Source organism: Ammodytes marinus (genome assembly GCF_949987685.1).
Source record: "Ammodytes marinus genome assembly, chromosome: 8".
NCBI lineage: Eukaryota > Metazoa > Chordata > Actinopteri > Uranoscopiformes > Ammodytidae > Ammodytes > Ammodytes marinus.
In genome coordinates this window covers 19,249,169-19,321,257 of record NC_137212.1, presented here as the reverse complement: position 1 = coordinate 19,321,257, position 72,089 = coordinate 19,249,169, and the positions used below count along the sequence as shown (strand labels likewise).

At 41.3% G+C, this 72,089-nt stretch overlaps 3 protein-coding genes across 4 annotated transcripts; 2 read left to right on the top strand and 1 right to left on the bottom strand.

The window, feature by feature from the left end:
- Nucleotides 1-120: 120 nt before the first annotated feature.
- Nucleotides 121-3,595, bottom strand: s1pr3a (sphingosine-1-phosphate receptor 3a). Its single transcript, XM_080033289.1, has 2 exons — nucleotides 3,357-3,595; nucleotides 121-2,634 (listed from the first exon to the last, which is right to left on the bottom strand). The coding sequence occupies exon 2, from the start codon at nucleotides 2,531-2,533 to the stop codon at nucleotides 1,325-1,327; it is 1,209 nt and encodes a 402-aa protein (XP_079889415.1). The 5' UTR covers nucleotides 2,534-2,634; nucleotides 3,357-3,595; the 3' UTR covers nucleotides 121-1,324.
- A 24,147-nt stretch (nucleotides 3,596-27,742) lies between these two features.
- mier2 (mesoderm induction early response 1, family member 2) lies at nucleotides 27,743-42,244 on the top strand. The gene is made up of 12 exons (XM_080032368.1): nucleotides 27,743-27,772; nucleotides 29,063-29,231; nucleotides 30,834-30,947; nucleotides 31,070-31,181; nucleotides 31,886-31,965; nucleotides 33,750-33,819; nucleotides 33,980-34,128; nucleotides 36,086-36,167; nucleotides 37,554-37,648; nucleotides 37,789-37,919; nucleotides 38,282-38,433; nucleotides 39,930-42,244. The coding sequence occupies exons 2-12, from the start codon at nucleotides 29,205-29,207 to the stop codon at nucleotides 40,433-40,435; spliced, it is 1,518 nt and encodes a 505-aa protein (XP_079888494.1). The 5' UTR covers nucleotides 27,743-27,772; nucleotides 29,063-29,204; the 3' UTR covers nucleotides 40,436-42,244.
- Nucleotides 42,245-51,077: 8,833 nt separating this feature from the next.
- On the top strand, nucleotides 51,078-70,754 carry plpp2b (phospholipid phosphatase 2b). 2 transcript variants are annotated; one of them, XR_013844994.1, is made up of 7 exons: nucleotides 51,078-51,598; nucleotides 63,761-63,912; nucleotides 64,137-64,399; nucleotides 64,499-64,556; nucleotides 65,708-65,884; nucleotides 66,932-68,139; nucleotides 68,694-70,754. XR_013844994.1 is itself a non-coding variant. In XM_080033128.1 (6 exons), exons 1-6 carry the CDS (start codon nucleotides 51,538-51,540, stop codon nucleotides 67,088-67,090), a joined length of 870 nt encoding a protein of 289 aa, XP_079889254.1. In that variant the 5' UTR covers nucleotides 51,078-51,537; the 3' UTR covers nucleotides 67,091-70,754. The 2 variants fall into 2 exon arrangements, 1 of the variants encoding a protein (XP_079889254.1); XM_080033128.1 differs by having other exon boundaries at nucleotides 66,932-70,754.
- The last annotated feature ends 1,335 nt before the right edge of the window (nucleotides 70,755-72,089 follow it).

The window sequence follows — 72,089 nt, the reverse complement described above, 5'->3', positions numbered from 1 at the left end:
CACACCCCGAGGATCAACACAAAGAGAGCGAGCACGGATGCGAGGTGCAGGCTTGCAAGCATGCAGGCAATTCATTGATCTCATGAAGAAGAAAAAAACATGACACTTGGGAAAATCTCATAAAAGGGAATAGGATTTATTTTATTTGCTATATAATGGTACCAGGCACTACACCACCTAAGGTAAATGTGATTTACACTCTACCACCATTAAATAATTCACATCCAACACTCCTATTCACAAGTGGTTAGTTGACGCGTGAGTGGTTTCTAGGTTTGCTGATGGCAAGAAAAAGTGTCCATGAGTGAAGGGAATAGCCACGCTATTTCCGCTCACAACGTAGAGTGTGGACAAATGAAAGATGAGACAGTTCTGGTGATGTGGCCTTAAAATGTCCAAAAGAAATGGCCACTGCTCACTGAAGATGAACACTACTGATTTCAGTATAGGCGTATCTCATCCTGCAGCGCCACCGTCAGGACAATCATTGCGTTCTTGCCCACTAGTGGTGGCTCGAAAATCTAATAATAGCATAGTTGTCTCTCCCCGTGTCTCATTCATCTAATCATATCCTTTGCTGGTGTGTAGTGAGCAGCACAGCCTCATGAGGCCGCTAGTCGGACAAGTAAACTTTCAGCCTTTGTTTCTCTCACAGTGCAATCGCAAATCATAACAAAAGTCAACAATGAAGTCCTAGTACCGTGGTGTGTTTTTTTATGCACACAAAAACTGTACAGATAGTATTAATATGGCAAATGTTTTCACAGAAAATAAATTCTTTACCAAGTCAAGTTGTGATGGAACATGCCGGTGTTTTAACAGTTCATGCAGAAAGCACATGCAAAAAAAAAAAAAAGAAAGGGTGCCCCGATTGGATCTTATCTGTGACCAAATAAAATAAACACATTGACGGACACAACACTAATAAAGTTAATTATACTCCAAGCATTACCAAGACCAGTTTCACAGACATGAATTAAGCCAATGTATTTAATGTGGGGCTCGGTTAAGTCCATGTCATTGAAGCTGTCCTACTGTGTTTCAGTCAACGTTAATCATTGTGACAAGACAAACAAAACCTATCAGTTGTTCTGGTGTTGTGAGTAGCTTGGTTGAGTTGCTGTAAATAGTGGCTTTAAATGATTTCGATTGTACTCTTGTCTGCATTCCGCATTTATTCGGCTCCGACTGAAAATATTCCTTCATCCTATCCTACTACACTGGCCGTAGTGCACAAACACAAAGTGGCTGATAGCAGGACTATGTCAGTTCTTTGTCTATAGTTCTACGTGACAGTAAGGCCTCATAAATAAGGTGCTTCCACTTAGAACTTGCTAAGAGGTGGCAGCGCCCCTGCCTTCACCAGCACAGCAGAGATAAGGTCTGCAGGCCCTGAGGGATGAGGCACAGCTGTGGCTGAGGGATCTCCGTGCTTGTTATCGGAGTTCATGGGTGTGGCAACTTTCCCTTTACTCAGAGTGGACTTGCCAGCCACGGTGCTGCCCCCTCCTCCGCCACCGAAACTGGTCTTGCTGTTCTCTGCTGTGGGGATGACTGTGCCCAGGTGGGGGTGGTTGCCCGCCGCTGGAGTCCCTGTGTTATCCATGCTGGTCTGACAGCAACACAGCAGGCGGAAGAAGGCCGCCCTCATCTCCCTGCTGGACAGGGTGTATATCAGAGGGTTGAGGGCGGAGTTGAGCACGGCCAGCGCGATGAACCAGTCCACCTGGTAGAGCACGGGGCACTTGAGGGGACTGCAGCCCACGTCCAGCAGCAGCAGGAGGAAGAGGGGTGTCCAGCACATGACAAAGACTCCCAGCACAATGACCACGGTGCGCAGCAGGGCCAGGGAGCGCTCCGACGGCCGGCTGCTCACCCTGCGCCCGCTGGAGGTGACCAGGCGGTAGATCCTGATGTAGAGGATGATGATGGCCACCAGCAGGGCACTGAAGACGCTGATGCAGAAGGCCACGTAGCTCTTGGCGTAGAGCGGCAGCACAGTGGAGCAGGAGGCCAGGTCGTCCAGGCAGTTCCAGCCCAGGCTGGGCAGGGCGCTGAGCAGCACAGACACCAGCCAGCAGGCCGCCAGCAGGCCCAGGAGTCTCCCCCGGCCCGCCGTCTCACACGGACGCAGACGCACCATGGTCATGTGCCTCTCGATGCCGATGGCCAAGAGGCTGAAGGTGGACGCGCTGAGGGCCACGAACATGCTCCCTTCTCTGGCCAGCCACTGCACCGGGGTTAGGAAGAAGGTGTTGCGTCCAGAGGTGAAGATGTTGACCACATAGGCCACGCCGGCCAGCAGGTCTGACAGAGCCAGGTTGCCGATGAGGAAGTACATGCGGCTGTGGAAGCGCTTGTTCCTCCAGAGGGCCAGCAGCACCGTCACATTCTCCAGGACAATCAGCACGCAGATCAACAGCAGCACGGCCGTCTTGCAGGCGCCGCCGCTGCGAGGCCGGTCCCACTTGCCCGAGTAGTTGTAGTGGCTGACGATGACAGTGTTCATCCCTTCCTCCAGGATGTTCCCCATACTGCCCTGTGCCAATTTCCTGGCCCAACAAGCCCTTTCCTAGGTCAAACAGCAGAGGGCGCAACAGCACCGGACATCATCTCGGAGCCTCTTTCAATGACCTGCCAATCATATCACAGTTAGGGGACCAGATTTACTTTTGAAATGAAATGCACAAAAGTGACATTCAATACAAGGTTTTGTTCATTCAAGTCAGAGGAGGGAGGACGCTAAGGACTGAAAGCAGCTGTTATGTAGGAACATACATATAAAAAAGGTATATATTACTTGCCATAACTAGGCCTACTTAATATTGCTTAATATGAGTTTAATCAGAAAAATTTGCATTACTGACATTAACAATCTACCTAACACATGCCCTGGCAAGATAAAAGCAGCACTTCTAATATGTAAATGACATACAACACAATATTAAAACAATTGTATCTGTTTTTGCCTCCCTTTAACAGGGGCCATAGAAGGTATGATTTACTGGCTAAAAACATTCCAGCAAAAACACCATGACTCAATAAACGTCGTTGTAAAAAAAAAAGTTAAAAAATGAAGTTGAACTTTCACTTCATGGTGCGTGTTATCCTGAGGTTGGATGAACAGGTTCAAAGTTAAACGCGTGTGTGTATGACAAATTAATACACACTGTAAAAACGAACAATCAAACAAACTAAACAAAGTGGAAGTCAATATGTAAATATCCTGTTCTCTGAAAAAGTTGCTCAAAGTGAAATGGAGGGATCATTTAGAAACTGGTACCTGCTGTAGGCCCTAATCGAAATAAATAAAGCGCCTGGCAGTTGGCATATCACTCACAGCGACTGTGTCGTACCTTTTAGAGTCACTTGTCTCATCTAAACATCACGGTGAAGGGGCGAGATTTGCAGAATTTGGATGGTGTTTTTTTTCTCTCTCTCTTTCTCTCCTGCGTAACGACCCACTGGTACAAAATATGTGATCGCCAAAAACGGTTTATCCTCGACGTGAAGTGAAAAAGCCCATATCTTAAACGTCCGTATAGATGTTTTCCAATCACCTTAAAACATCCACTTTATGTTATGTCCCGCACTTTTCGGCGTCCTCTCCACACTGCGACTCACTCCAGCTCTGACTGTCCCGCTCCCACCCCTCCCAGCCAGTGGGACGGGTGGGCCTTCCCTTCCCTCACCCTCCATTTAGTTTTTTTTCCCTGTTACTTTCCCATAAATTACGAGTCAAACAGAGAGGTCAAAGCCACGCGCGTCATTACGCAGGCGCTAAACAGTTGTACAGATGTGTCATTGATGTGTATAACCCTGCTTTGCATTTACAGACAAGCAGCTCAGGTGAGTTTTGATTGATTTGTTCAATTTTTTTTCTTTTCTTTTGCTCTACAGAAACATTGCAGCTGGCTGTTTTCAGACACCGACACCTAATTAGTCTGTGTCATAAGATTGCTGCACTTAAACTGTCACCACACATGTAACAGTGTTTTGCCCGAAGGCCTTAGCCTTTGTGTTTTGGTTTAATAGACTATCTTGTACATGTACTGTTCTACTCTTTTTCCTTACTGAGTTCATATTTCTAGTTATATGTCTTATTGTTAATATACAACCGGTGCAAACCAACCCAGTCCCTGCCCCTGCAGTTCCGTCAGAGCACGGAAAGCAAAATCCAGAGTCTGTCATCCTATCTAAAAGTTCAGGCAGGCTGAGACAGTATGTGTTTATTTACTTATATTCTGTGGAATGCATCCCCTCCTCTGGCAGGCCAAGAGGTTGCAACCCATTTAGTTTTTTTTTATTTGATGAATCATTTTTCTTTTCATGTTCGGATAAATGACGATTAGGTCCCTTTGCTCCGTCAGAGTGTGAGATAGGTTAGGGCTCTCTCATCGGAGCCAACTGGGATGGATGGGAAGGAAAGAGTCACACTTTCCGTCTCCTTTTATGTACTTTTATAGTGTTATTCCCCAAAAGTATGTCACAGATAAGAGGAGGACAAGTTCCCTGGGAAGCTACATAAAGTACAGTATATGAATAAGCGTTGTTCACAAGATAACGCAACCCAGGGCAAAACATGATGAGCTTTCTCATACGGTGGCCCAATGTGCATACAAATGTGATGCAGTGCACTCCATTGCCCCATATGGAGAAGAGGCTATGCATTCTCATAAAGGCTGCCTACATATGCTAGAAAGTATGTTAGCCTACAAGAATGCTATGTGTGTTTTTTAATACAGATTCTTAGAGGTTATATTTTAAACCTCGGTCTCATAATAAAACAATTTTAATCTTAACCATGTTTAAGAACCTTTCTACCATAATTTATGCACACGGGTGCCCTTTTAATGTTTGCTGGTCCTGGCCCTCAGACATCCTGAGTCCGCCACTTTTTTGCAGAAACAGTGGTGGACAAAGGACATGGAAAACCTTCATTTAGCAGAACGTTTAAGAACAAAAGCTGGGCTAAAAGTCACACCTTCATGGAATTCCATGCAATATCCCTGTGGATGCCAATACCAGGCTTTTTCCTTCCTGGTGTTTTGTGACTTGAGGGAGGTGAGAACACAGAGGAGAGAGCACAGCTGGCTGTAGATGGTGTGGCACATGCTGAGGACTGTGTCTGACTCGCTAACACCTCCTCTTCAATCCTGCCAGTCCACCCTGCTGCCTCTCTCCGAGCTGGCTCTGCACTGTGTTTAAAAAACAGAACCCATCCTCCCATTAAATTCCAAGAAAGCTGTTATTCCATCCTCTGGATTCAGCTATTGGTGGAAACAGAGGGGTTAGGGGCTGTTATTTCTCATTGATTGTTTATGCTTTGCATTTTATTACAGTTTTCCCACATTATGCTCAAAGTAAAATGGTTTCACATTCGGCCTGAGAAAGAGGGAGAAACAGATGTGGAAGAGAGGAGAGGCAGCGTCAAAAAGGCTAAGAAACTAAGCAGGGGCATAGGACAGACATTTGGTCTGAATTCAGACAGTTCTACAGGTTCATTTGTTGTGAGTATTCCATACATATTTGTTTGAGGCTCCGGGATGAAAAGAAACAAAAACCCCACACTTAAAATAAAAAAGAGAGGGCATTTGTCCTTGGATATTTATTGGTTGTTTGTATTGATTGAACCCTGTGACGCTAAATACAAATGGTGGTGCCAAGGTAACTTGACCAGCCATATCAGATAGCATGGCTATTTTATTTTTTATTTTTTTTTGAGGATTTTGTGTTCTTTGTTTTCTTTGGACCTAACAGGATAAAATAGCATAGAACTGTCCAGGAATTGAGACTGTGATGGACGACAGTGCTGGCGTAACAAATGTTGATAAAAAGAAGGGGAGATGGAAAGAGACAAGAATAAGCAAGGAGACTAAAAAGCAGCACAGCTGACAGTTTTTCCTTATTCTCTCTCTCTCTCTCTCTCTCTCTCTCTCTCTTTCAGTCCCCCTGGTATCACTGATTGTGAGAGGTTACAGGCAGCCTGGCCCTTTAGCACATGTCAGCCCAGGCATTGCAGATTAATGAATGACCCCCAGAGTTGTTGACTTTACCCTGAGCAGCAAGAGATGTACAGACACTCTGACAGACCATTTATAACCATATGACAACACCCCAAAGGCCATGGCTCTGTGTTGTTGCAAGCTGGATGCAGACTTCCGGGATGTTTGGTGCTGTGGTTGGAAAGAGGAAACGTAGCTACAGGTCACCAGATCATGAAGAAATGGCCTCGTTGCCAAGAACCATAAAAGTTATTGGAAATGGTAACACTGTTGTGCACGTGTTTCTGCAAATCTTTGTGTGTGTGTGTGTGTGTGTGTGTGTGTGTGTGTGTGTGTGTGTGTGTGTGTGTGTGTGTGTGTGTGTGTGTGTGTGGCCGCTGTTTGAGTGCAACAGCATTGTGAGTCAGGGCACACTGACGCAGGCTCAGGTGATGAGTTAGATGTTTGGGAATGTAAAGTGTAGTGGGAACGGAGGAGGAGCCTTAGCGCTGGAAAAGAAGGGCCTCGACTCTTACCCCATTGTCCTCCACTACTATAGTTTACAATTTACCCTGCTCCAACAGCATTATACTTTAATAGTACATGGGCATAGATATACCACCTCTTGGCAAGTTGATTTTGATAAACTGCTTCTCAACATTATTTATTTAAGGAGGGGTATACGAGGATATACGTATATAGATAATCGAACAACAACTGGTACACACCTATCAGTGTCCAAGAATCAATGGTGGTGGGGCTGGAGGAGAGAATCAATAAACGTATTGATTCTCCCTGGATGGAACATGTCAATTGTATGTACCTGTATTTAGAGTGTCAGAGAAATTCAGTTGTTTTTAGAGCATCCAAAATTGCTTATAGTGTGACTGGCTATATTTCTACATAATCCACGGTATCAGTTATTCGCTGTTATTTTTTTTTCTCTTTAATATTTTTTGTAATATTCCTACTTATTGCATTTGTCTTTGTCATTGTTTTCCATCGGTTTGAAATGCACATTGTATTGCATTGTTTAATTAAATTAAAATAAATATAATTTGATCATAATCTAAGCAGTGCATTACAACAAAAGCAACAGCTAAACAATTGGACCAGTATCTGTATCTCGGGGGGGCCATCACATACTTTCTCTCGAGGAATATGGGGTCTGATGTCTCTGCTGGAGCTCTGAGGGGCTGATAGTGTATCTGGAGCAATGGTGCTGCTGCTGCTGGCTTATCAGGGGAGCTCTGAGGGCTATAAGGGCACAGGGTGACTGCCTGTCTGAGAATCAGTCTTGCTGGTTCTTCTAGATAACCTTTTTTTTATCTGCTTCCAGCTCAAAATAGCAACATCAAAGCACACACGGGCAGAAGGATGTATGTAGATGGAGGGCAGATGGACGTAGAAGGTATTTTCATGTTACGTAAACTGGGTATTTTGTTAACTGGACTGTGCACAACATGTTATTATTCTTTCTCTCAACCTGTCTGTTTTACAGACACTCGTGAAAATATATATGCAACTATGGAAGGCAAAGACACAGGATTTCATCCTGGTTGTAAGCTGTTGTCAGAATGGATTACCAGTCAGGAAAGGGAAGACGTTGACATCTTGATTCTTTATCTTTTAACCAAGGATTTAGCAGATACAGTCTAGTTTGTAAACCTCAACACACAACCTTCTGCCAATGACATTTTGGAAATGATTAGAAAGCATTATATAGAAACCAGTGACAGCGGGGCTGGATCACGCATTTCAATATTTATGTTGAGGAGCTGCATGGCTGGTCAATTTCAAATACCACCCTTTTTAGTACCTTTAAAGACTTGTGGTTATAGTAAACACAACGAAAAAGCTTTGGATAAAACATCTAGCCATTTCTGAGCTCATCGCCATGGTTCATCTTTTTTAAATGTCACAACATCTGTTCTCACACAATCACTGTGGAACTTCCTAAGTAAAGATCTTTATGGAGTTATTTGTTTTCTTTACAATACAAGGGCCATGAACGCTAAAGCCTTCGCTTTTCCAAAATATGTTAAAAATAACTGTGACCTCACTTGTGTAAACAATTATGCCCGATTTTCTCAGAACAGCTTCTCTGATGTCTGGGAAAGCTTGTGTAAGATTCCAGCGTGTGTGTGTCTGTGTGTGTGTGTGTGTGTGTGTGTGTGTGTGTGTGTGTGTGTGTGTGTGTGTGTGTGTGTGTGTGTGTGTGTGTGTGTGTGTGTGTGTGTGTGTCAAGACAAATTGTTTAGTGCAGAAATGAGTTGACCGTTGGCATAATCTGTGTCCATGCCCTTTCACTTAGTGTATGTTTGTGTTATCGTCTCTTATTCACACTACACCCATGACTCTTAATTGGCAGGTCAAGGGGCTGGACACCCCAAAGAGCAGAAAACATGCATACTTTTCATGCAAGAATTATGCATCCTATTTTGGGCCGTTTGTATATCTTGGCCGGCTGTACTTTGTCCGTCTGTTGTTTTTTAAGTAAGGGTCAAAGGTACATTCCCTTGAGACGAGGACTCATGGTCACGAGGTGCAGTGTTTGGTGCTGCACACATGTTCGTCTGACCCCCAGTCATATACCATCTCCCACCCCCAACACTCACTTCACCAGCAGTTTCTTTAAGACCCCTCCTTGCCCCTGCCCCAACCCCACAGCTCTCCAGAGAGAAAATGCAGCCGGAGCCTGAGAAAGAAGTAACCCACTAACAGAAACAGATCATACCCCGTCTCCAAATGGCATCAGTACAGAATTAGAATTATGCTAACCTTTCAAGGACAAGCTCAAGGATTGTTGTTCATTCTGAAGTATTGAATTGAATTGAATTGAAAAAGGTTTTATTTCGAACAAGTAAACAATAAAAAACAAAAAAGCAATAATAAACAATAAAATAAATTAAACAAGTGGACAGTTACATTAAAGTAATATTTACACACAGTGAAAACCACAAATGAAAATAAACTGTCTTGCACTTGCTTTACCTGTTCGAAAAGGGGTGAGAAGAAGAAAACTTATTTAATCTCACCCCTTCTCCCTGATTTATATATCTATAATGACTATTGGCTTCCTTATTAATGATATAATAATAATCGAAAAAAAAATAGTACATATTAATATATATTAATTTTCAATATGATACAATTTGTTACCAATTGCATATTTATCTAATAATATTGTTGGATTTATCTAATAATATTGTCAAGTAATCTTATAATAATATCTAATTAAACATTCAATATTATATAAATACCGTCAAATATATACAAATATACATACATGTAAACATATACACTATGTTAATCTTCATCCCTGTACCTTGTGAAAATAAATTCTTTGTATTTTATTTTAAACTGGTTAATGTTTGGACATTCCTTGATCTCCCCACTCAAACTGTTCCATAGTCTCACACCACATATTGAAATGCAAAACGTTTTCCTGGTCGTACGGACACTGTTCACTTTGAAATTAAATGTTCCCCTTAAATTATATCCCCCCTCACGATCATTGAATAATTTTTGTATGTTTAAGGGTAATATGTTGATTCTAGCCTTAAACATTATCTGTGCAGTTTTAAATTCCACCAGATGTGTGAATTTTAATAATTTTGACCGTATGAATAATGGGTTAGTGTGATCCAGATATCTCACATTGTGAATAATGCGGATTGCTTTTTTTTGAAGAATAGTGAGTGAACGTAATGATGTTTTGTACGTGTTGCCCCAGACTTCTGTACAGTAACTGAGGTATGGTAAGACTAGTGAACAGTAGAGAATACGGAGTGATTTTTGATCTAGAACCTGTTTTACTTTGTTTAATACATAAATGCTTCTTGATAGTTTTGATTGTACGTGTGTAATATGTGATTTCCAACTTAATCTCTCATCTATTATAACCCCAAGAAATTTATTTTCGGAAACTCTTTCAATTTCAACTCCATTTATATTGATATTTATTTCCGTGTTCATTCTACAGTTACCAAATAACATTATTTTTGTTTTGCTTAAGTTTAATGATAGTTTGTTTTTATCAAACCATGTTTTTACTTTGCTCATTTCCTTATTGATGATTTCTTCTAGTTGTTTTAAATTCTCCCCAGAACAGAAAATATTAGTGTCATCAGCAAATAGAACCATCCTCAATACATTTGAAACATTACATATATCATTAATATACATGATAAACAGTTTCGGACCCAGCACTGACCCCTGGGGTACGCCACATGGAATGTCCAAACATGATGACGAACAGTCGCCCAACTTCACAAACGGCTTCCTTTTGCTTAAATAGCTTTTAAAGTATCTTATTAATAATACTATCTAAGTCAATGTTATCTAAGTGTCTACAGAGTTACACCAAAATACATACAGATGGTAACCTGGACCATTAGCCTCCATTTAACAGGAAACATCCATTATTTTGTTAGGAGAATAGTGCAACATGTTGGGGGGTGAGAGGGGGGGGGGGGGGGGCGAATGAGCCAATCAACACAACTCTCCTGTTTGTTAAGCTCCTGCACCCAGATACTACCGCTTCATGACTGTGGTTTTTGTGAGGATTAAACAGACAAGATATACTGTACTGTATATATGTATATATTTTTGGGGGGTTTTGTTTGTACCTTTGGACAGAGCCGATAGAGCAAGGCTAGCTGACTACCCCCCATCTCTTGTCTTAGTGCCAAGCACACATGAGCAAAAGATCAAATTAACATAGTTCCCAAAACATCAACCTATTCCTTCAATAACAGTATAACTTTCTCTCTCTTTCAGGGCTTACACAGACTCAAACTAAGATTGACCTGCAATTGAATCATTTTTTTCACCATGTCACTTTGTTATGATGTTCTATGGTCATGGAAATATGTATTTGAGCTTTAATTCTAAATCGCATCAACACATCATGAAGTTGTACTACCAAAAAAAGGAAATGCATGAGTAACATTGCGAGGAGAGTGACATCAGTTTTCATCAATTGTTTTCAGATGATCACGGTGAAACCTTTGTCATCCATGACCTAAAGGTAGGCTATGCGAGCATATGTGTGAGCGTATTTGAAGTCCAGAGGAATTTCTACAGCATGTGACCCTGCCATAGTGGCTGTCTGAAATGAATGGTGTGTTGGTTTGTGAATGAATTTCTGTGTGAATGGCAAATCAGTCACCGGCTGGGCTAGCAGCCTCTCACTGACAGTGGGCTCTGTGGCCTGTGTGACGTGACGATGCTCCACATAAAGAAAAGGCTCGATAGAGATCTGCAGAGGTAGTAAAGGCTACCATGGTGACCGCTCAACCAGCAACAACAATAAGACAGGCCAGCCCTCGGACACAGCCATCCTAAAGCTCCCTGGCTCCAGAGACACGCTGGACAAAATAAAGCCTAAAAACACACACTTCACATTGCATTAGACAGGGCCACTTTGACAGCTGACTGAGGGCGCAAAAAAACAGTTCATCACCATCAAATAAACCCAAAGAAATGTGTGTTTTCTGACATGGCAAACCTTCTTCCGGTGAATCAATATGTCAGGACCAATCCATCCAATACATTTCCTCAAGTTCTAGACTTAATTTATTCTTGAGGCACTGTCATACTTAAATTAAAAATGTTCATTAAAAATGTATTGCTTGTAATACACAAGATGATTTCAAGGGATAATATTGTAATTTGTCATTCATTGTATTTGTATCTGCTCTGGGTCATCTCAGGATTGATATGAATGATTTTTGATATTGACACACACACGACAAGGATTTAAAGTGGTCTATGAACATCAACAAGTTTTCCTCGCAGTGCACAGCAGTAGCGTATCCTGTTTCCAACCCCTGTACCCAGTATTTAGGACAGGTTCTGGCCCATCTGTTGGGCACATGTTGTTACAGTGTATCTGTGTAGTCTCACACACACTTCCTCACTCACACGTGGAGGCACACACACAGACACACACACACACACACACACACACACACACACACACACACACACACACACACACACTCACTCACTCACTCACTCACCACTCACTCACTCACTCACTCACACACACACACACACACACACACACACACACACACACACACACACACACACACACACACACACACACACACACACACACACACACACACTGGTTTCCCTGGCTTGCAGTGCTGCGGTCCACCTGCGTTTATAAGTCTGACACATGATGGTCAAGCACATTGCTGAGATCACTGCGGCCATTCTATATACATCTGTCCTCCAATCCCCCTCAGTGTACTGTGGGAGCTTCGTTGGTGCAGAACAGGCCAGAGGGGATCCGCCACCAGTAGCATGGTAGCGTGACTGTGTTGGACGTGATTTGTTTATTGGTGCAAGAGGTAGACAGGGGGTAACATGGAGGGAATGTGGTGTGAAAATAAACCAAGAGGGCTGCTGCAAACAGTGGTGCCAACAATGGTGTGTCAGATCCAGGGTCTGCCTAAGGTTTATGTGCCCTCTCTATAAACACATGAGAATTGTCTGCTTTTGAGATCATCCTTTTCCAACGGTTTTGGCAATTGGGTTGGACCACCACAAACCCAATATCTCCACAAGATCTTCCCGACAGAGCTAGAGTAAATTGCATGCACAGACTCTCTCTCTTTCCTTCTCTCTCTCTCTCTCTCTCTCTCTCTCTCTCTCTCTCTCTCTCTCTCTCTCTCACTAACACACACACACACACACACACACACACACACACACACACACACACACACACACACACACACACACACACACACACAACCTTATACAACCTTGCCCTTGCCTTGCACCATGGAACTATATTCCCTGGGGTCTAAACTAAAACAATAAAACACCAACACAGGAAAAATGAACATGTGTCTCCAACACATCCATCACCTCTCCAAGCCACTATAAATGCCTAAAAACTATTTTGAAACACATTTTTTAAATCATATAGTCCAAGTTCTAGATATGATCATACTGTAAAACGCATTTTGAATCACAGGACTTGACAAATAAGATCTTATCTTGTGCATTTGGGTATGACTTGGACTCAGGCATGTATGTTTTAACTTCCCTCCTACCACACTGTGACAATCCAGCACTGTTGGATTTTACATCACCAGGCTAAGGTTACTCTTTTGGATAACGTTTACAGTAATCAAGATGGAGTGAAGGAAAACATGTTGAAACTTGTATTTCCAAAGATTATTGGGCTTGTTGCTGGACTTGATGTTTTCTCTTCAGCCCTCACCCTGATGGATTGTTTTCCATGGATGCGGACCAAAAGATAAAGATGTGACTGGGTGGACTCTCCGTGGACTGCCAGCTCTACCAGACTGTCAATGCAAAGGCACTCGCTCACTTGGCATTCTTGCTGCCTTGAACATTTTCATTTCTAATATAGCCCTTAAGGGTTGAAAGAGAAATACTGTATATCTTTGTGGAACTACTATTGTTGAAAATCAGCATAGAAATGATCACCAAATTATTAAGTTTTTTTAATTTCTTTTTTAAAATAATTTGGTTTGTTATTTACTGTAACTTTTACAATCCACTTATGGAATGCATAGGAAATCAAGCAGTGGTCAAACAATATCTCCAAGGTTGCATGTGGTAAAATCATATGATTTATAATGATTCAGTCAGAGCGTTTAAAAACCAGTGACCGTTGAGTAGTGATGTAATATTTCAAACTGCCCATATTCACTCTCAGCCTATATGATTGTGTGTAGGTAAAAGGGGGCTGGTCATAATCGCAAGTCAACTGTGGATTCAAACAGTAGACTGGTTGTGCGCTGTATCTATGGTATATGTGTGTACACACAGCAGTGAGTCCTGGGTGTGAAAGGCCTATGTGTCTGGGCGTCAGTGCCTTAATGACACCACTTACTGGCCCAATTCACACTCAGGTTCTTGTGCATATATGAAAAAAGCAACTCGAAGGGAAATCCTACCAACAGAGAATCAGTTGTGTCAGTCCAATTGGAGGTGAGCACTTTTAGGGTTTGGGTCTGATCCTTCCTCTGGGTGAAAATAGAATTCTGTTTATCCTTTTATCCGACAGACACCATTTGGCATGTTTTCACATCGGCAACATGAAAAGTGATACCTTTCCGGAAAAGGAATATTTTTCAACCCAACTTTGCTCCTGAGCCCACTTATGAAATGACTTCAGGGCCAAAAATGGTAAGGAAAGGAGTGGTTGGGCCAGAGAATTATAAGCAAGAGAGAGAGAGAGGGATACAGGGTTGGTGGGTAGAGAGAGACCAAAACAGGACAGGGCAGAGCTCCACACATCTTTCCCCTCCCGTGTTTTTATTTGAGCTCATTGCGTCTCACAGGAAATGCCCTCCACTGTTTCCATGAAAACCTCATCTTCTATGGTAAAATGTAGGCAGGCTATTAATAAAACAAGAGAACAGAACACACTGTTAGGAGATGACTGTGTCTGTGGCAATTTTCCTACTACTGCTTTTACTCCAGACTATTGAATAATTAATCAGATCATTTTATTCTCTCTGCAATAGCTGAATAAAAAACAATGAAATGCAAATTTTGTCCCACCTTTACTACTGTATGTAACTCTCCTCCCCTGTGACTCTGGCAGAATTGTGCTTGGATCACTCACGCTCCTGCGACATTGTTTTGCCATGAAACAACTTGTACTCATGATTCAGATCCGGTGCGCGACAACACACTGCTCAGCCAGGCATCTGATATTAACTGTGGTGAGTTCACACGCATGGCAGCACAATACACGGAAACCCAAGTCTCCTGAGTCCAATGATATCACCTTTGAAAGTAACCATCATTGTAGCCTGAGTTATGAGGCACCATAAAGCACTGCACTTTTCAGGCCTTGTTCCTCTTGTGTGACAGTTCTTGTCAGTGCATAAGCAGCACACAAACCCATCAGTCATTGTCTCCTTTAGATAATTTAGAGACCTCTCTGACCATTGCCTTCGTGTTGTCTAGTTCATCACTCCAAAGCTTTTCTCTAAAAGACAATATTAACCTGTGTATGCGTATAACTAGTGAGGCTAAGGAGGTATTTGAAACAATACATGGATGGGTGGGGGGGTATTCACTGTCAGGTCAACAGCGACCCAGGGCAGGCCTGCTGTCGGCTGCATGACCTCCTGTGTTTTGCTTTCTCTCACGGTGTGTTGGTTTAGTTAGGGGGAATATGAATGGAAAACCTAAATCCCAGTTAATCTGTCACAGCGCTGGGAGAGCTGGGCACTCCATGGCCACACTATCTGATCATCAGCTTTGTACTGGTCTGCTGCCGGCAGCCCCACTGAGACACAAACATCCTGTTTAGAGAGGGAGTGAGAGAAGGAGAGAACCAGCAAAAACGGTGCAAATCATCAGTAAATTAACTAGAAACGGTAGAGATTGGAATGTCTGTGAAAATATGCAACGGAACTCACAGGTGCCCTGTGCTGCATTACCCCACAGGAGTGTGGTTGACACTGTTTGTTTACTCTTTGCTACTCAACAACATCCTCTTTCAGTGCTGAAAATAAAAAGCCTAGACGAAGAGATGCAGTTAGTGAGTCATATTAGAATGCATGCAGAAACCTGAGAGCAGCAAACGCAGACAGCAGAATGAAAATTAGCCCAATTATGACTCCACTGCACTGCCAGTAATCTCCCATCTCAGCTGACCAGACACAAAACACATGCTCCAAATATAGAACTAACAGGAATGATCTCAGGTTTAACTTCCATACCGTTAGTAACCACTCTGACTCTTGGTTAGGACATGGCAAAGTTGTTGAATTAGGCGTGGGGGAAATAGTTTGAAGAATTCCTGAATCAAACCATGAGCAGGACAGTGTTGCCCCCTTGTGGTTGGGTGGGAACCGTATAGGTTAGAACATTTAAAGCATATACTGAAATAGGGCATAAAACAGATGTAGACTGAGGGCAGGCAATGATGTAATCAGAAAAAGAGAAACCTCACAGTGAGAATTAATCATGGACTTTTGTACTTTGTGTCCTAAAATGGACTATGTAGTGGATGTAGGTTACAGAGTTAGAAAATTAGGGATACAAACAATACCAACATGATTCTGTCAAATGGTGCTCCCAGCAAGAAAGAGGTTTTCTTTACACATGTACAAAATAAAAAAATAATACATTTGGTTTGATTGACAGTGCTGGTGTAATAGACATTTTATTGTTTTGCAACACATTATGTTGTTAATCATTTCTTGTAAACAATAATTACTTATATGTTTGTGAACAATTTGCTATTCACTATAGACCAAATCTAGATGGAAAATAGAGAAAGATATGTTACCAAGAATGAAATCCCCCCAATGCATTATTGCTTCTTAAAACAACAAAGGAAACTCTGGAAACAAACAACACACAATGCAGAGGATGAATGATTTTTCTTACAACAGATATACTCTGTTTTTCCAACAGAATTTTAAAGAATATGTTCATTTGATACAATGAAATGATAACCGGAAAGGAAATGCTTCCACAACTCCAAGACACCAAACAAATGTTGAAGTGTTTGTGGACCATTCATCCACCATCTCAAAGTTAACTAATTGATACACTCTGTAATGATCATGTAGTCGTCAGCTATACCCCATACCATGAAGACTGAGATTATCATGGCTAGTGGTGGCTCTTCCTGTTCTCTTTTCCTTTCTTTTCTCTCTATCCATTTTTGTTTTTGTTTTGTTTGATCAGGTTTTGAATATTAACTGGAAAATTGAAAATGAAACTTAATAAAAGAAAAGAAAAAGAAGTTGACATTACAATTTGGATGTGGAGGATTTTTTTTTTCAGCTGCAGATCCAGAAACTGTAAATCATGTAGAAGAGCCACAGTATGAGTTCAAATACTATGATTTGTGTGATGATAGTCGGCTTGCAAAAAACAAGTGCCACAGTGGTGTACCTATGCACTAACCGACTTTCTCTAAATGGACCAAAAGTACTCTGGAGTACATTTTGGTCTCCTTACTTCATTCAAAGTATCAGTGCACAAATAGTTACAGTAGTTCTTAAAATATGTGGATGTTCTCATATGGTTCTGTCTCCATGGGTGTGCTGCTGTGGTTAGTCCAAGTCCGCTGATGACCATGTGCTCTGTGTTTTATGGTTGACCACCAAAGCACCAGAAATACACTGTCATTCAGGATGTTACTCATTTTACATTGAACTAAATTAGAATTGATTTCAAATTTGATCAAACAAACATTATGAAATGGCTCAGTTTTGGTTGTGCAGATTTATACAGATCTGAATGCATGTATTTCATCACTTAATTTACTCCTTCTCAAGTTTGTCTAGAAATGTTTCGATATTGTTACAGTACAGTTAGTAATTAAACCAACCTTTAATAACTAAATAACGTTTCGTTTACAGTTTTTCCACAATTGTTTAAACACATTTTTTGGAACATCAGACACAATGTGCACAATCTGAAACTAATTTACCAACTGCTTAACCAATTCTGCTGAACTCCAAACACATTTCCTGCCTTAGACTCATATTTTCATTCCAAAACACACATTTTTCACAACACAACACACAATTCTCTATATCTTGCACACTCTTCCTGAATTCTCTCTCATGGTATTCACACAGAACACACTGCCAATCACATTTCTAAACTCAAAAGGCTTTTGTGCAGTTAGCTATAGAAGGGTCAGAGATGAGCTCCTGTTTGCAGCACATTTTGGTACAAATACAGTTTTTGCGGAATACTGTAAACACTAATAGTGACTGCTATGACCACAGCATCACAACCTCTAACTTTTGTAACCATGCACTAAACCAAAGCACCAACCCTACAAACATGATATGCTTTTCACTGTGTTTGAAATTCTCCAACACACTTCTTGAAAAGAAATTACTGTAAACTAATTGAATACCAATCAGTCTAAACCTTAGCACTACAAATAGACCCCAGGTGAGCTCAGCTCCTTTGTGAGACAGTCACAACCACACAAGCACAGAAATATGATCATTACAGTTTTTCACAATTGCTTAAACACATTTCCTGATCGACTACCTCACTTTTTCAAAACCCTAAACACAAATTTCAAAACTCAAACACAAAATGCAAAATCCTTCACATCTCTTGCAAAAGCACACTTTACCCTCAAAACAGTGTTAACTCTTCACTAAATGGTGTTTTCTTTTCAAATGACAAACACACACATCATATGACTAGACATTTCTAGCACTCATTGAACACTGGTGTGCAGAATGTAAAACACTGTAGTATAAATGCAAACCACTATATGAATGCTTTATCAGTAAAATGATGCCTTTGTATGTTCATACACTTTCACCTACAGTAACAACAAATACTTTACGGTTTTTTTGCCAAATGCTAACACACATGTTGCAGAATAGTTTATTTTGCCAATTCAAACAAACACAATGAATAGGTAGGACTGCAGTTCAAGCAATGTCATCATAAACTAAGAAACAATTACAGTAGAATAAAAAAAAACAGCGTTGTAAGGAATTGGGTGGTTGGATTATGAATCCTTTTATGCCTACCGCCTCCTGTTTGCATCTGGCCACATCGCATCATCAACATCACACTCAATGTCATCCTTTGAGAAGCAACAGGGTAATGATCACCTGATATCCAGTCTAAATCTCCTAATTATGGAGCGACTCAGGTTGGGCTGCAGTCTCTGCCCAGGCTCCCTCATTGATAGGCCATGATCTATAACATAGTCAACTATAGTGTCCCTGGTGCATGTGTCTCCGTCTGTTGCCTTATTTGTCCTCGTCCTCCTGTCGCTCTCTCTCCTCCTCTTCCCCTGACTCTTACTGTCTCAGAAAGGAGCTGAGCTCAATTGGGGTCTATTTGTAGTGCTAAGGTTTAGACTGATTGGTTTTCAATTAGTTTAATTTTTTTTCAAGAAGTATGTTGGAGAATTTCAAACACAGTGCACAGCATATATCGTGTTTGTAGGGTTGGTGCTTTGGTTTAGGGCATGGTTACAAAAGTTAGAGGTTGTGATGCTGTGGTCATAGCAGTCACTTTTAGTGTTTACAGTATTCGGCAAAAACTGTATTTGTACCAAAATGTGCAGTCTACTGTAAATCACAGCAAACAGGAGCTCATCTCTGACCCTTCTATAGCTAACTGCACAAAAGCCTTTTGAGTTTAGAAATTTGATTGGCAGTGTGTCCTGTGTGAATACCATGAGAGAGAATTCAGGAAGAGTGTGCAAGATATAGAAAATTGTGTGTAATGTTGTGAAAAATGTGTGTTCTGGAATGAGAATATGAGTCTAAGGCAGGAAATGTGCTTGGAGTTCAGCAGAATTGGTTAAGCAGTTGGTAAATTAGTTTCAGATTGAGCACATTGTGCCTGATGTTCCAAAAAATGTGTTTAAACAATTGTGAAAAACTGTAAACCACACGAAGGTCCATTACTGTAAATATGTCTTGTGGTTGAAAAGACTCAACATCATCTATGAACAGCAATATGACATGGTGGCATGGACAGTGCCCCTTGGGATCACACTTCTTTCTGTGACATACTGTATGGATGACATTTCAGTTTGTGGCAGACTCTTGTGACAGCTCAGGGGTTGCCATGGTGACACACATTATTTGCAGGACTCTGGGAATCAGTGATGAATGGGTGGTGGAGTGATTTCGAGTACACCAGTTTTAGGGAACTAAAACACTTGGTCTCAGTTTGTATGTGTCCTCTGTGTATCTACAATTTTCAGATATTCTGCTCTCTCTCTCTCTCTCTCTCTCTCTCTCTCTCTCTCTCTCTCTCTCTCTCTCTCTCTCTCATATAAAGTCTGTGAGGCACTAGAATAACATTGGGGCGCGGCACCGCTGCGACCCTGCAGTTACACTATCTCCTGTTGGAGAGGTGTGTACTGAAAAGGCAAATTTCATTGTGCTGTAACGGTGCATATGACAATAAAGCTATCTATCTATCTATCTAGAATGCAACTATCAAGGCTATAAGAAGTCATGAACAAGGGGGCGCCCTTAGCTTAGTTGGTAGGGCGTCCCCCCCATGGGCCTCGGCCAGCAGGGGACCCGGGTTCGATTCCATCCCGCGGTCGTTCTCTGCATGTCACTCCCCTCTCTGCCCCATTTCAACTCTGTCTCTACACTATCAATAAAGCATAAAAATGCCCAAAAAATATATTTGAAAAAAAAAATAAGTCATGAACAACAGACAACCATTTGGGAATGTTGTAATCTATACTGTATATATCTTCAATACCACACAGCAGAATAACAGACCATATCACAGAACATAAAGTTCACTCACACAGAATGTGAGAGACAGAGAAAAAATGTGATTAGGCATTTTATAACTAAATGTGGAAAGAAAAACAGGCATAAAAACAAAATAATCATTATAGACATCTGCTTCACGTTTACCTTTCATCTAATGATAACACGGGTAGTGCCCCCTACACAGTGTCCACAAGTATCCCATGATGCACCGAAAATGATTTTCTATTATCACATCATTGAGAACATGTCAATACTGCACCCTGTGGATTACATTTTTTTCTGCACCCATTCTCCATTGCACCAAAGCGATCCACACTCCCATTGCAAAAATAAACACAGTTACGTAGAATTAAGAATTGTGCTGCCAAAAGATTGCTATACAGTACGTATCATGACGATGCATAGCAAAATGTTTATCTCAAAACTGTAGAATAGCATTCAAAGTGTGCCCTTATATGAACTTGAATGAACTCACAATGTTTGTGTCTTACAGTTTTTTACAATTGCTTAAACACATTTCCTGATAGACTACCTCACTTTTTCAAAACCCTAAACACAAATTTCAAAACTCAAACACAAAATGCAAAATCCTTCACTTCTCTTGCAAAAGCACACTTTACCCTCAAAACAATGTTAACTCTTCACTAAATGGTGTTTTCTTTTCAAATGACAAACACACACATCATATGACTAGACATTTCTAGCACTCATTGAACACTGGTGTGCAGAATGGAAAACACTATTGTATAAATGCAAACCACTATATGAATGCTTTATCAGTAGAATTATGCCTTTGCATGTTCATACACTTTCACCTACAGTAACAACAAATACTTTCAGTTTTTGCCAAATGCTAACACACATGTTGCAGAATAGTTTATTTTGCCATTTCAAACAAACACAATGAATAGGTAGGACTGCAGTTCAAGCAATTCAGTGTGTCAGGATGAACTAAGAAACAATTACAGTAAAATTAGGGAACAATGTTAAAAAAAACAGTGTTGTAAGGAATTGGGATTATGAATCCTTTTATGGATACCGCCTCCTGTTTGCTTCTGGCCACATCGCCTCATCAACATCACACTCAATGTCATCCTTTGAGAAGCAACAGGGAAATTATCACCTGATATCCAGTCTAAATCTCCTAATTATGGAGCGACTCAGGTTGGGCTGATTTCTGTCCAGGCTCCCTCATTGATAGGCCATGATCTATAACATAGTCCACTATAGTGTTCCTGTTGTATGTGTCTCCGTCTGTTGCCTTATTTGTCCTCGTACTCCTGTCACTCTCTCTCCTCCTCCTCCCCTGACTCTTACTGTTTCAGAAAGGAGCTGAGCTCACCTGGGGTCTATTCGTAGTGCTAAGGTTTAGACTGATTGATATTCAATTAGTTTAATTTTTTTTCAAGAAGTGTGTTGGAGAATTTCAAACACAGTGCAAAGCATATATCGTGTTTGTAGGGTTGGTGCTTTGGTTTAGGGCATAGTTACAAAAGTTAGAGGTTGTGGTCATAGCAGTCACTTTTAGTGTTTACAGTATTCAGCAAAAACTGTATTTGTACCAAAATCTACTGTAAATCACAGCAAACAGGAGCTCATCTCGGGTAGTGCCCCCTACACAGTGTCCACAAGTATCCCATGATGCACCGAAAATGATTTTCTATTATCACATCATTGAGAACATGTCAATACTGCACCCTGTGGATTACATTTTTTTCTGCACCCATTCTCCATTGCACCAAAGCGATCCACACTCCCATTGCAAAAATAAACACAGTTACGTAGAATTAAGAATTGTGCTGCCAAAAGATTGCTATACAGTACGTATCATGACGATGCATAGCAAAATGTTTATCTCAAAACTGTAGAATAGCATTCAAAGTGTGCCCTTATATGAACTTGAATGAACTCACAATGTTTGTGTCTTACAGTTTTTTACAATTGCTTAAACACATTTCCTGATAGACTACCTCACTTTTTCAAAACCCTAAACACAAATTTCAAAACTCAAACACAAAATGCAAAATCCTTCACTTCTCTTGCAAAAGCACACTTTACCCTCAAAACAATGTTAACTCTTCACTAAATGGTGTTTTCTTTTCAAATGACAAACACACACATCATATGACTAGACATTTCTAGCACTCATTGAACACTGGTGTGCAGAATGGAAAACACTATTGTATAAATGCAAACCACTATATGAATGCTTTATCAGTAGAATTATGCCTTTGCATGTTCATACACTTTCACCTACAGTAACAACAAATACTTTCAGTTTTTGCCAAATGCTAACACACATGTTGCAGAATAGTTTATTTTGCCATTTCAAACAAACACAATGAATAGGTAGGACTGCAGTTCAAGCAATTCAGTGTGTCAGGATGAACTAAGAAACAATTACAGTAAAATTAGGGAACAATGTTAAAAAAAACAGTGTTGTAAGGAATTGGGATTATGAATCCTTTTATGGATACCGCCTCCTGTTTGCTTCTGGCCACATCGCCTCATCAACATCACACTCAATGTCATCCTTTGAGAAGCAACAGGGAAATTATCACCTGATATCCAGTCTAAATCTCCTAATTATGGAGCGACTCAGGTTGGGCTGCTTTCTGTCCAGGCTCCCTCATTGATAGGCCATGATCTATAACATAGTCCACTATAGTGTTCCTGTTGTATGTGTCTCCGTCTCTTGCCTTATTTGTCCTCGTACTCCTGTCACTCTCTCTCCTCCTCCTCCCCTGACTCTTACTGTTTCAGAAAGGAGCTGAGCTCACCTGGGGTCTATTCGTAGTGCTAAGGTTTAGACTGATTGATATTCAATTAGTTTAATTTTTTTTCAAGAAGTGTGTTGGAGAATTTCAAACACAGTGCAAAGCATATATCGTGTTTGTAGGGTTGGTGCTTTGGTTTAGGGCATAGTTACAAAAGTTAGAGGTTGTGGTCATAGCAGTCACTTTTAGTGTTTACAGTATTCAGCAAAAACTGTATTTGTACCAAAATCTACTGTAAATCACAGCAAACAGGAGCTCATCTCTGACCCTTCTATAGCTAACTGCACAAAAGCCTTTTGAGTTTAGAAATTTGATTGGCAGTGTGTTCTGTGTGAATACCATGAGAGAGAATTCAGGAAGAGTGTGCAAGATATAGAGAATTGTGTGTTGTGTTTTCGAATGAGAATATGAGTCTAAGGCAGGACATGTGTTTGGAGTTCTGCAGAATTGGTTAAGCAGTTGGTAAATTAGTTTCAGATTGTGCACATTGTGTCTGATGTTCCAAAAAATGTGTTTAAACAATTGTGAAAAACTGTAACACATATTACTTATCAGCCAATCACATGGCAGCAACTCAATGCATTTAGGCATGTAGACCTGGACAGGACAACTTATTGAGGTAAAAATCGAGCATCAGAATGGGGAAGAAAAGGGGTTTAAGTTACTTTGAACATGGCAATGTTGATGGTGCCAGACGGGCTGGTCTGAGTATTTCAGAAACTGCTGATCTACTGGGATTTTCACTCACAACCATCTATAGGGTCTCTTCAGACTCTTTTACAGTTTTTGCCGATTGCTTACACACATGTTGCAGACTTTGGCCCACTGTGTCAAAACTTAACATACAGGCCGAATGAGACAAAGCACATGGAGATAAACTTCTAACTTATACGGCAAAATGAAGCTCTTGAAACAAAACATAACAATCCCATTTCAAAACTGGTTTTAGCATCAAAACAATACACACACGCACCTTTGAATTACTCTTTCCAAACAGCAACAACACACAGATGTGCTTTATGCAAAACACAGCTGTATTCAGTACTTTGGATGGTTTTTGATTTTAGAAGTCTCATACTGATTTTTTTTGTGTGAAAGATTGATTCACTACAGTTCATCTAGACATATGAAAATAAAAATAAAAAAGCTTCTGGAAAAAAAAGTGTATTTTGCGATGTCATGGTTTTGGCAAACAAAAAAAACAATAGGTAGGATGCAGTTCAAGAAGCAATTCAGTGTATCACTACTATACTGTAAACTCTGAAACAATTACGAGAAAATTTAAAAAAACTGTGTTGTAAGGAATGGGGCAGGTGGATTATGAACCCTTTGGATACCGCCTCACGCTTGCGTCTGGCCACATCGCCTCATCAACATCACATGCAATGTCATCCTTTGAGAACCAACAGAGAAAAATATTCCTGATATACAGTCTAAATGACCTAATTATGGAGCTATTGTGTTGTTGGGCTGGACTTTCTGCCCAGGCTCCTACATTGATAGGCCATGATCTATAACATGGTCCACTATTGACCCTGTCTCCGTCAGTTGCCTTCTTTGTCCTCGTCCTCCTACCGCTCTCTCTTGTCCTCTTCCCCTGACTCTTACTGTCTCACAAAGAAGCTGAGCTCACCTGAAGTCTATTTGTAATGCTAAGGCACACACTGATTGATATTCAATTAGCTTTATTTTGTACATTTCATGTGTGTGAGTCTGTGTGCTTTTCCAAGTTTGGATGTGTTTAGTATTTTATATAGATGTGTTTTCCCAAGGATTGCAGGATATTTCATTTTTGAACAATGTGTCTTATGTAAAAAACTGTGTGTAGTGTTTTGCAAGAAGTGTTTTGGAGAATTTCAAACACAGTGCAAAGCATATTTTGTGTTTGTGGGGTTGGTGCTTGTGTTTAGGGCATGGTCACCAAAGTTAGAGGTTGTGATGCTTTGGGCCTAGCAACCACTATCAGTGTGTAAGCATTAGGCAAAAACTGTAAATCGAGTCTGAAGACTTTTCTGTTTCCATTTTAACCTGCAATTTTTATTTTATTTACTTCTTTTCATTCACTTTTAAATGTTTTCTAATGTGTTTTATGTATTCTAATCTTGCCCCTCTAAAGCACTTTGAATGGCCTTGTATCTGAATTATGCTATATAAATAAACTTGCCTTGCCTTGCCTAGGGTTTACACAGAATGGGTGGGGGGGTGTAGAGTGTGTTGGAGTAGTTAGGCTTGGGAGAGCTTTGTATGTGTGTGAATACATTTTGTGTTTCATACTCACTATATATTTGTGTTATGGACCCCCTCGAATGATTCATCTCAAGGGCTTTATCCAATTAATACACATAGTGTAAATACCACCAACAAAGCCTTCCAAAAACATTACTTGGCCCTCTTTGAGAACAGCTTTTTGCTCATTCACACAAAAAAAACATACACAGTTAAAGACCCTATAGACACACAGGAGAACACAACAAAGGGCTTGTATAGCCCTTCTAAACCCCTTTTACTGGGGGGTAATTAAAGAGAGGAGAGGTCTCTTGGTGAGGGAGGGGCTGTCTGTTCATAAACAACTTACTGTATATATTGTATTGATTCAGCCAGGTCACAACCAAACCTCTCAAAATAACTAGTGTGAAAGAGCAGCAATATCAAACTCAAAATACTATTATGCAGATTAATAAAAATGAAACAAACCAACAGTGTGTAACTAATACTATAGATGATGTGGGGGGTTCTCCAGCTACATAATTGACCATGTTTGTCTGGCTCACGTTGAGTTCCAGTAGGTTTATTTTATTTATTTATTGGTTTATTTCAGGGACATTGCACACTAATCAACAGTCAATCTGTAAGTGAGCCAGAGTTAGCCTAAGAGGCTAGTTTACATCCATTATCCCCGGACAGATATTCAAAAGGCAACCTAAAATTACGGAAATAATATGCATGTATAAACAACATAGGTATGCAGCGTCTATTGTTCTGTATATCATCTGTCATTTAGTGTTCAAACCTTTTTTGTAAAATACTCTACATGGTAAAACCAACAAACAAGCTACTATTATTTAAACACCCCACTTTATTAAAGAATATTTGCAATTCAGACCATCTTGCCCATAAATTGACATATTACTGGCCAACTCATGACATTCCTTCATTAAACTATATGTCTGTAAAAGTAAACCAAACCTGCAGTCACACTCTGCTTTGTTCTGTTTTTCTCTGTGTGGTCTTCCCCCTTTTGTTAAACCAGTTATTTTCTCTGCAATACCTTTTGACATGTATGACTCAGATTATCATGTCAACAAGGAATTTGGAAAACATGAAATACAACTGGTCTGCTTTGCTTCACTACAGTATGTTTTAGACTAAGCTAAGCCCATTTTTCTTTTATTGGTTCAGAACTTTGCCTGGTGCATTGTGAACTCTAAACAATTGAGAACATTAAAGAAATAATCTACATAGGCAGACATCAATAAGAAATAAGCGAGTGTTTTGAAAATTATATGCAGTCATTGTATAAGGTTTAGTCTACGCTTTACAATTTCTTGAGCGAGCCGCTATACTTGACTAAAATGTCCAGACACTTTAAATCAGTTTAAAGTAGAAGTCCATCTGCATAAATATTGAATACTATCTGGGTCAGGGTAATGCTTAGGCTTATAGCTAGGCCTATGAGACCGAAATTACTGTAGGCTCTAAAATAAGATCTAAATGACTCCAGTGTGATACCCTTTCTTTTGCATCTCCACACCCTTACCTTTTTGAAAATGGTAAATGTTATGTGGCCTAGCATTCAGGACACTTTAACTTCTATATTAAGTATATCAACTAACATTTGCAAGTTGTCATAAAGAAGACAAGATCATCATATCCATGCTATTTACAGCAGAACATAATTTGTGCTTTTTTCCACTTTTTGTTTTTCTCTTTTTAACATCAGATTGTGTATCTGTTCACTTGAATATCCAGACTGATATCAACAGTTAGTTGTTGTAGTCTATAGGCCAGGCTGATATACTGTATGGGCAGGAATGCACTGAATCATTATCATATGAACTGGTGTGTATGGTGTGGTTGAATAATTTCACGTGTGGTCAACTCTGCCTCTCCAGACAGAGAGGCAGTCATCAGACGTCAGAGCTTTACATCTTTATCTGCTCTGACCATGCCATGTCCCCTCCCTTATTCACATGTTCTGCACGAGCCTAATAGTCCCTATGCGACATTAGACATGTTCCTGGTCTAGAGATGACATTTAAGTTTAACTTACATAGTGTGGAGTGTGGACTAGGCTGTGTCAACCTGTTGAATAAACAAGGGGGCATCATGGGTTTAAAGGACTAAGCATATAGCCTTTAAAAATGGGATAGCCTGTAAAATATAGTAGGCTAAATCACCAAGGAATATATTTTACGTGAATTTTAGTCTATTTAAAGTCATTTAGAAGTAGCCTAGCTTTTAAAATATAGCAATGTTTTGCACTACGCTATGAGCTGAGTTTTAGAATTGATACAGAAAGTGGGAGGGAACTTATCACAAACAAAGAGGAAATTCTCAAATGCTGGCTTTCAAGAGAGACACAAAAAATCAAATTTACTTCGAAAGAGACATGACATACAACACAACTCTGCACCTAACTGTAGCACAGTCGCTGTTGCTGAATCGTTGCGGCAATAAACGGAGCTGCTGAACAGAAGAGCAGACCTACAACATCCGGGCAATAGCCAGCTCGCGCAGAAACGGAATGGCGGAGGTAAGTGAGCGAAAACGAGGAATGTAATGAGCCAAATGATAGAGAAACTGGACCGAATTTCGGACCTTTGTCAGCGCGTTCGGTAAACGTGACTGTCGATGGTTTCACCGGCGGCCGAACGCCGGGTGAAAGCGAGCTGTGGGGGCATTTCTATCCGGAAAAGCGGAGGAAGAAATGGAGAACCTCTCCGGCGTACCGCCTCGCTCGCTCCGCGTTCTTGGCTTTAAAGAGCCATTCCCTCTGCCTTGATAGTAAAGCTGTAGAAACAATAGGAGCCCGGCGGGGTTTAACTCGGTGGTGCTGAACTATTTCAGGTGCGCCCCGGCGACGAAGTGGATTGGGTGAAAATAAAAAGTTGGAAGAGATGTCACGACTCGGCGGCTGTAAACTCCGGCCGTCTCTTTCGGTAATATTGAGAACTAGGCTAGTTTATTTCCTTCTTGTGCCACTCGCAGTGAGCCAGAGAGAGGAAGAGACGTTCAGCACCAAGTCACAGGAAAGCGCCCCTGGTCAGACAGACAGCGCCCGATGGGCTGGGAGAGGCACGCCATAGGAATATTTAGGTTTCAATGCACTTTTACAACTTATCTGACTAGAAGTGGTGTCCTGAAAAAGTATAGGCCTATAGGCTACTAACTCATGGAGTGTGTGAACTAGGGTGGGATTGTTAACACCCTTATAGCCTGCCCTGTAGCTACCACTAGGCTACCAGAAGTTTGTTAACTTCTTCGGCAAACTCTGATGTGGCCTCAACTTGCGTGTCCTTCTCAAAGTCATAGCCTACTGTATTTTAGCTCAAAAAGCAAAGCCCATATTGGAAAACATGTTGACACAGTAAAAACTAAGAGTTGTCCCTTCATACTTAAAAATAACAACTGTTATCTTTGTACTTCTAACCCGCATCAGTTATGATTCTGTGAAGGGTTATCTGATTTTCTTTAAGAAAAAGGGACTTGAACGTTTCTTATTATAGTCAAGTTACAGTTGGATATTGCAGAGTATTATCCTTTGGATGATACTTGTATCCCTACAGTGGTTCTTATGCATTAAAAAGCGCTTTAAAAGTCAAAAGAGTCAGCTGACCTGTAATGGGATGAGCAAGGATCAGCCACTGTTTGATCCCCCATGTTGTTCTTCGTGTATGATGTGTGCACATGCGCCACCAATGCAAGCAGGAATGTGCTGCCACATTGTGATGCACCCCCTCCCCCCACGCTGTTTTACATGATTTTACATGAAGGTCTGTACAAATAATGCCCTGTGTTTGTGTGTGTTTGTGTGTGTCTGCAGGTGGGTGAAAAGCTCCGGAAGTTCAGTGTGCAGGTTGTGGCGTAGTGGATGAGAGTGGATGCGATACAGTGATGAAGGCCCTCAGCAAGAGAAGCAGAAGTCTTAAGTGACCTTAGAGGAGTTTGAGGATAACTTTTGCCCCATGAAGATGGCAACGCAGTCCCACACTGTACGGTCAAGCTCAGACATGTCTGTATATGTTAGTTAGATGTTGCATGAAAGCCGCCATGTCTTTTTTTTTTTTGATCATGTGAACTTAAAAGCTGCATTCCTTATCCCGTAGCTTACATTTCCACTGTTTTCTTATTCCTACTATTGGAATTTAATGATTTAACTTAAATAGCTAAATTAATGACTTTGATAGTTAGCAATAGTGTTATTGAAGTTGTATTCAAATATGTATTAAGTTGGGATTTACATTTAATAAGTCAGTCAGAGGACCAACATCATTCATCACTTTGGCTGTGTCTTGATTCAGAGACCACGCACTTGGTTGGACGCAGTCTCGCGGTCTATGAAGGCTATAGCCTATGAAGGCCGATTTTAAGGCCGGTTTTAAGGCCAACGAGCCTTGTTAAACGAGACGGTCTCCGCAGGTCTCGGTTTACGAGCATTTCCGGTTTACGTAACAAGCCGTTACCTTGCGTGACGACTCGCCACTCCTGTGCTGCCTAGCAACCCTGATTGCTGCCAACGGAGACAGCCCTGTCAATGGAGGAAAAAAGAAAAAGAAGTTGCCTACCAGACGAAAAGAAAAAAAAGTACAAGAAAAAAAGAAAGGAAGATAAAAGTTAAGAAGATGGAGCAACACGTTGCTGTTTTGTTATTTTTTATTTTATTTTATGCAATCTCTGAAAAAAACGCAATGAATCATGGGATATGTTGGGCCACGAAGGATACATCTGATGCAGCCTTCAAAACTGCTTCAAAACCGTGAAACGAAGGCTGCATTTCACGACCGCATATGAGGAGCCTTGCAAGGAGCCTTGCAAATGGGACAGCCTTTGCGCGCCGCTATGACGCAATCGGTCTTCAAATGCAGCCTACGAGGCCGGTTCCAAGACCGCAACCCCTGAATCAAGACACAGCCTACGTTTTACTGATTTCAGAGCCATTTTGTTGAATACAAACAGATTTAGAGCTCTAAACATGCATATGGCATATTTTTTGTGCAACCTGTCTTGTGGAAATTGCATAGAGGAACCTCCATTTACAGTATGTATTTTAACACCACCCAATGGTGCATCCTTTACAGTCAGAAAGCTCTGCATCAAAGCCTATAGTAAGGCACACACAAAAACGGGCGTCAATTCTGTCCTTCAGGAGTAATGTGCAAATAACATATTGTCTAATCAGCAGCAGCAGCGAACAGAAAGATTGTAGATTCGCTTCAAGCGCCGACCTATGCCCATTTTCACAACATTGAGAAACAATGAAAGATGGCGTCCTTTTAATCCTGGCTAAAAATCACATTCAAGGTGCTTGAAGCTTCCCCTGAAAACAAAGCTCAGAAAAAAACACCGCTTTTGATTTTCACATCTGCTTCAAATCTGACTGCCCCGGACTGGTTTTTACAATGCAAAAATATCTAGATAGCGTTTGCTTATTGAATTGTGGAGCTGAGGAGATAATTCGGCAAATGTGAAAAAAATACCAAGAGTGTCTTTGAGATCTTGGAACAGAGAGGTGGATAGAAGAAGTAACTTTGAAGTATACCTGGAAGTAACTCTTACATCTCCCTCCACCTGTCGCTGTCTCCCTCTGTTTGTAGGCCAGTGAGCTTCCTTTGGAGGAGCTGCTGGCTCTGTACGGCTACACAGTGTCAGATCCAGAGAAGGAGACCTGTCACATGGCCGCCAGCCTGCCAGACATGACACTGGACAAGGTCAGATAAAACCTCAAAGGCTGGGAGGGCACTTCTGAAAATATTATTAGTGTATTGTGTTTTTTTTTTGTCTTCTTTGCTAAACCATGCTGTTCTTTTGCTTATTTATTCGGAATGTGCAGGATCAGATAACTGAGGATCTCTTCCCTGGGGAGGAGGGAGAAGAATCATCAGCTGATGATCTCACCCCCTCAGTCACTTCAAACACCTCAGAACTGCTCCGCTGCCTTCAAGGTAACATTCACTCAAACATGACTATACGACATTTCAGGTGATCCCAGTTCTCCCAGCCAGATCATAGAATGGAGCTTCATAAATTTAAATTAGTTTATTTCTGTGTTATTATTAGTTATGGGCCCTTCTTTTGTGACAGCATGTGCTGCTTCATGTGTGTCTCTCTCTCCATATCACTGAATAATGTCAGGGACACTGAGACATTTCTGAAGGAGTTCAAATATATTCAAACGGCCCATCCATGGTAGTGATTCTATTTGAACCGAGTGACAGTATTGGTGCTGCCGAGGCCACAAAGTGTCATGGAAGCTGAATATATGGCAGGCAGGTTGCTTTAGTATCGAGACACAGTTAAAAAGTAGGAAGATCGGTGTTCCTCTACGATTAGTTTCCCCTTTTCTGTTGGCTGCTTTATCTTGAATTGTACTTTATACCGAGTCAGATGTATTGGATTTTTGTTGTTGTTGTTATGTCCACCCTGCCTCTATCGCTGTCAGTGTCACCTGATGCTGTCTTTGGTTGGTCTTACTGTAGTAAACGATAAACTTAAAAAAAACTAACACGTTTCTGGAATGTTTATTGAAAGAAGTTGTCAGAAGAAAGAATACTTCACGATGGCATCAAGAGCTTTGAGGAAATCTTTTTGACGTGAAGTTCTGTGTACAGTCTTTTGAACAGATCCCCTCTCTGATGTTGTCTCACAGGTGGGGACAAAGACACATCAGTCAGCTCATCAGACGAGGACTCAGATGAAGCCTCTGGTCCCTCCAATGAAGAGCACAAGGTAGGCCACACACAATGACACACACCGCATGATCACTGGACATTTCTCCAACGGACAAATGTTTACTTTGTCTTTGTTTAATTAAGACATATAAATCGTGTTGTGCAACATGTTGCCATTTGCTGTTCTTTATGGGGTTAAAATAGCACCACGCATGTTTCTACTAAAAGATCGCTAGCGGTTCTTACATTTGAGTCAATGAGCAATGGAGGTCTTGGCAGCTTCAGAGAAAAATGTCAAAACATACAATATGAAATTCCTGCAACCACTTTGTTTGACCAATTGAAACCCAAACTCAAAATAAACTCTAAAACCGAGGACCTGATTTTAAACATAACCCTCAAAGCCACGAATAAATTGGTTTTGATTGGGCCTTCAAAAATGCAGCATTTACTAATGTTTTTATTCATGCAGGCCACACAAAAAATTAGAGGTGGGCATAGATTAATTTTTTTAATCTATATTAATCTCATTGAATTTTGGAATTAATCTAGATTAATCTAGATTAAAATGGCTCATTTGAATTAATTCATAATATGTGTGTGCTCCCTAAATAATGACTCAAAGTAAGTCTTTGAGAACGTGTTTCTCAAGCCAGGTGGCGCATCAGACCAGGGGCTCATCTCCTGTTTCCAACATGCATCACAAACTGCTTGAGGAAGCTGTTCTACTATGATAATTGGTGATGAAAATAAATAATGTTCAACAAGATGTTACTTAGTAACGCGTTACCGGCATAGGACCTCTTTTTTCAGTAACGAGTAATCTAACGCGTTACTATCTCCAAACCAGTAATCAGATTAAAGTTACTCATCAAAGTCACTGTGCGTTACTTTTTCTGTCATTTTCCTTAGTGAAACATTTTACATAACTGCACAAATGACTGCGATTGCGATTTTATGTAAATAAATGTGCGCGCATGTGTCTCTAAACGCTCCAACTGCTCCAACCGCTCCTCTCGTCTTTTTGGTAGCGCCCCTCGTCTCTGACATGCAGCGTGTGTGTGTGCCTGTGTCTGTGTCTGTGTGTGTGTGTGCAGCAGCATTACGGCCGAGTCTAAACTGAACTGTGGCGCAAAACATAGTTTTCCCCCCGATGAAATAATGTATAGCGTCTGCTATGGGGATATTTAGGATTCGGGTACGGTGACGTTGACGTTGAAGTTGAAGAGATAGAAGTGTTTAAAACTTGGAAACTTATAGTCACGTGGCGACCGGTGGCCACACACACCCACCCTGCGTTCCAATGCCCGATTGTGTCGTGGGCAAGTGATGGAGAGAGAGAGCGGCGGGTGTGTGAGAGAAGCTTCGCTCCTGCAATAAAGGCTCCTCAAGTGTCAACAACGGCCCCCGGCTATTATTACCCGACCAGAGAACACACGGAAGGGGGTTCACCCCTACGGCGAACAGCCATCGGCCCTGGAGGGAACCATCTCCCCTGAGCCGAACAGGAGGTGGAATAAGAGATTAACGGCGATATTTTTTTTATCGCCGATAAGAGTCTGGCGTTAACGCAGCACGTTAACGCCGATAACGGCCCGCCACTACAAAAAATATAACTGCGAGTACATTCTGACCAGTTCTGATACCAAAGTAGCTTAGTACTTCGGCCCTAACTTGGTTGTTGTCAGGTTGTTGTCAGGTACTTGTATTTTCAAGTGGTCAGGTCTTCTCGCAGAACCTTACCACACAGCACATACTTGAATATATCATTGCTGCCTTTTGTGATCAAGTAGGACACATTTCTGAGTGTTATACAGACTGTTTCTTTGGTCTCCTTCACAGGAGATCATGGTTGGCTCCATGTACCAGGCAAAAATCCCACCAGTCAATCCATATACCTACCATGAGACAAGTGAGTAACTGAAAATGTCCAAGTTTGGAGGCTATGTATGTATTCTCTTGATTAGTTTCCTCTTCCTCCTCACCTTTCCATTTCCAATCCCAGCATCTTCTTCCTCCGATCTTTCTACTGCAAGTCACCTCATTCTCTCACCCTCTCTCTGTTCCTCTAGCCTACAGTGAGGACCAGTTACTATGGAGGCCAGGTGCTCTGCCTGTGCAGGAAGTGGAGGAGTTTTTGCAGTATGCACAGAGACCGCGTAGCCAGAAGGGGGCGGCATGCACACAACCCAAAGGTGTAACTGTCCGGGACAATGAACAGGTACAGTAACTTTTACATTCTGTCCCAGAAGTCACTTTTTTAACCTATGTTAAAGGTGCATATGCAGTTAATGTTTACACTTGCAAAGCTTGCCGTAAGTTTACAAAACATATTTTCTTAATATTTTTAATTCTTCGTGTTGAATAATTCTATCATCATAAATCAAAACCAAATATTTTGAGTAACATAGAACCAAATGTAAGACTAGAATATGTGTGTACAGCAAAATTGTGGGCCCTGCTGCTGTAAACAACAACATATTACTTTTTAACTTCAAACTGTGTTCCAGGGATCTAATTTAAGTAAGTTTGTTTATTCAGTGTTGAGAAAATGTTCACTTTTCTGACACAACCGAAGTTACAGTGTGCACTGTTAAGTATATCAGTGATTCTTGAGAAGTGGGACAAAACAGGGTGCAATGTTGAAAAAATACAAACCCTATGTTTAGGCAAATTAAATAACATGTATGTATCCAACATATACTAAGCTACTGAGCTAAGCTTTGACACAACATTGTCCTTTTTATCAAAATGGGCATTTTATCTTTCCATTCCTTATTTTGTGTCAACACCGTCAGACACCAAAAACACAAATTCATTTTCCCTCAATTTATCCTAGACCCATGAGATGTATAGTGATCACAAATATTCACCAAGATTGACAGAGGCCACAAAAAATATTTTCAAAATGTATATGAAATTTTTTTTTTTGACATCTGACGGTGTTGACATATTTAACGTTTCTTAAACAGAACAAATGGAGTTTTTCTAGTAGCCATTTGTTTTTTCTGTTGAGGATAGGTGCTAGTATGGACTACTTCAGGAAAACAAAATGATCAAAACATTTGAAATAACTTCTTCACATATAGTAAGTCGGTGTTGACGTATCATAGTTGTGACGCAGGACTTTCAAGATTTGGAATGTAAAATATTCTAAAACTACAACACTTATCAGAGCCTGTCTGACTCTAATGTACTCTGCAGAGGTAGAATGTGACAAGAGGTACTTCATAGTGACAGCTGCCCCTTATTTTGGCTGATTTTCTTACATTTTAATGGATTGTCTGACGGTGGCAACAAAAAGTGTCCCACCACTTTGAAACCATATAAAACATGAATGTGTTGAAGAAAAACTGCTTGTATTGATATGAGAGATTATTTAGTGTTGCTTTTGATGGGAAAAAAGCACCTTTTAGTCATTAAAGTACATTTTTATAGGTTTTAATGCATATGAAAGATTGAAACCCTCTCTGTGGACACACTGTTTTGGACATCGTGAGAAGATAACAAGTGTCATATATTTGACATAATAATGATAAAATTTAATTTAAGGGGATACTTGTGCTTCAGACATTCTATTCTTAATCCCTAATAACATCTACAATTTTAAATATTTTTATTTTTAAAGATAACTACATATGGAAGACAGCCTTTTGTCCTGGTTCTCAAGAATCACTGATATATCAGCTGTGCTGCTGAATGTAGTGATAAAGCAAAGGACTCAGTGTCCCAACTGAGCACATTAAGGTGTTGAGGCTTCGCTGTGGTTTTAGAGCTGGGTTAGTTAGCTTTAGGAAAATTGAGAGATTGGGTTTTCATTGCTTTCAATGTACATTTCCTAAAACTAGAGGGCACATTTCTTGTATGTGTACCAATACTACACCAATAAAGATGACTCTGAATAGATGGTGTTCTGCTAGTATCTGAAGTAGAACTCAACACTTCATATTAAGTTGTGCTGCTTGGCGAAAGCGTGAGATAGGGGTAAGTTAGTTAGATAATAATGCATTAGATAGTGGATCATGGTTTGGTCAGTCCCTATCAGGGCTCATTCTGTGTCATTGATTGAGCAGGACTACGACTGTATTTCACTCAAGCAGACATCAGGTTTTAGAGCCATTGTGTTTCTTTTTGTTACAGTTATACACTTATCCTCCTCCCTTTCTCTCCATTCTCAGGCACTGTATGAACTAGTGAAATGCAACTTCAATGCAGAAGAGGCTCTGAGACGATTATGCTTCAATGTGAAAGTGTTTAGTGGTAAGAACCTTCCTGTGGTCCTACAGTTTTTTTCCAAGCTGCTGATACACCTACTTATAATCCACTCATAATCATTGAGTGTGACAATGACTGAAACATATTTCTCTACTTATAAAATGGTTTTATGTATTTATATTTCCTTTGGCAAAATGTTTCATTTCCGTACATTTCCCACTAATATTTAGAATTGCTTAACTCACTGCTTTAGAACACATGTATCCCCGCTGGACTCTATATAGCAATGTTAAAAACCTTTACTCTTTGATTTGCAAGTGAAAGTACTGAAAATACATTTTGTGTCCCTCACAATATTAGCTTGAAGCCAAAATATTTGGGATGCCACTTGGAGAATACACATCCCAGGCATGGCACACATCATGCCCTTGTTTTGTATTCAGAAAGGAACTACATAACTTAGTATTTGTTGTAGACTCACTCATTCCCAGAAAGGTGGCTTTTTATTATTATTATTTTTTAATTTCAGATTTGTGAATGACATGCAGGATGAATACTTTTTTATTAATTTTAGTTTACATTTTTTTAATCAAGGGTGGTCTAGAATTTAAAGACCTTTGGGGGGGACTTCAAGTGCTCATCAAGTTTGTTTCTCCCTAAGTGCAGTCAATGGTCAAACTGTTTGATATAACAAGAGTTATTCACATCCAGCCAGCTGAGTCCTGAGTTGAGCAATTAAATTTCTATCTCTAGGATGAGATAACAATCTTCTTGGAAAAAGAAGAGAATGTACTTGCTCACAAGTTTAAAGATAAGTTCCTCATGAAATGATGTGTTTCAGAAACTCAATGAACTAAATTTGCAGTCGCAGGCCAACGACACAGACCTTTCACGGTGTGGGAGCGTGAAGTTAAACGTTGAGTTCAATAAACTTTACAGAACACAGTGCTCCCACGTGTGGAAAAAAAAACCCATATATTAGTCATATGAAAGCATTTCTGCTGGAGGATACTGCACAACATGACTGTTTCTGATATCCTTTCAATGCAACAGCGGCTGTTGACAGTTCACTGATGTGACCTTGTGACCTCATAATCAGCAGTGGGGTGAAGTCTAATAGCTTTGCTGTAGTTTGGAATGCAGTGGAAAGAAAACAGCCACTAATAGGTCACAAAGTCCCGGCCATACTCCTACCTTTTGCCACATCCTGCTTTGCTTTTTCTGCAGCATCCGCATTCAACTGAAAACACAGGTCAAAAACCGGATCTTTAGAGGAACTACAAACGCCTTCTTTGTCAAGATCTACAGCTGAGATTGGATTGCATTGTATTTGTAATTTAAATGACAATCATACATTATTGTCAATTAAAATGGATGTGTAGTACGAAGAACATACCAATTGTGTTTACCGTTTTTTCTTAATTTTTTTAGAAGAGCTGTGTGCCTGGAGTGAGGAGGAATGTAGGAACTTTGAGCACGGCTATCGAGTTTACGGGAAAAACTTCCATCTCATTCAAGCTAATAAGGTGAGTGCGCAGGAGAAGTTCTTAAATTGAAAAGTAATTTTTTTTAAGGTATGTCTACTGTACTCATAAGATGTATTTGATGGGACCCCTTTTTGTCACTCAAAGCTAAAAAAAAAGCTTACGTTTTTCCTCTTGCTCAGGTACGGACGCGCTCGGTTGGGGAGTGTGTGGAGTATTACTACATGTGGAAGAAGTCTGACCGTCACGAGTACTTTACCCAGCAGACCACCAGGCTCAGCCGCAGGAGGTTCAACCTGCAATCAGGGAACATGTGAGTACATGCGTGGGATAAATGGATACAGAAATACAAAACAAAGATTGTGTGCAAACAGGAACGTCAATCTGCAGGTTACATCAGGTGTAAAATACAAGTGGAACTACTGTTGACTTAAACATAGCTCCTGTTTACATTTTTCGAGCACAAAAGCAAGTTTCGTTTCACCTAAAAGGCTTTGGGGGAGCAGCAAAAATCTCAGAGATAGATTTAATTCGGCAATATAAAGCTCTGTAGAAAACCGATTCGAAATCCGAGCCTAATAACAAAGCATTTTTGCTTGTTTTAATGTGATTATGTGTCTTTATAACTTGAACTAGTGCCATCCACGCTAACAGAGGTTGTTTTGTGTGTTGCAGGGAAGATGGAGAGCAGGAAGGGGAGGTTGGGGAGGTTGGGGAGCTCGAAGGAAGCAACAATTCCTCAGGCTTGTTGTCTCACAGCTCCATGGGCAATAGACAGCTGGAGTCCCCATTACCTCCACAGTCCAGTCTGGACCTGGACAAACCAGGTAAAAGTTCAATCTTTCAAGCATCTGATTTGGTGGCCCTTACTCTGGAAACTGTTGCCATAGTAGAGTACGTTTTTCACTCTTGTAGATGATCACCATAATAGTGCAAGCAAGGGTTACACCGCTATAAAGTCCTCGCATGATTCCATGTTTACAATAAGACAGAACCTCAAGTAAAGTTCTTAGAAAATGTCCATTCATTTAAACAACGCTTTAAACCGAGCTGGTTATAGAGCACATGGTAAAACAATTCCAAACACAGTGGGTCTATGGTGTCCAATAACTCTGGCAATACGTAGAAGGAGCTTTGTTTCTCTACCCATCTTTCTGCATATATCATTGACATACCATGTTAGACCAATTTTTTCAAAACACATAATATTCTGTCATCCATTATGTTTTACAGGCAGTTCTCAGAATTTAATTTACTTTTCTTATGAACATCTCATTTTGGTTACATGGCTCGCCTTTTATTTTGACGTCACATATTCATTATTGTGTTCTGAATCGTTTTTAATGTCTCACATCCTTTGTTTTCCCGACTATTTTGTTTCTTTTGGTGTGTCTTGTGATTGTGTGTGCATGACTGTATCTGTATGTATGTGCATGCATTGCCATGGTTCTCCAGAGGAGGAGGGCCGTCCCCGGCGCAGACGAACTCCCCGCTTTCTCTTAAAGCCATGAACTGGGTCCAGACAGGCCACAGAAAGCAGGCTGGGCCTGCAGGTAAACAAGGCAAGCAGAGAGAACTAGAAATAGACATTTATACAAAGACAATTATAAAAAGACTATGAATAATCTGGTGATTGGAAGAAAATGTCATTACTTTGTCTGTGGTAGATAATTCAACTCTAATTCGAGCCAAACGTCACAGGGCTGTTGTATCCAGCCATAAAGCCTCCTCTGGTTATTCTCTAAATGCCACTTATGACGCACAGATGATGCCAGTTATATTTAGTCATTTCAGATTTAATTCAGGCCTTGGTTTATTCACTTTGTATGTTTAGGTTTCAGTTAAGAGCCTTTGATATTTACCGTCACACCTACTTAAAGTATAACTTTTGTCATATAAAAATGAAATCTGACTGTTGAAACCACTAACCTGTAAAAATAGTTTCAAATTAATCATACTCCATTTCAATTTAACATTCTAAGTTAATCATTTTTTTTGTGTTAGCTGTGGTGCATATTGACAGCTTACAAACAAACACAGTGCAGCCCTATAGGATTTCACAATGCAAATCAACAAATATAAAACATTTCAAATTGTATACTGCTGTTATACTGACCAATAAGGCAGATACATTTTCCACTTTTTTGACAACTCGCGAAACTTTATGTGAAAAAAGTAATGATAGAATCCCCCTTAATTATGCTAAATTAAGAGCCACTTAAGTGTCTGTTAGTTACTCTCCATAATTAAAGAGGAAAAACACCCGGTGCCATAATCTGTTGTTGATCCGTCTTCCAATGAACTCCTCTCTCTATGTGTCCAGATGGTGAGCTGGTGATGGGGCTGTCAGAAGACTTGTGTGGTGGTGAAGGAGGATGCCCTCAGCAGCTGTTTGGCTGTCCCTTCTCTCTGCTGCCCATGGACCACCTGCCTGATCCTGGCTCAGGCATTGGTTGTTGTCCCTCAGTTGCTCCAGTGGGTCTCCAGTCCCAGCCCTCCCCCCTGAGCTTGCTGTGGGCCAATGGGAGCCCTCCGTCCTGCCACCACGACAACCACCACCGCGTCTCTGGCTCCTGCTCGTTCTACCAGCTACACACGCGTGTCGGCGGCGGGGGACCTTTTCTTTCCGAGGGCCTGGACTGTGGTACTACTGCTACAGGAGGTGTTGGGGCTGGCTCCCCCTATGGGCTGCAGCTGGGATTTAGCCTGTCTCCGTCTGCCTCTCCTCCCTCCTCCTCCTCCGCTCTGCTCCCATCACACTTCCAGGTGTTTGGAAGCCTGCTGCACCCGTCTCCTCCCATCCAGCACCCCCGCTCTCTCACACCATGAGGAGGGGAGGGGGGGGGTATCAAAACTGAGTGGTACTCTTCATGGTTTGCCCCATGTGTCGAGATCTCTTATCTGTGTCGGTATTTACACCAGATTTGGAGAAACCAGGACAAAAAGTGCTTAGACCTTATTTTTGATGGACCTACTAACTGTGTTGGGGAGAGGAGGAGGAGGGGGGGGGGGTTACTCGTCTGTATGAACCCTTTTTTTAATCTGAAACACTTGAACCCTCTGTCCATTGTGGAATGCCGAATGTTAATCACTACATTCAGGTGTTGACTATGTTCATTAACAGAGAATAACCACAACCTGCAGCGTACTGCTATGGATTGATTATAACTCATACATACTTGTGAAAGCACTCGTTAACATTTTAACATTTAACATTTTTTCTTTCCTCAAAACAAATCAATTTTTACTGACAACGACGTAAACCACTGTTCCTTTATTTTCTTATTTATGAGGATAGATTAGTGTAACCGCAGCTCAGATTTCTCTCAACTCCTTCCAGCAAGATCCAATCAACGGGATCTCTTCTCATATGTTCTGTATATTGCTCACTGCAGCCATCTGAGATCAGAAATGAACAAAGTAACATTTGCTAACGTTCAGTTCTTTCACATGGTCAGAAGAAAAGGAGCACAATATTTCCGCTGTTTTTTATTTTTTATTTTTATTTTTGTGAAATTTTCTGGCCATGTTCTTCATTCGAAGACTTCCCAATTTCAATGTCAAAATGCACATGTACACATTGGTTAGTGAATGCTAAAAACACAGTTTCTCAGGTTCTGCAAATTTGTATTGTCTCCAAGCAAAAAGTGATTACGCTATTGGAGGTTAATCGGATTCGTTGAGGCACAGCGTGTTGGTGTGAAAAATAAAAAACTTATCAAATGATAGATGTTGGAGTCCAAAGATCATGAATTTATGAAATGTAATAGTTTTTGCACCTTCTGCTGATGTCCAATCAGTTAACATTGTGAGCAAGTGTGTACAGTATAGTGTTTTTGGAGTGGGACAATTTCAAACTGTCAACTCTGCCATACATATTCTGAAACATCTCACATGTGTATATGCATTAACATTACTAGTATTTAGTTATAGAGGGCAAATCTCCAATAAGAACAGCATAAGAGATGTTGTATTCCCAGGGTCTATCTTATGTACTTTCTTAGCCAACAAGGAAGTTCAGAAATAATGTCATAGTTTAAACCTACAAAAACAGTTCAGGGTTGAGAAAATGTGGTTAATGTATTCTCAAAAGACCGATAAATGCATGTAGATGGACAGAGCTTAGTTAAACTGGTTACAGTAAATATTATTTGATTATTTAAGACAATGGAAGCAGAGTACATGTGCTTTAAGATGTCTCTTTTTTTTTTAAAGTCATAAATTTTTAGTCATTTCAAAAAACCATGTATTGATTCGTCTATTTATTCATAAATACATATGTGGTATTTTTGTTCAGCACATCAGTATATTTCGGTCACACTGTCTCTCAAGAGGTTAAAGAAAAGTAGCAGGGAGGGAAATGATCTATCCCCGCATTCTTTCATCTGTCCTTCTTCGTATTACTGTCTGTACATGTGGGTGCCCTCTCTGTGATCTTTGTTTAAAAGCCAAGCCTGTTTCAGATAAATGTTTTGTCTTTGACTGTATACATGAGCAGGAGTTCAGCACAAAACCATGTAAGCAGGAAAAGGCACCGAACCACTGCCTGTTGTAAACGCTCTTATGTTTTACTTTTATGTTGAGCAATTTATATCTTGTTTTGCTTCTGTTGTGTTTGTAATTATTATATTTTGTCAAATAAAATACGAAAAAGAAATCATTGAAATGAACATGGGTGAAATATATTTCTTTCTTATACATTAGATAATTAAATATAGTAAAAGCTAAAATAAGCTTAAATAAATTATTAATATTTGAGGGGGCGCTCGTGGTGTGGTGAGCGTTACCCTAAAGACTCAGTCCCCATCACAGCAGACTTGGTTCGGGTGCGTGGTCGGTTCTCTGCATGTCCTTCCCTCTTTGCCCCATTTCATCTCTGTCTCTCCAAAATCTATCTAATAAAGCAAAAAACGACAACAAATAATCTTAAAATTATTTTGAAAGCATCTGCACAGATTACACATGTAATAATTTCAATATTGTTTTTGATGATTTATTAAGTGCTAGGGGAGAGTGGCCTAAGTTGTGCAACTTTTCACTCAAAGTGACTTTAAAGTAAGGCCTTGACAGTAAAGTCTCCAACTCAAATATGTACATATATTTCAGGGTGTTGTGCATCCCTGGCAATAAAAACTTTGGATCTGGAATAAACTGTTGAAGAAATATAGCTTTCGGAAAAAAAGTTGTCTTGATGCACAACTTGCCCCCGGTGTGGTGTAAGTTGTGCGGTTGGAGAGAATACCATGGGGTGAATTGTGCCATTGATATATATCTCATAAACTGTAATGCAAGACAAATCCATTAGACATTCACTTATTTAAGGTGTATTTAAAGTAAATAAAGTAAATAGTTGACAAAGATTGAAGGACAATTTTCTTAAACAAGGCCTAGCAGATCTAATGGTTTTACCTGCAAAGCTCACAATGACAAAGTCACCATCATCATCTTTCTGGCCATCTGAACTCTCATCAGTGGTGTCGTTAAGTGGAATTGAGATGTCACTCTCTTCTGAGCTACTGTAGACAATCACTTTCTTTTGGTGACCAGCGTATACAGCCATGCCACTGGCACAACTCTCAGAAATGTACTTTGCACTAGTTGCTCTGTGCTTGTGGAACCAACTGCCACCTGACAAATGTGATTCCCCCCTACATTTCTGCCTTTAAATCAAGGCTCAAAACCCATATGTACACCCTGGTGTTTCCTCCACATTAACTATCTTACCTCTGCACTAATATATGTGTTTATGTGGATGTATGGGCTTTACGTCTTTTATTTTGGTTATTGTTATTTTACCTTCATTGTTTACCTACTGAATGCACTATGTACAGCACTTTGGACAGTGCAAACTGTCATAAATGTGCTTTTATAAATACATTTTACTTACTTACTTACTTACTTACTTACTTACTTACTTACTTACTTACTTACTTACTTACTTACTTACTTACTTACTTACTTACTTACTTACTTATAACTCACCCAGGCCCTTAGGCACAAATCACCCCAATCCCAGAAATTTGGATAATAAGCATGATGCAGCAATTTAGGGCTGACATCGTGCTAACTGTATAGACTCAAAATGTAGCATACCAAAGCACTAAAACGTGTCAAATGTTTTCAAACTTGTCTATAATTGTTCAGACACAATAATCAAAAAACCTTGATCATGGAAATTTTACTTTGAAAGGCAAAACACAGTTTTTTGAGCTTAAATGTGCTTATATCTTATTCCTTGTGTCTCCCTTCTTTACAGGATGAGTCAAATGGATGGCTCTTCTTAAATATGTGGTCACATTTCCAATTTCTTCCACGGTTTTCTAGAAACAAGGGGTGGCACAACTTCCAAAATGCACAACTTAGGCCACTCTCCCCTACTTATAGAATCTCACATTCGATGTCATTATTGGGACTCAATGCACTCACCACTTACTCTTCATCAAGATGTTTACCAAAGTCCAGAAGGTGGCGCTATTGCTCCACTGAACCTCTGACAGACGCAAGGTAGTCGACCTCTCTGCAAAGCATCACATCGACTGAGATGGACAGCAATGAACGTAGATTACATTCGACTGGTTATTTGAGGAATTACTTCTCTCACCAGTTTATGTTAACCACATCCACACTGACCACCATTTTCCCGGTACAGAAAGAACCCTTTTACATTAATAGTTCAAGGTCCAAAGAACCTAGAATCCATCTTAACTCAACCTATGTTTGTCCTCATGCAAACAGTCATCTCTCAGAGACCTGACCGCTTCCAAACAGTCCATCATTCCACTCAGCTAACACAATTTTGTTTTCAAATTACAGAGCAACGCTGATGTAAACTTCTATTTATTATATCTTGTGTCAGGCACATTTAAAGACATCAGTGATGTGCCACTGAAACTCTGCTGCTAACACTGTCTGTATACTTGAGAGGCTAATGCGTAAGACCTATTTTCTAAAGGAAGACGTTGGTTGACCCTGGGCTTTATGTTTTTTCAAGATGGTGATAAAGCTCCTTGTTTGCACATGAAACAGGTATTGCGCAACAGGAGCCAGAGTGCTCTCTTCAGCCTTTATTTAGACATAAATAGGTGTTCCAGAGTCAACTTATCCTTGGACAAATGATGCTATCTTTTTCACCCCACTGTTAGCCTATATAGATGCAGATGTATTGTTATTTTGCAGAAACAGTTAGCGGCAGGCCGACATCTGTCTTAAGGAGAACTTGGATCTGTGTGCGCAGTGAGCATGCAAGAAGAGTGATGGCTATAGTAGGCAAATAGTAACAGCATAGATGGTAATGTGCTTAGTTTTGCATGGACCCACCTACTTCGTGTTATTACTGTGTACCTTTTTAACCAGTGGGAGCTGCCAAGTATAGTCGTCCACTGTTGACCACTGATCAGCTACAGTGCAGCATTTTGGAGTTAAATGTCTTACCAAAGGGCCCTACACAACAGATGAAACTATTAAGGTACTCACTTCCTCTTCCTGTAGTTTTCCTAAACCTTGTGACCACAAGGTTGTTTAGTTCCTCCTTGAAAGCAGCAGTGTAACTACTGCACGACAATGGAGTAGTCAGTTGATTTTATTTTAGCTTTATTATTGATGTATTCTAAAAGAAAAAGAGAGACATCGGGCTACTGGTTTGAAATGCTGCCAAAAATTTCTGTTGTGTATTCAACAATGTTATTTCAGGATGGAGTCCATTTCCAAAGGTCACAGATTATTGAACACAGAGAAGAGGTATCCTTTTGAACGTGTCTACAGTCAAGTACAAATGTGGGGAAATGTCAAGTACGTTCCTCTCGGCTGGCCTACAGCAAAAGGTAGAAGGGTTCGTTTTGTGTCTGAACTCACACTTGCCAATTCATTCATGTTGAAGGTAATTCTCTCTGTGTTACTTTAAGTCTTAAGGCCCAGACAGTATCTAGATGAGCACCTTAAACACCTGCTGCGTATAGATTATCGGAGAACAAAGCGGACGGTTGTTCTCAGAGGCCCATGCGCCCTCAGTCCGTTCACCCGATACACAGTCAATCTTTACTTCCTCTACCTCAGTATCTGGAGTAAGTGGAACTACAGGGTTGCCAGGGGTGGCAGGTGAGAGAGAGAGAGAGTGTGTGTGTGTGTGTGTGTGTGTGTGTGTGTGTGTGTGTGTGTGTGTGTGTGTGTGTGTGTGTGTGTGTGTGTGTGTGTGTGTGTGTGTGTTTTCAGAACCATTACATTTGATATTATATTATGCTAACAGGCAAAGAAGAGGATCATCTTTTGGATTTGTCTCCTTCTCCTGAATGCTTATCTCCAAGAAGAACGTCAGGCTGTAACTTACTGCAAGTTGTTGACAATATAAATTGTTCATATTTTATTTGAACTGCAAGTGACAGTTGTCGCCAATTTGTACATTATATCATAATGTTATGTCTCAAACCTGTCTCCAACCAGCCTCATCCCAGTGAGATAGGGCCTCAAATGCCTGAATTTGGCAGTGTGGAATGCACTTTATCTTCACATCAGACCTAAGTGTCATTTAAGGTAGGAGTCCTGCTAACCAAGTCAAGTGTATTGCATGTGGTTTCAACATTGGCTCTACCTACATTAGAGAGCAAGGGACACATATTGATATAAAGTTTAGGAAAAGACAAATATAACAAAACATAGATACAGAATCAAGTTGTGAAGAAAATAGTATCTCTCTCTCACTCAGTTACTGTCTATTCCACCACCTTCCCCTTTGCTTTTTCTCCCTCTGCTCTGCTACATAGTGCCCTCCACTGGCCTCATGCTGCAGTTCAGCAGTGCAGTTTTACTAGTGTCGGGCAGCAGCACAGCTTCATCAGCTTCATCACTAACTCTAAACAGTCTACAGTCTTAAAAGCACATTTGTTGTGTATGGTAAACATGCTCTTCAGTAATATGTGAAAATAATTATCTGATACATCTTTAACTAGCAAATTTCAAACTTGTATTTATTTTCTTTATTTTTTTAAACCACTTTGATGTGATGCAGATGAAGTGGCCACAGCATCTGGAGTCTATCAAATCTATGATAGCTCACACACTGGCAAGAGAAGGATGAGTCAGTTCACCTCTGTGGGTTCTAGCAGGTGAGAACCAACAGCTTATGTCATAGGAACTATTGCTTGGCATGAAACATTTTGGTAAATGAAGATCACTTATCCCTCACACATGTAAACGTAACGTCTGGCCTGTGGACTTTGCAGTGTAACTTCAGTTCATGGAATACATTAAAAACCGAGATTTATCTGCCACCTTCTGGTTGTTCCTTATTGTAACAAGCTGATTTCAGTCAGGTCAGAAAGACTCTGTGATGTATCGTCCCTAAATGACTTAATATAAAATAAATTAGTGAATGTAAATGATGTGATGATGATTGCTTTCAGAATGTACTGTGTTCTGTTGTCATGAAGGGACCTCCATCGTATTGGTAAAGGATGATGGTTCCTTTTTGAACGGACTCCAGCTTCAGTCCACATGAAGAAGCCAAGTTATTCATTGTGATGGTATAACTTCACAAATGGTCTTACCTGCATAGTAATATGTTCTTGGTATATTTCAATAAAAGCTATCATAGTTGACTCTGTTACTATTTTTCTTTCTCATTTCGTTGACAAATGTTAAGCACTTCCCTTTTAGCTAACAAAGACCACCAAATGTGTGTGTGTGTGTGTGTGTGTGTGTGTGTGTGTGTGTGTGTGTGTGTGTGTGTGTGCGTGTGAGTGTGTGTGTGTGTGTGTGTGTGTGTGTGTGTGTGTGTGTGTGTGTGTGTGTGTGTGTGTGTGTGTGTGTGTGTGTGTGTGTGTGTGTGTGTGTGTGTGTGTGTGTGTTCGTTTGTCAGATGCAGACTATATTCAGAAAGGACCATCCTGGTTTACTGCCTCCTCTGATTTTGCTCTTCATCACTATACTTACACATAGACAAAGGTGCAATTATCCACCTCTCCAATTCTATAACATCAATGACGTAGTGAAGAAAAACAGTGCATGTGCATAGGTTACAAGAAATGTGATCTCACCTTCTACATATTTTATGTCTTCAGGGGGGAGGGGGGGTATAATAATTGGTCTCTTTGTGCAAGATGTCTAGAATCGTCGCTAAATCATGATACGGCCTCCCAACCACCAAAGAGCTCAAACATAGCAGTTATCTGTAATGTTCCTTCATTTTTTTTATGAAGTATACAACTAAATGGCATAAACAGATGAGAAGATGTTCCAAGGAATCAAGCACAAGTAGACATTAAAAGAAGCTGGATTGTGTATATGCCTGGATAGTAGTATACTCGTGTGACGTAATTGCGTCGGCTCTGAGCTCGAATTTGTATCTTGTTACAAATACCTTGGCCTCTGGCTGGATTCATCCCTCTCATTCACCACCCACATCAAGCACCTTCAATCTAAAGTCAAAGCTCGTCTGAGCTTCCTTTACCGCAATAAGGCCTCCTTCACTCATGCAGCCAAACACACACTCGTCAAAATTACCATCCTGCCCATTTTTGATTACGGTGACACCATCTACAGAATTGCATCTCACTCCACTCTCAGCAAATTGGACCCACTCCACCATTCTGCCATCCGCTTTGCTACAGGGGCTCCATTCACCACTCACCACTGCGACCTCTACAACCTGGTAGACTGGACTTCCCTTCACACCAGACGGCTCCATCACTGGTTTCTGCTCATCTATAAAACCATTCTCGGCATAACACCTCTCTACCTCTCTTCTCTTCTACACCTCTCCCACCCTGCCCGCAATCTAAGGTCCAGTGCATTCATTAACCTCTCCATCCCCAAAGTCCGCACTGTCTTTGGACGCAGTGCCTTCCGGTTCGCTGCAGCCTTTGACTGGTACACCCTTCAAAACACCCTTAAACTTTCTGTCTTCACCTCTCTCTGTCTTCAAACAAAACCTGCAAGAAATCTTAGTTGACTCCTGCACCTGCTAGTTGCCCTTCCTGTCATACCCTATTGATTAACTGTTTAATTTATTGTATTGTATTATATTGAATTTTTTAAAGTGTATTTTATATATTTTTGTAAAAGTGTAATATATACAGTATATAACCTTGTTTTCACTTTTAGCACTCCCCTCCCTCTTCCCCTTCAGGCTGCACTTGAAAATAAGAATGTTGTTCTTAATTTGCTTGCCTGGGTAAATAAAGGTTAAATAAAAAAAAAATTAAAAAAAATTGCAACTGTCCTGCTATCTCATCTGGCCTCCTGTTCTCCAGGCCAGGTTTCTCTTGCTGATTAGGAGCTACGCCGCTAATTACGCAAATTTGTTTGCTGAAGGAGAATACATGCAAAGTATAGCCATGTGAGACACCTCTTGGGGTGCAACTTTTACTATTCCATAATTCAGGCAACAGGGAAAAGTTGGGCACATTTCATACAGGACAGAATAACTGAATGACACAGTGTGGAACATACACCAGACCCTGCTCGCAGCAGTCTGACCGTCTCCATCTCCAACTATGAATGCAAAACCAAAAACTTCTTCTCTGATGGACTGGCTCACACTTCCACCCCTAAACTAACTAATGAACTGTAAATTAATAAAACTGTTTAAGCTCAATGCTTTTGCATTGTAGAAATTAATGGATTTTTTGCTCCAAAACAGAACCTTTTAGGCCAAATTGCAAAGCACCTTTGTCCACAATTTACCAACACACATCCGTAATAGCTTCACATATGGAATTTCCGTAAGATTTTCTAAAGTTCAGGCAAATTGTCAGTAACAGAATTTCACATTTGAGCAAGCGCCGACACAAATGTATAGCTTTTATTGAAACAACATACCAAGAACATATTACTATGCAGGTAAGACCATTTGTGAAGTTATACCATCACAATGAATAACTTGGCTTCTTCATGTGGACTGAAGCTGGAGTCCGTTCAAAAAGGAACCATCATCCTTTACCAATATGACGGAGGTCCCTTCATGACAACAGAACACAGTACATTCTGAAAGCAATCATCATCACATCATTTACATTCACTCATTTATTTTATATTAAGTCATTTAGGGACGATACATCACAGAGTCTTTCTGACCTGACTGAAATCAGCTTGTTACAATAAGGAACAACCAGAAGGTGGCAGATAAATCTCGGTTTTTAATGTATTCCATGAACTGAAGTTACACTGCAAAGTTCACAGGCCTTTTCTTGGTTTTCCCCCAAATATCCTCCCGAATGATAGATTATTCATTTGCATACCATCACAATCTTTATCAACAGCTACACAGTTCTGGATAGAACAGAATATTGATTAACTTAATTCTAGTATGCAGAATGTGCAGAAAGTCAGATAACGCCACAGAACACATAGTGTTGGCATGTTGGACTATCTACTTAACTCAAGGGGGCTGAACTAATAGACTTTGGGGGTTAGTGTGGTGTTTGTCATGCAAACAGAGGGAACTGTTAATTCACACAATTTATACACATGGTTGGATGCAGCCGGCAGCGAGCATTGACATCCTGGCTGCTTGGAGGAGAATGACAGTGTGGCGTGGAGTCATGTTGCTGTTCAGTCATGCTAATGTGGCCTATACAGTCCCAGCAGGGCTTGTAAAAAAAAAAAGCCTCCCTGCTTTTGTTGGGTCTGGAAGTTTTTTGTTGTTGTTGTTGCTTTTTTAAATTACCCACCAAGTATGCTCAGTTTGAGTCCACCTCCCAGCGACATGGAGGTGTTGACTAATATTTTTGGACCTTGTCGAGAACCTGTTTGCTTTTGAGTCAGCCTTAATATAAATCTCTCTCATATAGGGGGACAAGAGTGCGCTCCGGGGGAAAGGTTAAGCTCTCAACGTTTGGATGAGGGTTTGGATGGGATCATGTAGGGCTCTCATCTATGGGAGGATTTCAAAGCTGAGTCCTCAATTAAAGCAACAGCCGTGTTTGCAGTGCTTTTAAATCCCATGAATGATTGTATGCTCTTGATTATCTTCAGAATACTTCAGATAAATGAGGTCAGGTGGCATTTGTGTCAGGCTTTTTTTTCACTTCCCATTTGTGAATCCCTCTTAGGTATCTTTGACCTGACAGTGCAGTTTGTGTGTGTGTGTGTGTGTGTGTGTGTGTGTGTGTGTGTGTGTGTGTGTGTGTGTGTGTGTGTGTGTGTGTGTGTGTGTGTGTGTGTGTGTGTGTGTGTGTGTGTGTGTGTGTGTGTGTGTGTCTGTCTGTCTGTCTGTCTGTCTGTGAGTCCCTCTGTGTGCGAGTGTCGCTACTGCCAGGAACCTCCTGCTAGTGTGATCCTTACAGAGTCCTCTCTTTGCCCAAAAAAGACATAATATAACTAGTTCGCAAGGTAGTAGTGACTCACGGAGAGGTGCTCTCCCTCGCTCTTTGCACGCCTGTGCGTAAAAACAGAGGGAAAAAAAACTTCCACCCTGGCGGTAGGAACAGATAGCCAGAGAGGAGCCAGACGAGGAAGTTGGGAGGAGGGACCAATGCTAGTGGCGTGGTGTGTGAGTGAGTGTGTGGTACAGAGTTTGTATGCTGAATTCTCCGGACTCCTCTAGCACCGTTAAATTGGAGAATCTCTCCACTTGTGCTTTTGTTCCCAAAGCAGTAATGCGCACGAAAGGACCCCGAAGACACCAGTGCTGCCGCGTGTCTGCAGAAACGACTTCTTAACACGCTGTCTTTTTCTTATTTTTCTTTAAAGAAAAGTTACACACCCATGCTGTCAATGTCAACAGTACAGCACAGGTAGGGGGAAAAGTGAGGATCCCGGAAGAACTCGTAGTGCAGGTTATCAGGTTGTTTGCATAGCTTGTTCTTTTTTATTATTTCCAAAGCTAGCGAGCGAGCGGGCGGACTTATGGACTCATTTAGCTACTTATGTCAAACAGTAGCGTTTTCTGTCTGAAAGTTCTTTTGATTTTTTAAAAAGTAAGCGAACGGGGACGGAAGATGAAGGAGCCGAGGAAGAAGAAGCTGTACGTGCTGATGGACGTGCTGTGCGTTGTAGTTGGTAAGTACTGAAATGTCAGCGTAATCCGCCTTTCATCTACTGTAGGAATCGCCCTTCAGTGTTGTCAGCAAGAAAATAGAAGAAGTTAGGATCTTTGTGGTGACTGACAGCAGTTTCGTGTCACTCGCTCGGTGGGTTTGTGTGTGTATTGCACCCGTGTCTGCAACTCAGGAATTCGTTTAATAAAATGGGAATGTTTCACGTGTTTGAAAAAAACGATGTCAATATTTTGAGGCTAATCAGAGGAAAAGATCCTCAGGACAACTGCGTTTATTTTCAGTCAGTCTTTAACTTTATTTCCATGCCAGTGTCCGATTACTGAAGGAGCAGCCTGCCAGGCGTTTGTTTATGCAAATCCTAAATGCAATATTGTCCGCATGAACTTGCACCTTGGTAAAAGAGGTAATACAATTCTTATTCTCATTCTCCTCATAGGCTTGATACCCAGCCTACTCACCCAAAAAAGTGTGCATGACTTGAACAGAGCTTTCAGGAAGCTCAGTGTTTGTTTATGGATATTTGACATGCATGTGTGCGCCCCCGCTTATTCCTCATTTTCTTCAATATTTTGTCTGCCTGGAATCTTCTCAAGAATGTCCCACTTCCTGCACACAGCTACAGTGCATTTTTCAAGAAATCACTCTCCACCACAGACCATTGTTTTACATTTAAACAACTGTTAGGAATCATTTCTCAAGGAACAAATATAATATAATATTTTTTTAACTAGTACACCACTAGGTCATTCCTGTACAGTTTCCTTCCCTCTCTGGGCAATTAACGAATAATGGACACGTTGCAGAATGAGTCATATCAATAAAACATGTTGTGGTTTTAGTTGTATTTTGCAATGAATCTGAGATTATAAATTATAAAACCATAAATAAATAATGACATTAGTATGTATGTCATTTGATCCCAATTGATATTTAAATGGAATTCAAAAGAATAATTAACAAATTAATATATTGATTAATTGGTTAAATTTAAAGGTACAGAGTGTAGGCTAATATCGGAGTATTTAGCAGCATTTAGTGGTGAGATTCTAAATTGCAATACTCCCTTGCTATCCCCCTTCCTTTCTGAGAATTTACAGAAGGTATGGTGGCCTTTCAGGAGAAGAAGCTATTTAGATGGCATAATTTACCACTGCCTCACATGTTTCCACAATATCAAGTGTAGAGGTGAAGATGTATTTAGATATTATATATTACTTCTTGTTCGTCTTCCAACAGGTGCATTCCTGGCGGACACCATTATAAAAACACTCAAGGCCGTTAAGTTTGTCCGTTCTGTGCTTCTGTAGAAACAAGGCTGCGCGCCCTGCTCCTATACAGATAGAAAACGCTCATTCTAAGGTAATAATAAAAACAGATTTTTTCAAGCGATTATATACACTTAATTTAACACTTATCAATACAATATAACATTTCTTCCAAGTCTGTTCTAAAAAATGAAAATGGTAAATGGACTTGTATAGCGCTATATCTCCGTTTATCACAGACTCAAAGCGCTTTACATTGTTTTTTGTACACATTCACCCAGTCACACACACATTCATACACCGATAGCAGCAGCTACCACGCAGGGTAGGCTTAGCACTAGGGTTAGCTTAGTTAGCTTAGCACTAGGGTGCTAAGCTTAGCACTAGGGTGCTAAGCTAACTAAGCTAACTATCGGGAGCAATTCGGGGTTCAGTGTCTTGCCCAGGGACACTTCGACATGTGGCGGGGAGACGGGGGATCGAACCTCCGACCCTGCACACCAGAGGCGTGCCGTTTGTTTCGTTCACCGAGTACTCACATGCATCAACCCTTGTTGACTGCTCGACACCATGCTCGACATTCTTTGCTAAAAATGGTGCTCTTTATGGTCCATAAATATAAATACATGTTTCTATCTATGTTCATGGTCTAGAGAGCCGTCCCATCATTTCCGGCTTCCGTATTTTTTCGGGCCACAATACAGATTAGCGCCGCCTGCTGTTATGGAGACATTACGTCCCGCGCAAGCGCAGAGCGTACGGAAAGGCAACAGTCGGTTTGGTGTGTTCTTTGCACTTTTTCGGCCGCGACGGGAAGACTGGAGCTCCCTGAATCGGCAGTCACCATTTTCGGGTTGTCGGACTGGTGTGTCCTGGCCTTAAGACTAGAGAAAGCTGTTTTCTGATGCAGCCTCGGAGATCATGTGCATATGTTGAATGTACCACTGTGGTGCCACATTGGTTTTCTATATCAATGCCACAAGCCCTTGACAGACGTGCGTTGCGTAATGGCGTGGTGGTGTTTGGCGGTAGCGTGTTCATCCCTTGTTGTGTCTGTACTGGTGATGGTGGGGAGGTTGGATAGAAAGCTGAGACAGACGATGACGGCTCATGCATGTGCAGATTTGCTCTGCCGTGCAGTTTCAGGCCCCACAGGCTTTTACAGAGAGCTTAGGGGGTATTTTCTCCATATGTGGGAACATCCACAGACTGCTGAACTTGATAAGCCTCCCCATTTCGCTGTCACAAGTCTGGGATTAACGTCTGCTTTGGGTTGGGTTGGGTTGGGTCGGTCAGCCCCCGGTCTGGCTAGCAGCATCCCAACCTCCTGCTGCCTCTCCCTTCCCTTTTGCCACCCACGTCACTCACCCAAATAATCATCAAGTCAACCCCAAGCTTATGTGAGGTTGCTCCAGGCATGTAATAAGAACATGGTAGATCTTGTAATTAGGCTGACCATTAGACCTATATGGAAAAGTATTTTTTTCTTTTTGGGTTTTGTCTTATGGTCTGGTGCCACTGCTGAACGTTATCCCGGTCTGATGAACGGCTGCCATTATCTCCATCAGCTTTCCAAAACCGAAGCCATTTGTTTATCTGCGCAACATTCGCCTCTGACTTATTATATTAATCTGCTCTTCGCTTCTCCAGCATAATGTGCATCATTATTTCCAATGGTCTTTAGGTGGGAAATTCAAATGCCAAACAAAAGCGGCAGATGCAATTGCAGAGCAGATTTCCTCTGGTGTGGTCGCTGTCACTCACACCCTACTCCTGCCATGAATAGCAAAGTCAAGTCAAAACTGTTGGTGGCATCCGAACAGATGTGCCTCCCTCTACGTTTATACAATGCAAAAACACCATCCTCAGTGACCGAGGATCCTTTTTTAAAAGGGTCCTTTTTCCAAGGAACTTTCAGCTTTTGTGAATTCTAGCGCCCCCTTTGTACAAAAGCGGTAGTGTTTTTACAATGCCAACTATAGTTCTAGGGTGAGGGACCCATGACAAAGGCACTAAGAAAAACTATATAAAAATAGCATTCTCTGCACTGATGGTCACTGAACGTTTGCTGTTACTGTACATGTCATTTATGATCATCAGAAGAAAAATTCAAGTAAGAAGGTGTTACTTGTCTTGTTTACAGCAAAGAAACCCACCCGGACATTTGAGCTGCTTCACCTTTTCAAATATCTGGGTCTTGAGTTTGTTGTTCGGGGTAAGCTCTTGTTCTGCCTCTTTCATCTCCATTATTTCTTCAGTGTATCTCTCCCTTTCTTTCTGCTCCTCTGTCTGTTCGAGACTATACTCAGCACACATAGCTGGTGGGTGTTGGCTGAGAACACACAGATCAAAGGCCGGGGTTTAACCTCTGCCTGCCCACAGCTCTTATCCGTGGCTGCAATAGGGCCATAGCAGGTGTAGGTTTGTTCAGGAGTTAGGGAGGGCTGCGTGACTCGGGAAATATGAATTGTGCTTGATATACTCATGGTAACTGATTAGTGTCTCAGGAAAACAACCTCGAGGCAAGGCATTGTTGTCACACCTACTCATGTACTATTTAGTTTTTTTCCTTTTGTGCCTTGTTGTGCTGTAAAGTACCATGTGACAGACCAGTTTTGATCAAATGCATCAACACAACACACGCAAGCACATACACACACACACACACACACACACACACAAAGTGCTCGAAAGGTGGCACCAAGATGTATTATTCCTTCAATTTGTAACTACCAAAGTGAGTTTCAGCTCCCAGCTATAGGAGAGTGTACACACAAATCGTCTATGTATGGATATGTTGAAGTAATGGTTGAGTATAAGGCATGGGGGTTTTGGATTGTCCTCCACAGCTTAAACAGGCCTTGGAATTGTTCTCATAATCTCATTAATTCATTTCGTATTCGCATTGGGATCATCACAATGGAGTTTGGCCCCAGAGCCCCACAGCTGTAAAACTATCACATAGTTCCTGCGTATTTTCATCAAGTGTCTCATAAATGTCCCCCATGTCCTCTTCATTGACCCTGCTGGATGACGGTTTAGAGTTTTCTGGTGAAGCAGTGTCTCCAGGGAGACGGGGCTCTCATGCCGCTGCGTTGGGAAGAGCGATTGTCCCGTGTTCTCAGAGAAAGGCAGCGAAGACGTCTGATGGGAATCGTTTTCCTCCTGAGAGTTCTGTCATGGAAACTGAAGCCCTTTGAGCAAACAGACACGTCCCTCTGAGAAATATGAGCCTAGTTTGTTTTGTTCTTGTTGTTGTTGTTGTTCCTATATGTTGATTTACTAGAAACCGTGATTGAACAAGAATTTCTGGCAAACACAAAATGCCTTTTTATTGGTCGTCGTTTAAAGTGGACGAGGATCTTTTGTTGAACAAAATAAAAACTTTATCAGCACATTCATTTTGAGACATTTAAACAATATTCGAGTGCAAATCAAGTCAACCCAGTGCACAAATTACTTAAAATTATCGAATTTGATGGAGATGTTACTATGAAACTATTTAGACATCTGGAATTGTACCATTTTATATGCGTTTGTTGGGTATCATTATATAATGTTTTTTAACATTGTTGTTTAAGGGGTTGTTCAAGGCCAGGTGCTCTAACTTCACTTCGTCCATGAACTGTGTAGCAAACTGACCAAATCCAGGTTTAATGAGAAGGTTTTTGTCAGCGCAAATGAAAAAGCTCATAAAAAGCTTTGGTACATAGCTACGGATAAACAATGTTATTGACATAATGGGGGGGGGGGGGTGGGGGTTGACAGTTGCTACCACCTTATGTTGTTCTGGACTTCATGATAATTGTTCCTAACTAATTTGGAACATCATAAACAGGTCTGCAGGCATAAATGTAGCTTACCAGTGTCTTTTAAAGGCAGATGATTCAAATTCTGTAGAAGAACCTTGCCAGCACGCCTGTCCTTTCCTTTTAAGTTTGAGAGAAACCATACATTTAGGTAGGGAAGCGAGCGATAAACACAGATTGTTTTTCGACAGAGGTCTTCCTTTATATAGAGAAACACTAACAATACCACTGGTATGGTGTTCTTCAGCTAAACATAGTCCCATCAGCATACAGTAACTTATTATGACAAAGAATCACAAAATATTCAGCATTGATGTTCAGATGATCTTAAAAAATGTGACACGGCAGTAGTGACCTTTTTAAGCGAGTGCCATCCATGACAGTTCTACACTTCCAATCCTCCTGCAGACCGGTACGGTTTTGGGTTTTAAAACCTGTGTGGCCTATTGCTTTGATCTCCTCAAAAACCCAGACTCTTTGATTGCTAGATTTAGCCTGCCCTCCCACCACCAGTCGTCTGCCACCCTGTCTCCTTCTGCACTGCTTGGAGCTAAGCATGCGTAAATGATGCACGGAGCGAAGCAGCAGGATTAAAAATAAAGAATGGGCAGCAGTAGGAGCAGAAGTGGGATTTGGTGTGACTGGTGAAGTTGGGCGTTCCTCATATGAATTAGAATTCCAGAGGCCAACGCCGGCAGAGGTTTGTACTCTCAGCACATACCTTCCACATTAGTCAGTCCGGCTTGGGCTGAGACAGTCAGAGAGAGGTATAGCATGAAGTTGTTTTTGTTGCCGTGAACCTTCTTTTAAAAAGGTCTGTCACATCACCTATGTCACCAAACAGCTCTGGGGCAGTGGGGTTAGTCTGGCTGTCATTACAACAAAGCATGTTTGAATTGGAGCGACGAAAACAAAAGAGAGCAGGGAAGAAGAAAAAAAAGTGGAAACATTGACTGGAGCTGAAAGAAGAAAAAAAACGTTGTGTCGACAGTACAGTGGGAGGGGACGAGAGTTAGTGTAGTCGTCAGATAGAGTGAAGTGAGACATGGGGGATGAAACATATTGAGGTAATGGTGTTGATGATAGATAACCTTTATTCTCATAGGGAAAAAACTATTTGTATAAACATAACAAGTACATTTTACAGAGCAAAGAGTAACATTTCTTAAAGAAGAAACTAGTAAACACAGAAATAATTACACAAATTCACATCGGCAAAACTGACGCATCAAGAAAAACCTGGAGCAACCAACAAATTAAACATAATTTAACAAAAGCTGAAACTGTTCCCCGGTTAAAAAAAACAAGTTACAATAGTTATTAACTAACTAAAAGAAGAGACTTGCCTGAGTGACCTTGCACTCTGGAAGGACCAAAAAAAAGAGGAGAAAAAACTGGAGGAGAAAATGTTGCAGCTGTGACCCTGAAGGAAAGTTTTCGACCCAACAAGGGCAGCCCAGGGGCATGAGAACACCCCCGACCCCCACATCCCCTTCTCCCCACCCTTCCCACCACACATACACACAGGCTTTACATGCCTTGAAAATATGCATAATTAAAATACACCAGACTGTATGTTTTTCAACTTGAGTAGAATAATTGTCCTTCCACATGGTACAGGTGCAGTAAGGTTGTGTGAGAGAGAAACAGGTCAAGTGAGTGTGAGGTACTCTGACACCACGGCAACAACTTCCAGATGATAATGGCAGTTTGAGTCAAGGCCTCGACCTATGGAATGGTGTGACAGTGGAAATGGAAATGTGAGAAAGGATGAAGACAGAAAAAACGGAGATAAAACAGAGAGAGAGAGGCAGGGAGAGTGGATGTGACAGGCCTGGAATCTCAGGCCCCGGCGTGCCATTGTGGTCCTGTGTAATTGCACATCTGCCGGCTAAATAAAGCTGTGTCCCATTCAGGCCCACTATGATTACAACAGAAGGAGAAGTGTGTGGGAAGATGCTGCGATCGAGACAAATGGTTGAGAGACAGGAAGGAGCTGCTAGATGGAGAGAATGAATGACTTTTAATTATGAGAGAGAGAGAGAGAGAAAAAAACAAGAATGGAGGGTGTGAATCAGCAGTGGTGTGGAAGGAATGAAGGAAAATCTCCCCTCAACACTGACATCTTTGTTTGTCCGTGGTATCAATTGATGGCAAAATCTTCCATGACGCTCTCTCGACATGACTTCCTCAGACCCTCTTGACACACGGTCACTGGCAATTACTCAGCTCACTGTTGCGCTAATGCCCAATGCTATGCTGGGGGAGACTCAGAGTTGCCACTGCGGATAAATGCTCATTTGCAGGCCAGGTATACGAGTAGCCCTTAAACATCCCAAAATACAACCGAAGCCTCTTAAATTGGCTGTGCGTTTAATCTAAAAGACTGGAAAGCTCCCGTAGCCCCCACATCCTGTGACTTCAAACAGGCTCCCATTAGGCAGGCAGGAGATTTCTGACTGGCAGCGGGAGATTAGCTTCCTGGCTACATTCCAAACTGCCAGCATTTCCTTCCCTCCATCCAGCAAAGGCAGGTGTCTAGGAAGAAGGTTCTCCTGGGGCGTCCTCCCCCCAATCTATAAGTCCTTTAGGGGTTTTCGTGACTGAAAAAACCCCGCCATAGATGTCTGAGTTTAGCAATGATGCTCAGGTCTTTAAGTGGTGGCCGCTTTCTGGAGCAGTGTCAATTTGGGTTGCGGGGTTTGACTCCTGCTGTATTGAGGAGACCTGTGTTGTCTGCGGCTGGGTCTATTTTTGCCTGTGAGCTGTGTTTGTGTGTCTGCTTTTCAAGAGAGTGGCTGATTTTGTTTCATGGAGATGTTACCCGCCGAGACAGCTCTCTCCTCTGAAAAAACATTCACCTCAGGATGTACCATCATACTCTGCCCCATGACTGCTCCATCCAGTCTCTTTACATAATTTTATTAGGATCGTTTCATTTTCCTCCAAACTTGTGATTTATGACCAACGAGTAAAAGTCAGCCGAATCAGTGCTTCATTTATGAATCCAGAAATGTTTTTAAAAAATCATTCTATTTTACAAGCCAGGGGAGGGTTGTTTAAGGCCAGGTGCCCTGACTTCACTCCGTCCATGAACTGTTTTGCAGACCGGCAGCGAAGTCCAGGGTTTGGTGAGGACGAATAAGTCAGTACCTTAAAAAAGACTCATCTGTAGCCTTTGGCACATAGCTACAGATAAACAAATAGTGCTTTGAGAAATGAATGTTTGTGAACATGCAAGAGGTATTTAGCCTTTTGTGAGCTCGTTGGGTGAAAGAAACTAGTATATTTCATTAGCCACTGGCACTTCTCTTTGAAGCTTTTCACTTACCCTCCTGCGCCGTTTGATTAATGGGCCCGCTCCGTTAGAAGCTTCATAAATCATTATGAAGTTACTTAACCATGTGACTCCAATACAGAAATAATTATGTCCTTCTGCCATTTTAAAGTGACATTCAACATGCTCTATTAGGTAAATAAACCTCCCCTCCTCTGACTCTGTCCATGCCAACCTTACACTACCCTTTTTGAAACTTGCTGTTGGTAACTGGTCAAACAAGTTGTCTTCAGTTCTAGTTTGTTTTCCATGTTGAGCTGCTCATTGCAAACATTCTACACTTTGTAAAAAGGTTGGTACTGGCTGGACTTATGGTGAAACTGATTTCATGTCACCATGTGCCATGAAGCGATGTTTACCTATCAGCCATAATGGGGCAGGAAGCTGTGAATTACTTGCCACTGAAAGGACCTGCAGATAATTCAGAAAGTCCAAGATTTATCTCTCAAGGTTTAAGTTTGTCTTTCAAAGATTATATATTATATTAAGATATTGCAGAGAGCAATAAAGTCCATACTAGAATATATCAGAACCTCAGAGTAGTAGGCACAATAATAACTATTGTATTGACACACCATCTGGTTTGGCTGTATCTGATCTAAGGCCAACCATTTTTCAGTCGGGGTGAGATGGAAAGATGAACCGAAGGCAGCATTTCTCAGCAGCTGGAAGCAGGATGCAGGAGCCTCCACAGAAAGCCACATCACTAAATCCATATTGGTGGCGCAGGCGCTGTACTGAAGTGCCTGAGACAGGATGACTGTTATATTCAAGGGATTCTATATTGTGCTGTTGCGAAAAACAGTATTGTGGTTGTGCTGAGACAAAGGTAGCCTATGCAGAAAAGGGCTTGAAATACATTTGTTTACCATGTCCTGACATGGCTGTTGGATGTGTAAACAGTAGGTGTCTGCCTGTTGGTGGGCATTGGGGAAGTTGTAGTGCATGGACAGGTGTCGTCCAGCTGCTGCTGTTCACAAAGAGACGAGGGAGTAGACAAGGGGGGAAGGTGGAAGAGATGCATTGGACATGCGCTAGCTGCTGAAATTGCCTTCAGCCCAATTCACTTTTAGCCTACTACGAGGACATTTTAAATGTTTATGTCTCAATTTTCCTCTGATGATCTTGAAGTACCTGTAACAGCAAACAAGATCATCAGTGAAAACAATTATATTTTTATAAAGGTATTATTAATGCCTTGGCACAAGTCTTATGCGCCGGAAACTTTGAGAAAAACGGATTACGGCAGGCAGACCTGAAAACCCTGTGTTTCCCATACGGTACTAAAAGAAAGTTTACTTTGCTTCACTCAAGGTCACTCAAAGTCGCAAAGACGTTTACTCTGTGCTACAGCCAGCAGCCAGTTAGCGTAGCTTAGCTCAGTAAGCTTAGCATACATAAATATTAGATGAAACAAGATATAATACTAATTAGTGTTTTTTAGAGGTTTCTTGTATAGGAAGACTTTGTTACCCTCAAAGTCTGCCAACCAGAACTGCCAACACAATTAAGACATTGTCTTGAAATATTGAAGTTGGGTGTTCCTCCCTTTTTCAAATGTTACAGGAAGATTAAAGCCTTTCGTGTCTCACAATTTAAGTCAATTGGAATCTTTATTCATGTTTTTTTTCCTTATCTGTTTGTCTAGTCTAAGCCTAGCTTTTCCAAGGTTGGGTTACCAGGCGTTCCATGAGCGATGATTTGTTGATCCTATAGAACCCTATTGTAAATTCTCCCCTCAACACAGAGCTTCTATTTTCCTGCTGCTCCTTCCTTTTACTGAGCCAATAAGACTTATTGTCCATATAGTGTCTCTGTGGGACACGTGTGCAGTTGGCATGTCACTGAACAATGTCCCCACTCATCTGGTCTCGCCTTGGATATATGCGATGTCGCACAAGAGCTAGACTCAAACACTGCATGTCTTTGTACAGGTGTCGTTGTGGATTGTTATTTATTGTGAATTGCAGCGTTATTTTAGGGGAATTTCTCAGCTTCACCAGGCAGTTTTAGTCATAATGGTCTGCCGATGTAAAAAAATAAAATCTCAGATTAAAAGGAATTTTAACCCATGGACTTTTACTTATGAGCTTTGCGGTTTTAGCATTGTCACAATTCAAAGCATCAATCCATTGTACGTCTTTCTTTGCATCTTTTTTTTCTAAAAGTATCTGACCATTCAAGAAAGACGTAGCATAAGAAGTATTTTGTTTTTGTTAATTTTTCTTTGTTAGTATTCATTCAACAGAAGGCTGTTGTTGTATAACCATCACAAGAGGTTACAGGGTGGGAGTTAAACCTGGTCCACCATCCAGTTGTATATTTTCCTATAGTCTTGGTCTCTCATCAGTCAGTCTCGCTGGAAGTCCCCCCGGAATTATGTCAGCTGCAGACATTTCTTTGAAAGAATGGGAGGGGTGCACTGTTCATTTACACAGGAATGTAATACTATTGGTGAGAGCACTTTTCAAGTGTGTGTGCACTTTTTTTTCTTTTTTTACAGCTGTTTTTCTTGCATTAAGTGTGCGGCCGTATGGCATTTCCATAGTGGCCCCAACACCGTCTGACCACCTCTTATGGATGGTGGTAGCGGATATCAGGGTGGAGAGTGCATTCCTCTGTAGGGCTGCTGTCACTCATGATTACTTTCACCTTTCAATTATTCTTTATGTCTGATATGTATGTGTACTGTATAAAAGGGCAAATACAATGGATTCAAAAAAAGGGGGAAAGTTTTTACTGCTTGGGAATTAACTATCATCCATAACGTGATAAAGTATATCTCAACCCTTTTGCGGCATAGTCCACTTTGCTGCTGCTCGGCTATATCCTCAGGGTGTTCAAAACAGTCAAAGTTTGACAAAATCTTTCCCTTACACTCTCTTTCAATTTCTGCCAATTTATGAGGCAGTTTGACATTAAAGAAAGAGCAATTGTATGAACATGTATTCATTAGTCTGTTCAGTGTTTATCAATAAAAACTTTTTAAAGAGCATATGTCCTCAAATTCAGAGTGAAGTGAGTGTTTATTTACATTCAAAAGGAAAAGTTTGAGTGATTATTTTTGGATGATTCCGAACATCTCAAGGACATCATTGGTGCATTCAGGACCCTTGAGCTGCTATATTTACTCTTATTTTTGGACATAGCCACATCATTCAAAAGAGTTGCAGTTGTGGTGGTTGTGCCTGCAGTAGTATGTGTAGAGTCTTGTAAGTGTTTATACACTCTTGAGTCTGTTGGTTATTTGTGTGTGATGTGTGATTTTGACATATGCCCACATGCCAGAGTATAAAAATACTATTTTTGCACTGTTTATTTTTGTGATTCCTTGCTCTGCATTCATACTCTGACATTTAAGCACTGACTGAATGTTTTTTTTCTCTCTCTCCTTGTGGGCTGTTTTCATCATTGTGATTTTAGACCTTGAGGTCCGGAGGGAGAGAGAAAACAATTTAGCTATCCTTAGAGAAACATTTTCACTTCCCAGTTTTGGAAATGATGTAACGTCTGAAAACCCGGCAGAAAACGAGACAAAAATGTTAGAGCAAAACATTTTTCCCTTAAATGCTGGTAACCATTGACTTGTATCCACCTTGTTCCTGGTCTGTATGACCAGTTACACTCTTGGCAGTGACCAAGTTCTGCATATCATAGCCAAACACCAGTGTGTTTGTGTCATATTAACAAAAAGCTCTCCAAATATTGTGATTTGTTTAACCCATCTTCTTCTTCTTTTTTTTTTGCTACAGCGGCACTGCCCTTCATCGTTATGACCATCGTGTCCAAGCCATATATTAGAGGGATTTACTGTGACGATGAGAGCATCAAGTACCCACTAAAGCCGGACACCATCACCCATGGCATGCTGGCTGCTGTCACAATCTCCTGCACTGTCATCATTGTAAGAGCAGCAATCTATCTCTCTTCTTTATTAAATATGATCACCATGTTTACAGGACTTCACTCCTGTTCTTTTTGTTGTTCCTTTTCTAAATGGCCTTTTGTGATTGGGCACAGTGCTGGTGGTGTTTTAGAAAGAAAAAGCATTTCATTCTAATGATGAGAAAGAAAAATTGAAAGTACTTGAAATAAGTCTCTACATTGCTCCCTCTCTCTTCCCCTCAGATCACGTCTGGAGAAGCTTTTCTGGTCTACAGCAAGAGGATTTACTCTAATTCTGATTTCAACCAGTACGTAGTTGCACTCTACAAGGTAGTGGGCACCTTCTTGTTTGGAGCATCAGTTAGCCAGTCACTCACCGACCTTGCCAAGTACACTATCGGGCGCCCCAGACCCAACTTCATGACTGTGTGTAACCCCAAGGCCTGCATGGGATACTTGCAGGAGATCAACTGCACTGGCAAGCCTACCGACGTCACAGAATCCAGGTAGGTGGAGAAGAACTACGCATTATACATGTATTGTTGTTATTAACAAGACTGTGAATATCCTTTTTGATGCAAGATGTGATCCTGTCTCTTCTCTAGATTGTCCTTTTACTCTGGTCACTCCTCTTTCGGAATGTACTGCATGCTCTTCCTAGCGGTGAGTACAGCACACTGTGTAGAATAAACATGAAAATATATCCATGTGATATCCCATGCAAATACCTCGGTGTGAATCAGGCATAACATCCCCCGGATGGGCTTGTCTGGGAACAAGTTTTTGCATTTGGATCCATACTCAATGGCTAATTGTTGAGAAGAGGGGAAAAAAAGGCTCACAGAGGCAGCTTGTGCCTTTTGGACAAGGCGCGAGTTCAGAAGAGACGTGTATCTGGAGGCCTCTGCCGCCTTTTACCCGAGCAATGATGAATGCAGAGCATGTGCTGTGTTGTGTCTTCCAGGCCTATCCGGTTCATTACCCTTGGCCTCATCCCTTTGTGTTAAAAGCCAGGCACCATTGCTCGCTTCAAGAGGCCAAGCAAAGCAAGACGTTTTCAGCAGAGGGAAAAACAGAATATCTTGGACTAGTGTCCATACTGTCGGTGGCGTGGTATACTCGCTCCCTGTTATGCCAGCAAAACATTGCAAAGCCTGTGTCCTTCAGTGTTAAGTGCTGAGTGTGTTTGAGGCGGGGACTATGATGTGATTCCAATTTTTACACCTTGACCAATGCACAACAGCAGAAGCCCAAACAAGTCTGCACTGTTGCCAGGTCCATAATATTTTGGCATCTGCAGTTTTCCAGTAAACAAGACAAGTAGGTTCAGCCAATAATAATTCAGCCAATAGTGGATATGAATTATATTTGTACCTTCTCACAGTTGAATCCAATTTGAGGCTTACCAGCCAGTTGTTTTTGCAATACGAGAGACTCAACAAGCCCATGCTCCAAATAAATGTTCTATTTTTGGTGTTTGGATTTGAGATACCGTTTACCCTGCAACCTGATAGTACAGCGCACTATTTATCTAGGCAAATATAGAGTTGAAAAAAAAGACGAAATTTGACTGCTGCATTACTTCACTGCTTTGTCAGCATACAGTATGAGATTACATTTATATAACGTGACATCCTGTGTAGATGTTGGTCCAAACACGTATGGTGTGATAATCTTTCTGTTTCTTTTTGTCTAATAGCAGTAGAGTTGACAGTAACAACAGACATCAACACACTGTCTCTCCCCCTGTTTCTCTCTCTCTTTTCTGCCACCCCTCCCAATCGACCATCACTTTATTTCCCCCCCCTCTACAGCTTTACGTGCAGGCGAGACTGTGTGCAAAGTGGGCCAGACTCCTCCGGCCCACCATCCAGTTCTTCCTGGTGGCCTTCGCGGTGTACGTGGCCTACACCCGAGTGTCTGATTACAAGCACCACTGGAGCGACGTGCTGATGGGGCTGCTGCAGGGAGCGCTGGTTGCTGTGCTCAACGTGAGTCTCCAAGACAACTTCTTTTTATGGAAAAACATTGCAAAAAAAAATAAAAAAATCAGAATGATATTTCCATGATACGTATGAGACAGTTATAACTTTCTGAAGTGCTCTCGTGTCAAGGCGCTGAGCTGCTCTTACAGCCAATAGAATCAAACTTTGGGGGAGGTTTGAGATTTTGTGCTGGAAATATTAGGATGTTTTCAGCTCAAAGTTTAATAAAAACAAAAGGACGATTATCTCTAGAGATTCTCACACGGAGCGCATTTTATATTTAACTGTAGCTCCTGTAGCTCCTGACCTGATGACATGTTAACTCTGAATCATACATACCCCTGTGGTTTTTGGATTTAGTCAAAAGCAAACATGGGTGGGACTGTCCACAATTGTATGAAACGATAGTAAATGGAAGTCTCTTTGTCAGCGATACTCTCTTCAAGGCAAAACAGCTGCTATAAGGAATATGTACTTCAGCTTTATGTCAGTCTCCAAGTTAAAAACTCCATATAGACAACAAGCATGAGGGTGGCGTGACAGCAGCAAAAGTGTGACTTCATACTAACACACTGGCAGCAGGTTCTCAGGCAATAAGTCTCCTCACCTCATCCAGCTGGGCTTCTTTATTGTTTGGCCACTTCCACGCTGTTTTTGAGTGAGCCACTGTCAACACTGCCTTGTGGAAATTCTTGAGTGTGGGATTGTGTGTGTGTGTATGTGTGTGTATGTGTGCGTTGGTGTGTGATTAATTGAGGAGTGTGCCCGCGCCTTTGGCCTTCGCAGTGCTGTGCGCAATTAGAGACCCTCCTGGGCATAGTGTTTTACGGCCTGCAGGGGTTGTGCCTGCTCTCTGTGTGTTCCCCTCAGATGTGTGTCACATAGCAGCTGTGGTACAGACCTGTCCAGACACATGTAATCACAGTTTCCAGCCCCAGCCCTTACCACCTCTGTATCCCCTTAAATGCTTTTACTCCAGTCTCTGGGTCAAAAGATATTCCCTAAGAAGTGACCAAAGCTGACCTCCTCCTCTTCTGTCCTCTCCTCTCACAGGTGCACTTTGTGTCTGACTTCTTTAAGAAGCGTCCTCCACGTTGCACCAGGCCAGACACAGCTGACGACGAAGAGCCAGAGAGGAAACCCAGCCTGCAGATTGCAGACACCGAACACGGCAACCATTACAACTATAGCCAAAGTCCAGGCCCCGTGTGATAAGTGTCTGACGCTTGGGAACAATGGCTGCAGCCTGCAGACCCCAAACCTGTGTGATTAGGGTCCAACTCTGGGGCCCATAACCTTGATTGTGCAGTCAACAGTCTTTTAGTTCAGGGAATAACCTCCTGGGGTCATCTCATCTGCGGGGCCTGACTCTGTAGGATGCCCACTGCTGCAGACTCCTTATGATAGTTGAGAAGTCCTAAGAGTGTGGGATGTTAAATTTTAGAGTGTCTATATGAATACTGCCAACCAACCCTTTTGTAAATCTGTTTCAAAAAAGGAGTAACGCCAGGGATCTGGGGCCTCATTTATCAAACTTTGCGTATGATTTGCGTTGGAAGGTTGCTTTCGTAGGATTTTGGCAATGCGTGCGCACAGAGAGATTCTGATTTATGAAAACGTTGTTCTTCTTTCTCCGCTTTCTGTGCGTACGGATGGGTCAGAGTTTGCGTGTAGGACCGCACATCTTCCCGTCAAGTTTGCTTATGATAATTCACAAAGGTTGCGTACTAGGTGGCGTACGCCCTCTAATGTGCGTACGCAGCGTTGATAAATGAGGCCCCTGGTCTGTAGCTTGCAGCCTCCAAGCTCCCATGCTCCACTCCCTCAGTGTCAACCACTCACACCCAACTCCCCCTCCCCCCAAACCACTGGACTGACTGAGGGGGCTGCATCCCTGTGCCAGGTGCCTTAGCCCCCCCTCTTAAAAATACAAAGTTATGACCTCCTTTTCTCCTGTAAGAGAGAGGAGCATGTTTTTTTTTTCAAAGACATTATTGTTGATGTTGCATTGTAAGCTGCATTAAGTGAAAGACTCCAAACAACGAAGCTATGATGAAGCATGTAGCTAATGTATTAGCAAACAAGTTGCGCATAGTAGAAAACAGAGGATCATGGACATCAAAGTGAGGGTCCTGCCATGCAAGTGACAAATCTATGTCTGAATTTCACTCACTTTTATGCCACCCTAACTCTACTGAGAAAGTACAACTTTTCAAATTTCAAAATGGCCTGAAAGCACCCAAGAACTGCAGAGATCTAAAGCCCCTATCTCACTGGGCTGCGACTGTTTGCGACAAGTTGGAGACTGCATTCGCGAGGGAGTCTCTAAACTGTCTCCAAACGTTCGCGGAGGTCTCAATTTCCTCACATGAGTCGCAGAGCCGCGCAGTCTTGTCGCATGAATTTTGAACATGTTCAAAAGAAGTGTGCGACAAATCAGTCTCAAAATAGTCTCAGAGTTGTCGCAGGTGTGTCGCACGCGTCGCAAACCCTTCTCAATTTAGTCTCCGCGAGTCAGAAAGTGCGAGAAGTGTGAGACAACTTTGCGAGGGTTTGGCGAGTGTTTGGCGACATATGAAACTAAATTGCGACTGCTTTGAGACAAAAATGAGACTGACATTCCGTTCGTGCGACACTCGCCAGACGTTCGTGAGACATAAATGCAACCTCCCGGCAAGGACATTCGCAAACGTGTCGTAAGTAGCAACTCAGTGAGACTGCAAGTGAAAATTGTCGCAAATTGGCATATTTTGACGCAATTTTGTGTCCCCAACTGGTCGCAAACAGTCGCAGCCCAGTGAGATAGGGGCTTAAGACAGGGAAGATCTGGGTGTTTATGCTCAGTGGGTTTGGCAATACTATCGACATGTTTACTCACCACGATATATATACACAAGTAAAGAACCTAATTTGTTGTCAGTTATGAAATAAATGAATGAGAGGAAAAAAGACAATAATGTTTATAGATGTTGGTAAAGGCACAGGCAGTTTGTTGATTAGCTTATTTTTAGTGCACCTTAAACTGATTACAGCCAGAGGATTGTCTCAAGTTATACCACATTATTAGTATGGCAGCCAGTTACCAGTAGCTGAGCTAATTTTCTCCATATATCATGTCATATTGTTAGCAAAGAGGCTAACAAACTGTCAGCTGCTGCCACCCAGCTGTCAAAGGAGACCTAAAACTTCACCAACAAGCTAAACCTGAAGCAACATTCTATGGTAATCCTGTGATCTGACATTAGCTGACAATGTGTTTCCATCTGCTCTCATAACTAGCTGTCACACAAAACAGGTCTGGCTATAAACTCTTGACAAACAATATAATTTTTTTTAAAAGTGACTATACAGGCTTGTCGTGCCGGGTGACTCACGCTAAGTGGATTTCCACTCCCTGCAATTTTTCTTACTATCATCTCTTTAAGTGTTGCGTTGTATCACTGCCCAAGTGTGTCCAGATAAGAGTCTTGACGTCTTGAACATTTCGCAAGTGCTAACTAGTGTGAATCTGAATTAAGGAGAGGACATATTCTGAGTGTTGTGGATTGAGAGCAGACGTAATAATATCCACTCTCGACAGTAGTAAAATGCATGGATGAGTGGAAATGTGGAATTTGGGAATAACTTGTTTGTCCCCTGTGTGAAATCGACTGCAGAGGCGGAAGGCAATGATGCAGATTAGCTTTATATATTTGTCAAACTTTATGTGTCATACCACTAATATATTGCCAATGAAATATTACAAAATTTGGCCCGTAGTCTTATTTTTTACTTGTTTGATTGTGTGTGTTTTTTTTTTATTTCTCAATTGATGGTAATCAAAGAAGGATAAGACAACCATTTTAAAAATGGTGTTTAATTTATTTGAGAGAAAAAAACAAGAAGTTCTTTATTTACTCTTATAAGGTTGGAGCGCTGTTAAGTTTGTATGTGCAATCACCTCTGCTTGCCACTATGAGCCACAAATACTGTATATACTAATGCTATGAGACATGTTTCATGTTGCGTGAAGGATGTGTGTAAATATACATGCTTGTGTGCATTAATTTCACCTGTGAAGTGTGCCTTGGCCTGTACCTTTTTTGACTGGGGCTGTTGGAGTTGCCACACTGACGGGTCCAATCCCGGGGCCAGGGCTTTTTAAAGGGCTGTTATAATGATAAAGGGTTACATACCCAACCGTGTTTTTGAAGCTAGTAACACCGCTCTGTTCCCACTTCAAAGATTTTTCTCTTTTCCCCCTTCCTCCTACGGATAGATGGGGTTAATTTGTGAATAAGGTCTCTTGTTAAAAAAAAAAAGAAAAAGCTTGTGCAGAATGCAGAACCCTGCAGGACTGACAACACATCAGACAGACCACAAACCTGATAGGGGGGTTGGGAGAGACAGGAAGAGAATTTCACCTGGTACTGATTTTGAAACCCTGAAGCTGGGACTGGAGAATGGTGGGGGTATCCCATGGTGAACCTCTTATCCCTGGGGGCTTCTACACATTTAAAAACACAGATTTACAACGAGAACCAGCTGCGACTGCTTGCGGTGAAGTGCTGTGCGAGCCTCCTAAAACCGCTCCTCTGTCTAACTCATCTGCAGCCAGACTAATCACCCAAATGAGGATGAAGAAAACATGGCTGTGTGTGATTCCCCTCCAGCTTCATGGAAAACCAAAGGTTCTTCTTCGCTGGTGTTGTGGCTCCATGTGTTGTTACCATAGATAGTATGATGATTGTTACGTCTTATGGTGTCAGTGCCTTAAAGTAGGCACTGATTGGACGATTTCCTGTTTGTTTTTAGGTATGATGATTCCTGTTGTTTGCTTTTTGTATATACCTGTAGATTATAGGCTCCAAACTAAAGAATGTTAAATAAAGTTATAATACACACATTCAGTTTAATGGGTTTTGTGTCAATTTCTACATCCAGTGATATTATGATGGAAGTACTCCAGGCTTTAATTGTTGGTGTAAAGATTGTAAGTATAAGTATGTGATGAATGGCGAGGGTAAACATATTTCATGCAGAAAGTCAGATAGTGAAATGATTATCATTTAGAATGATAAACTCTGCTATTGCAGCATCAAGATTTCAAAATGTCCTAGGCGGGTACACCGTAATCTTGATAACACGCAATTTTTCATTAGAATGATGGATCATGAAAATTCCCCAGGCCACAAGTAAGATGGTCTACACACTTGAAATTGTTCTAGTAACAGGGCGTGGAAGGCACCAATGGCTTCATTATATAATAATTTATTTGAATGCCGGTCCATTCATTTATTAAGGAATTTCGTAGTGTATGATATACAGCAGCTTGACATTTTTCAAGCTTGATTGATTATTGGAAGATGTATTCAATATATATAATTCTTTATTTCAGACCCAGGGGGATCCATATCAACACAAACAACATAAACAACTACACAAACACAGAGTAAAAAATACACAGCCTTTCGCAATATTCAGTGCCAAGCATACAGACATGATCGCCAATGGTTCCACAGTCTGGAAGAAAATCTGACCGAACTGCATAGAGGGTTGGCCAAAACTGCAATTAAGTTATTTTCAGACTCAGATGCCCTACACATAAATCCATGCATCAGGCCACGTAACACAGCAGAGCAGGTAGGGACCCCAACACTTACAAACATTTGGCTTGCACTGGAGCTTCTTGGAGCTCTCAGCAGTAGCCTCATGCTATCATTATAGGCCACTGTAAGCTTTCTAATGCTGCCTTGTTTATAACGACACCACAGGTGGGCAGTATACAGCGGTGTACAATACGCTCTAAAGAGTGAGATTTTGACAGGTACAGAGCACATACTAAACTTACGGCAGAGCATGTTCGCTTGTGCATACAGCTTCCGACGCTGCCTATAGATATCATTGTCATCAGACAGGTCATTAGACATAATATGGCCCAAGTATGTAATTTCACTGCACACACTGAGTGCAGTGCCAGACAGATAGAAGTCAGGGAAGGTTGACTGTCTGTCTCCTCTGCTTCTGACAATCATGATCTTACTCTTTTTTGCGTTGTATTTTATGTCAAAATCATCACCATACTGTGTGCATACTCTCAGAAGCTGTTGTAGACCAGCACTATATGGGCTAAAGATGACCAGATCATCTGCGTACATAAGGTGGTTAATGAGTGAGTCCCCAATCCTACAGCCTGTACCAGATGCATTTAAAATCAAAGACAAGTCATTCA

What these genes read in the sequence shown, in the direction of transcription:
- s1pr3a (XM_080033289.1), bottom strand. Translation starts at nt 2,533, where the DNA reads ATGGGGAACATCCTGGAGGAAGGGATGAACACTGTCATCGTCAGCCAC.
- mier2 (XM_080032368.1), top strand. Translation starts at nt 29,205, where the DNA reads ATGAAGATGGCAACGCAGTCCCACACT. An exon ending in ACTGCTCCGCTGCCTTCAAG is followed by an intron (nt 31,182 to 31,885) that starts GTAACATTCACT and finishes GTTGTCTCACAG; the next exon opens with GTGGGGACAAAGACACATCA. An exon ending in TCTGGACCTGGACAAACCAG is followed by an intron (nt 38,434 to 39,929) that starts GTAAAAGTTCAA and finishes CTATGTGTCCAG; the next exon opens with ATGGTGAGCTGGTGATGGGG.
- plpp2b (XM_080033128.1), top strand. Translation starts at nt 51,538, where the DNA reads ATGAAGGAGCCGAGGAAGAAGAAGCTGTACGTGCTGATGGACGTGCTG. An exon ending in ACTGCATGCTCTTCCTAGCG is followed by an intron (nt 64,557 to 65,707) that starts GTGAGTACAGCA and finishes CCCCCTCTACAG; the next exon opens with CTTTACGTGCAGGCGAGACT. An exon ending in CGCTGGTTGCTGTGCTCAAC is followed by an intron (nt 65,885 to 66,931) that starts GTGAGTCTCCAA and finishes CTCCTCTCACAG; the next exon opens with GTGCACTTTGTGTCTGACTT.